The 72089-nt window shown below is 36.6% G+C and overlaps 2 pseudogenes; both read left to right on the top strand.

Annotated features, from left to right (window-relative positions):
• Positions 1-8038: 8038 nt before the first annotated feature.
• On the top strand, positions 8039-15674 carry LOC116144150 (annotated as a pseudogene).
• A 14330-nt stretch (positions 15675-30004) lies between these two features.
• Positions 30005-33420, top strand: LOC116144143 (annotated as a pseudogene).
• Positions 33421-72089: the final 38669 nt, after the last annotated feature.

Here is a 72089-nt window from a genome sequence, read left to right on the forward strand (position 1 = left end):
GTGAGTTTGGCCACCATCCTCCGAAGCTCGTTCATCTCCTCCCCTTGCCCCTCTAGCTTGGCCTTCTGAAAGTCCACCGTGCGAGGAGCAGCATTTCTCTTGTTCAGGTACTGGTTCGCCGAGGTGATGGACAAATCTCTCTCTGCATCAGCGACCGCTAAGTCTCGCTTAAGCTGTGAATTCTCTTCCCTCATCTCCACCAATCCCTCAACAGTCCCGAGCTGGACCTTCTGTAGGGACAGGTGCATGGAGAACAGGGTCTGCATAGCAAAGAGAATAAAGTTAATTATTTTGCATAAGCAAATGTCCTTGCCAAGGGCAGTTCGTTTACCTGGCTCAGGTGGTGGAAGGACGTGGTCATCAAGTCCATGGTACCAGAAGCCATGAACTGCTCAAAGACCTCCGTGAGCCTGCATTCGAGCAATGCGAAGACTACCGGCTACAGATGATCCGACAGATGTCCCATCGACTCCAGGACAGGGGTATCAGTGCCCGCCGCGGGTAGAGTCCCCCCTGTCGGCTCTTTCCCAGACCTCGTCCCGAGGACAAAGGTCGTCTGCTGCCTTACCTGCTGCCCTCCGGGAGCGATGGAGATGCCGATTGTGCCGCCAGCTAGCCCTCCCGAGCAGAAGGTTTGGTAAGGCTATGACCTCTCAGGCTGGACGCCCAAACCCTCCAATTTAGACTCAGACTCTTCGGTCCAAATCAGCCTCCTCTTTTTAGGCTTCTAGGCCATAGTTTTCTACTTAAGGCGAGCAGAGCCCTCAGGTCGTGCCGGATCGGCCGTCGATGTGCCCCTATCGGAGGGACCGCTGGGAGCCGCTCCAGCTTGTCCGATGGTACCCCTTCGGGGGAAGGAAAATTACCTTGGTCGTGGTGACTTGGGCACTCTGGGAGGCATGGTCGCTGCATGTGAACATCGTTAGTAAAACAGTTCGCTACGCAAAGAGTCAAAATGGAAGTCAAGAAACTTACTCGGCGAGGTCTCTAAGGCCGCGTCTCGGTTGAAGAAACCGTACTTTCGCAAATTCGCGATTGTCAAGAGCAGCCTTGTGTCGCGACTTGCTTTAGACAGGAAACCGAAGGTTGTGATCCTGTCCGGGTCTGCGAGCAGCTCTAAACTGGTCGTTTTGTTAACTGCCAGAAAAATAAGCAACTCGTTAGCAAAAGGCTAATAAATTCAATAAATTCGAAAGGAAAAGCACCTACTCGGCTCTCGGAAGTGGCAAAGGTCGTCATGACGAAAGAAAAAGAACTTCGTCTCATACGATCTTACATTGCTCGGGTAGTTGTGTATCCCCGCTTCTATAGTAGGTCGCTTGGACAAGTAATAGGAATCCTTGTCCTTGCTCTTTTTTAGAATATATGAGCAACTGAGCTCTACCTCAGTTAGCTCGCCCAACCCGTTCTCACGACACACAGTGTACATGGCCACGACAATCATGTACGCGTTCGGCATGAGTTGCATTGGAGCGATCCCGAAATGATCCAAGACCGACCTGACAAAAGGGTGGAAAAGGATCAACCCCCTACCCTTGAAAATGTCCTCGGAGATCGCGGCCAACCCTAGTGGCAGATACCGAGCTGTGTGTGTCCTATTGCGGAAGACCTCCACGCTGATAGCGTATTAGTCTATCACCCTTTCAAGCTCTTCCTCGGTAAGTACTAAGAAGATCTCTCGAAGGGAACCCGCAGGAGCATCCTGCACAGGCAAACTGGTCCCTTCCTTGGCTCTGGTCATTGGGGTGTCCATTCTACTATGGTCTACAAAAGCGACAAACAGGGAACCATTTAGTCCTCGTACACTATCTCGTACGATGACGTGGAGGAGAAAATAAATATGTCCTCCCTTAAACCCTAGAAAAACCCTAATAGAATACTTAAAAGGGCCACCATCAATAGACCTGACTCAACAGAGGATATCTCATCTCCGATGAGATAGCATCGGACAGTCGTCGCATGGTGACTGTCGAAAGCAAAATTAAACCAAAAATATAAGGGAATCATTTTTACCTCTTGAAATGAGAAAGACTGGCTCTTCTGCTCCGAATATCAAACGAACACCTATCTATAAGGAAAAGAATCAAGGCTCACGAAAGTTTCTTGCTCTCTCTGAGAATGAAAGTATTTTGACTTTGCCTGAAAAGAGTTTAGGGTTTTATAGTGAAGGAAGTGGCACTTTGGTTTCCCGAGATCAAACGATGTTTAGGCGAAAAATGCATCTAACTGTTGATCATGACCACGTGTCACGAATCAACGAAGAAAAGTGACTGTCACGTCTCAAAAAATCAAATCGTCATCCCCTTCCATTGAAACACTCAGGCGACGACACGTTTTCCCTCCTCCACATTTAATGAGCCTACGTCCGCATTTAATGCGCTGATAGGGAATGTCGTTTCAGCATGGCTCGCATTTAATGCTCATGGCTGACACTTAAGACACGTCTATCAAAGTAAAAGGTGCTTCATTTAATGTATCTGCTGCAAAAGTACAACGGATAACATCTGAAGAGGTTGCTATGAAAAGCACTCTTCATTTTGTAAGTTGCGAGGCGACGTAACTCTTCAACTTCACCTCACGTCGGTTGCGAAGCGATGTGATTCTTCGACCTCGACGGAAATCAGTTGCGAAGCAACGACCATTTATCCTCTTGAAGGTTGCTAAGTGTAAACAGGTCAAGGATTCCACCCAGGTAGGAATCATCATTATAGCACTGGATGCCCAAATCCAGGTTGCTGACCATAAGGGCAAAAATCACCCCAGGTCGCATGCGAGGAGATGTCTTCTTGACCTCCTTCACAATCAAGTTGCTTCGGACAACAACTCTTCAAGCACATCAAATCAAGGCATTTGTAATTTCCAAGGTTCGATTCTCAAACCTTAAAAATTAGGGGATTCTGTTATGCTTGGAAAAGTAGGGCTGACGTAGAGCCCAGTCAGCACAAGTGGTCAAGGTCCAGGCAGACCTTGCAGCCATTCAGGCGCGGTCACGTCGCGTGCTAGCGTGAGTAGCATGCTCCTACTAGTGTAGTGGGTGTGCGCTAGACTGAAGAAAGGCTGGAGGTCGTCCACGTGTTCAATCCCTGCATAAAGCGAGGAAATCATGCGAGCAGGTGAATAACGAGACGCAAATGAGGATTTGCATGGTACTTGACCCCTTTTTACAGATTCAGTAATGATTACCTCAATGTATCCCACTATAAATAGAGAGCTTCTCTCCCGTTTGTGGGATTCGCTCATTTTTTACTCTTGATTAGCTAATTTCGCTCTGTAATAGCTCTCTCCCTCTCTCATTTGTATTCTCAATATTTCATAGTCAACTCGCTAAGCCGCGACCTGGCCCTTCAAACATAAATATAATATCAGTGGACGCAGGATTCGCTTTTTTAAGCATCCGAACCACTTTAAACATTGTCTTGCCATCATTTACATTCTCAATCCCCTATTAACGTGTATCTTCTAGGCTAGCTCAGCATTTCACACATGCGTTTAGTTGGTGGCAAAATCACGCATCAACCAGAGTTGAATAAGAATCCAATTCCACGAAATAAAGACCAGAGAGAACTGCCAAACACAAACATAATCTCATCAAAATAAACATCATCAAAATAATAAATAAAAAAACTTCAAAAATAAAGTGGTGCCGTCGACAACCTAACGTCCATAGTCCACCAAAGCTGCCAAAATGAAATGGCTTGCAGATTGGAGCAAAAGCCGCTGAAATGAAATGCTTGTAAAGAAGAAGAGAAAAAAAAAAAAAAAAAAAATGAAACAAAAGTGATGTAGCTGTCCTGAAAATGGAATGAAATCTGAACAAACAAAGCTGAAAATTTCTTGGCTTTGGCTTATTTTCTTGGTATTCGAAGAAGCAAAAAACTATCGCTCAATCCTCAGCTGAAGCAGGTATATTGACATATAATCATTGGCTACATCTCATTGCATTTGGCTTAAAAAGATATTAGAAAATGTGGGAGAGAAACAAGAGCAAGGGATTGAAGTATTTTGTGACTATAAATTAGCCATAGCAGTAGAAAAGAATCCAGTTCATCATAGCCGAAGCAAACACATTGCACTCAAGCATCACTTTATAAGAGAAGCAATTGAAGAATGTGAAATTCAACTTGAGTTATGCAGGTCCAAACAACAACTTGCTTACTTGTTTACAAAAGGTCTTTCAAAAAAAGATTTTTGTAGCCTAGAGAAGCATTGGAACTTGGAAGTGCAAAATCAACACATTAATGGGGATATTTTTGAAGTTAGTGTGTTATAAGTTTACTGCAATGATTACTTAGAAGTTAAATGTAGTTAATTTATGAGTAAACGACATTTTCCCACGCAAGGTTTGGCGAATCTACGTTCTCAATTAACAAATAACTATTTAATCTAACAGTTAAAATGGTAAAATGGTTATTTCAAAGATAAAAATTTCAAATTAACCCTTCACTTCTCAAATTCACTCCACTGGCGATTTTAGGCCATTCTGGCCTGTTTCTAGCACAATCGACCCCTCTTGACACTACTATTATAATCCCCTCAACCCCCACATCAAAACCCCTAACCTCCCCGCCTGATTGAACCCCCCAATTGCCAGTCGTCGCTTTTAGTGTTAATCAACGTTTCATCCAAATTCCGACAAGTCTCGGCATCGAAAACCACCCCCAAGACCACCAATAGCATCACCGGATTCTACCCACCAAAACCCCTAACATCGCCGACTTAATTGCTCGCCGATCGTCGTCGCCTCTCTCTTAGGTTTTCATGTTTTTTTGCCCCTTTCAAGCCAAATTCCGGGACCTTGCCGAGGTGCAATCGGCTGGAAAAGTTAGGGGTGTTGGTGAGCAAGATAAGGGGATGCTGATGGTAGTGTTGGGGAGGTCCAATGGTGTCAGAATCAGGCCAGATTCTTGGCTTGGCCGGGATCCTTTGGGGGTTATTTGAGAGAAATTTTAGATGTAGGGGTTTTTTGAAGAGAAAAGTAATGGTGTTAATTTAAGGGTGGGAATCTGCAATTTATGAAACCAGGGGTGGGAACTTGTATATTTGCCAAACCTTGGGTGGGAAAATGTCATTTACTCTTAATTTATAAACCTTAGTTAGTGGGTTTTAAGTCCAGCCACTTGTTGGCAACCTATTGGCAAACTCAAGAAAATATAAAAGTGGTTATATTTTGGTGGTAAAGAGGAAGAGAAAAAGATGAAAGAAAAGTAATGTAGCTCTCTTGAAAATGGAATGAAATCTCAACAAACAAAGCTGAACATTTCTGCACTTTTGTGTGTGATCAGAGTGTTCTATTTTTCCCCTGTTTTAGCTAAAACTAAACCTGAATTTTTCCAAGTCTGATTGCCCCTTACTTCTCCTTCTTATTGATCAATTTTGTGTGTGTTGAAGTGTGGCAAAGGTCAATTGAAAGCCATGCAGAAATCAGTCCAGAATTTGCAGTTTTCAACTAATAATAGGGTATACTTGATTTAGGGTATACAATTGATGTAGTGGTTTTGTGTGGTGGCTATGTGGCGGTGGTGTTGTTTTTAGACCAAAATGTTACTTTTTTTTTTTTCTCTATTTTTGGTGATTTGATTTAATTTCTATTTGAATCTTGAGTTGAGAAGATTGGATTCTTGTTTGTTATGGTTAGTGATGAATTTGGAGATATAAGATAAGGTGAAGTTGTGATGCTTATGTGTTTAGAGATGATTGATGGTGTAAAGTTTAGATTTTGTGAACGGTGGTACGAAAATATAAATGGTGAAGAAGAGGGTGTTACTATGAAATGTAAAACATTTATGGCTATATATCACTGTTATATACTTGGGGGTTAAAAAGTAATTTTGTAACTTATTTAATAAAGATTTATTAGGTAAAAAGGGTATTTCACTAGTCAAATCTGGTCAAAACGAATTTTTCATGAGCAAAGACCAACGATGGGTGGGATTTTGTAGTTTAGGCATTCTAGGGGTGGCAACGTATTTTCGGCAAGCTAGGGTGGGAATATGTATTTCAATTATTTTTGTTTTGATATTTTTCATTAGGGAAAATAAAGTTAGTTCACATGATTTTATGATTATTTTTTGAAAAATTCTCCAATATAGTTTTATTTATTAATTTTAATTAATGTTTTGTTTAAAAGATAAAATTTTAGCTGTAAAATCATGTGACTTAACTTAATTGCTCTTAATGAAAAATAATAAGGACAAAAGTAATTAAAATGCGCTAGGCTACAATCTAGCATGATCTAACATACATTAATTAGACCGTTAAATGCTAGACTATCGAATCTAAGGTGACATTTGTTAATTGCGCTAGACCACTATGCTTGCTACAATAATAGTATAATAAGAATTTGAATAAAATAGGTTAATAGAGATTAAGGTTTTATGGGATATGATTGTAATTTAAAAATTAGAATAGAGATATTTTCGGAGAAGTAATGAAAGATAAATAAAAGAGTCTTTAGTCTTAAGTTAAAATCCAAAAAATTTAACCTTTTTTCCATTACGAGGCATATGACTAATTCCCAATATTAAATAGTAAAACCAAAGATGTGAAAACAAACACACCTTATACATAGTCTAGCTGAGGCGAAGCTATTATAGACTGAGGGTGGCTCTGCCTGGGATTTTTTTTATTAAAATCTACAGGTAATTACAAAAATACCTTGAATACTATATGTAATTCCTAAATTATGAAATTAGTTAATTAAACCTAAAAATTATATCATAAATAAAAAAAGACTCATTTAGTTACACAATCCAATAATTAATCCTAAAATCAACTAAGCGAATTTTTATTATTATTAATAAATAAGGTCAATCTTATACAAATTTAATTATCAAATCCTATAGTTAAGCCCAAAAACGAATTAAAATAAATTGTAGATTATATTAAAAAAAAATAAAGAAGGGCTATCTTATACAAACTTAATAAAATAGGGTTTTGATGAAGTTTCTCTTATTAGTTTCACATTTCTGCGGCCATATTTATTGTTATGTTAAAATTTTTAAATTACATTGTTTTTTGCGCCCCTCCTCGGTTGAATTTTTGACTATGTCATTGTAGACTAACATTATATGTTAGAAAACATACCTTTTGTTGTTTCATTAATGATAGATGTTACGATTATATTTGTCTTTTCAATAAAACCTTCATAATTTAGAAGGTGAAGATTATTGAGGTAGTTATATATATTTCCAAACCCCCTAAATTTTATTATAAAATAATCAATTATTATATTAGTAACCGTAAATGATAAATATATTGAATATAAAAACAATAGAATTAAATGTTAATAAAATAAAATAACAGTAGAATAAAATTAACAATATTAACAACGTGATCACGTATAGGAGATTCTTCAGAATGACAAGAAGAAATCTTGAGAATATAACTTTAGGATAAATGCTGAGGCCCGTGTAATACACAGTTTCCTTAAAACAGATTAGCTTCCTTCACTCGAGTGTACAAAGATTTGAGCAATGTCTGTTTTCTAAGATACAACAACAAATGAATAGCAAGAGAAGTACTACTAATCTATTCTAACAAACTGAATTAAGTCTTTAACTCCAATAAAAAAAACCTTAAAAACTAGAGAGAAAATGAGAGATTGAAATTTTTGGTGTGTTTGAAATGAGAGGAATAACATCTTTTTATACTACTCAAGGTGGGACAAAACATTGAATTCCACTATTATTTTCCACCTTTTCACTTTCCAATTATTAAAATCTCTCCCATTAATCTATTAACCTTTCATCTTTCAAATTCTCAACTTACACTACCACTTTCATTCCATTTATTTCATTCAATATATTAAAATATTCCAACAAATTTTCCCTTTAAACAAAACTTTTATATTTTAATATTTTGAAGTATTAAAAAGGTTAAATGGAGAAATTTCCCTTCTTTGGTGTATCCAAAAAAATTGCACACAAAATACCGGGTCGATTAAGATAATTCATTACCACGAGATCTTAATTAATTAGGCGAAACATCAGGGGCCGAAAGGCAAAAGCAACCGCACTAGAAATAAAAGAAAACTAACCAGTTAAGTTTATGTGTCAGTTCCTCGATCCGCCTCGAAAAGTAACTTTTGTCTCTCTTGTTACAGACACTGTTTCTAACAGATATATCAAGATCCATTCCCTTTAATCCATTTCAGTATATCTTTCATCAGACATTGCACGTGCATGAAGAAACCGAATTTAACATGAGAACACAAACTCGATGAGCCTTCTGGTTATTATTAATAAATGACATTGATATCGAATATTGGTAAAGAAGAAAAACAGTTTTTGTTACTAGGGATTTTGAAACAATGGGGGATTCTTCTGTGGGTAGTTGGTCCGTCGCTTACAGAGGAATGTCAGAAGATAACATAAAGGGTTTGGTGTTGGCTTTGTCTTCCAGCTTTTTTATTGGTGCGAGCTTCATTGTTAAGAAGAAAGGCTTGAAGAAAGCTGCGGCTGCTGGTGTCAGGGCAGGTATTTTTTCCCCAATTTTAAGGCTTTTCTATTAAGAAATTGTGTGTGGTTTAATGGGTTTCTGTTTTCATCCAAATTCGCTGATCTAACTGCAGTTTGTGGCAGTTTTGTTCTTTGGGTTGCATGATTGGATTCATTTTATTGATGATTGACGACTCCATTTGAGCGTTTATTTGTTCTTTGATGCTGGTTTTGTTGGAGTTTGGTTTGTTAATGTATGATATTATCTCTAATTGTTTGCTGAAGCATTGAATATGGGGCATTTTATTCGTGGTTTATGGAAAATTATCAGGTTTTAGTTGTTTTAACCTAGCATTTTATTTTAACTCTTTCATGTTAAATTAGTGGATGACAGTTTAATGGACACAAGAGGGAGGTTTGGTAAGAGCAATGCTAATAATTTGGTTAGGAATCAGTATGTGAGGGTAATTGAGTTGTCTTGTACGAAGATCCATGGCTAAAGTTGTTCACACTAAAGGTGAAAATTTAGCTTCTGTGAGCACCTCTCCTGAATCATCAAATTCTTTTAGTCTATGCAATACGAGATTGATTGCATGAAGCTCCATAAGTAGGCCTTCAGTCCAAGAGACTGGAGTGTGGAATTAAGGGGATAGAACTCTTCGCAATTGGAAGGCTTCAGATGAGTCCACCTATTTTACTTACACGCTTCAGACAAAATATGTACAGAACTCAGTTTTCATCATGCTTCAACAAAGAAAGGACTCCATGCTTGTTCATGTAATAATTTTGTATCCTGTGAACTCTGAGGGAATAGCAACCACCATACTTGCCTTTATGGTATAGACCTCCAGGCAAAGTTATCAGACCATATGATGATTTTTCTCATAAATAAAGAAATTTTATGAGCATAGAGTCTACCTCTTGTTGATAATATGTTTCTACCACAGATTTTCTTGGAATCGTGTTTATAACATCATATAGAATGATCACAGTTGTTTGCTTTTCATTCATGTAATGGATAGAACTGTGGGTTTTTGGAGAATAAAGAACTGATAATGAGGAAATTTTGTTCACCTTTTTTTAATTGGCATTTATGATTCAGCCACTGTCTGTTTAAACTAATAACTAATGAGCTTTTGGTTTATGTTTCATAAAATTTAATATATATTTGCTTACTTTTCAATTTAGTGGTTGGATGTTTGGTGATGCAGTCAGAATATTGAGCTGGTGATTCAGTATTCTTGTTTAATCTTTCGTGTTTCCATTTTGTATTTTAATATGCTTATTGCCCTGCAGGTGTTGGAGGTTATTCTTACCTATATGAGCCACTATGGTGGGTTGGCATGATAACTAGTGAGTTTCTTTAGTTCTTAATGAATTATATTGCTCCTGCTGTCTTCAGGAAAGGAGTTTGGTTGCTAGGTCTATTTGATTTTTTTTTTTTTGTGAAAATCTTAAAGCATGATTTAAGTTGTTTTCAATTTTTTTCCTTAAAGAAAGTTGACCTTAGAATCTTACCACCTTATCTTCCGTACCTAAATGGGAGGCAGGAATGGAACACAACTGATAATTTGGAAATATGTGCCATTTCTATAGTTTATCTGGCTGATTTGTTTAGAAATGTATTATATGTGCATATATAAACATCATACTCCTATTATGTAGCCTGAGCCTTTGGACAGTTATTTGAGTATAATCACTTGTTCCCTATTATCTTTGAGGTTGTTCTATATGTCAGTGAAATGTTGTAATGTATTCTAAAATAATTGGTTAGTGATGTATGATCATGCAGATGAGGTGTGGATGGTGCTGCATGCATACATTGATATCTATGGTAGATAGATTGCGACCTCAAATGCTATACTGATTAAATCGGTAGTTTGCTTTCAAATTCTTTGAAAATTCTGGGAAAATCTGAAATTTGAATTGCAATTTGTAGGAGTCCATGTTGTTCCTCCTTTTGCTTTAGATTTTCTTTCGGTGTGTGCTATGGTATTCAAAAAGACTTGATAGATCAACACCCCCTCAAACAAAAAAGAAAAAATGAAAAACCTCTCCATTATTTTGAGTGCACACCACTGTGTTTTAAGTTGTTGGTTGTGTGAAGGAGGTTAGTAGTTTCTGCTTGGAAACTTGATTATATATATGACATTTATCTGTGGCAAAATCTAGTATGATAAGTTTGTAATGTCTCATAGTCTCGTGCTGTGATGTATGTAAAACATAGATGGTAGTTATGCGACAATCTCTGTGTGGACTGCTCCCTTTTAGTCTTAATAATATTTACAGAGAACTTCTATATTAAAAATTTTATTGAAATGTTTTTTTGTGAAAAATTGTTTTCTTTTTGGTTATTTTATTTATCTGAAATGTAAGGTTTCTAACATGAAAATTGTTATGTGCAAGTGATTGTTGGGGAAATTGCTAATTTTGCTGCTTATGCATTTGCGCCAGCTATTCTGGTCACTCCACTTGGTGCACTCAGTATCATTATCAGGCAAGAGAAAGGCTGTAGACGTCCTTATATTTCATTCTACATGTTGAATGCTAACTTCCATAATTTCTTGCAGTGCTGCCCTAGCACATATTATTTTAGGGGAGATGTTACACATTTTTGGGATTCTTGGTTGCATTCTATGTGTTGTCGGTTCAACAATAATTGTTCTACATGCTCCTCAAGAGCGAGAGATAGAGTCTGTCAAGGAAGTTTGGGATCTTGCAACAGAGCCTGGTGATCTTTCTATGAATACTGAGAATATTAAAATCTCTTTCCTTATTACTTGACAAATTATAGGTTTTCTTAATTTACCTTATCTACATCGTAAATAAATAACCTTGCTTTTTGTATGTTTCCTGCCAGCTTTTCTTTGGTATGCAGCTCTAGTCATGGCTGCAGTTTTCATACTAATTGTCCATTTCGTACCAGAGTATGGGCAAACACATGTCATGGTCTATATTGGGATTTGTTCTCTTGTGGGCTCACTATCGGTGTGTTTTAAGTTGTTACCCTCATTGTGATATGATTTTCCATTTTAATATTTTTCTGTATGAAAATCACTATTCTATTTTTAATGTGACTTTTTTTTTGGATTCCTCTGATAGGTCATGAGTGTCAAAGCCCTTGGAATTGCTTTAAAGCTAACATTTTCAGGAATGAATCAATTACTGTATCCCCAAACATGGGCATTTGTGTTGGTTGTGCTTGTGTGTGTAATCACTCAAATGAACTACCTAAACAAGGTAATCATTTCTTGAAGCATTTCTTAGTCATTTGAAATTTAAACTGATATCATTAAATCTTTTATCATTGTTCTCTTGAAACTAGTAATTTCTTAATTCTGTGGTGATCTTAGTAGTGGAGCTAAAGGATAATATGATTGATCGTCATTAAGAATGGATGTGGATGTGGATGTTTCATGCTACATGAACTCTTTTTATCCCCAATACAGTTCTTATGTATGAATCAGTGATGTGGCCTTCCCAGGAGTGCCGTGATAGCATGGCTGAAACACCATCATTTCATGAAAACTTTAGAAGTTATGCTATTTCACTTGTGATATGACTACTGTTTAGTAAGCTTATTTAGTAAGCTGGATTTTACATCAAAATGCCATGTACTAGAGAATACATTTTCTCACTGCATTGGGATGTCTGACTACATCCTAACTTTTGTGATATATGTGATTCTATAGATGCTTGGCATGCATACAAATAATAAACTCAAGTTACCCACTAACATTTGGTGGTGATGGTCTCTATTGACTTCCAAGGGCTTTAGTTTATTTAGACTGCATGGATTATCTTGTATTGCGTCTTTGTGTTTGTGTACTAGCCTCAAATTTCTACCTGGATTTGATAAATTGTTTCACAATTTTTACCAAGCTGCTCATTTTTTTGATTAGATACAGTATGACTTTGTCTAGTACTTTTGATTTTAGATAACCTCTTGACTTGTCATCTGGTTTATGATCATGCTAATTATCTTATGAGTACATTTATTCTTCTTATCCACCAATGGCTTTTATCTTTTTTTTTCGGCTTTTATTTACTTGTACCATTGCAACAGATTGAACTTTGGTGCTCAGCTGTGAGAAGGCAAAAGAACTTAGAAGTTCAACGGCTTTCATTGATTTTTGTGCTGTATTTATTGAGTGGTTTTCTGCTGGATTAATCTGAAATTGTCTTTTAATTTTCAGGCTCTTGATACATTCAACACAGTGTGTTGTATCACCTATATACTATGTGATGTTTACATACAACCATTTTGGCAGTGTAATCATGTTTAAGGTAAATTATTTGTCAGAATTATTTATTTATTTTATATTTAGCTAGATAAGTTTTAATCAGATATTATGTCAAAATAGAGTTTGGTGAATCTTAAAGCAAGACAGTTGTGCATATATTCTTTGAATTTTTTGTACTTTACTGCAATGGGATGACAATTTGGATAGAGGGGAAACAGTAGATTCATATTTTACTTGCAAAGTAACCAGACAAATTGGGTGGAGCTCGGCCTAGTTTTACTAGTTAAAAAAAAAGAAAAAAAAAAGGAAAACCAACCTTATTTTAGAACTAATAATGGTACAAATTATTTAACGACCTAGCCTCTTTTCAATATTTCTCATAACTCTAACTCTCTTCAGAAATTCAAAATTACAAATGATTTATTATCAGTATTCTTCAATTATATTTTTGGGTCTTAATGATTTTTCTTCTCAAAAACACTGTAAACATTTTCGACTTGCCATATAGCACCCCTTTCAACTCTAAAATCTCTCAATCTCAAGTAGCACTAGTTAGACTCTTTCAATTTTCATATTCTTCTTCTCTTTTTTTTTTTTTTTTTTTAAATTAGATTTATCTTGGTGGTTACTAAAAAATTTTTATAAATGATTTAGTTTTATGATATTTTTACAGCATGCTTGGAAGTAAATTTATGAATTGTCAATTTTAAAATGCTAATTATCATGTTGATCTTTTGAATGACGTTCTTCTATAATATATTACAGAATTTAAGGTGTTCTTCTCATGCTACTTAGTAGTTCAAAAGAATGACATTGGGTTTAAAGGCTTGAATTTTTTGAGATTCTTGACCTGAGTGTACAATTATATGTTAATTCAAATGACTTGATTTAAATATGAAAATTTTGAATGGAGGCATTGATTTTGATGCCAGTACAAGGAGCTTTTACTTTAAATTTTGGAAAAGAACTCCTCAGAAAGTTGACGTAGCTTCACAGTTTGATTGTGAATAATGAATTTATATATTTAATTATAGCAAAAGGTGCGACTGTGGTTAGTAAGATCTGAGATGTAGTACGGCATAGCGACTCAGCAAATTGTGAAGTTGGAGGATTAGTGAATAATTAACCTACATGAGTGGTGAAAAATGTATATTTAGGACTGTTTGATTGATTGATGTGCAATATGATTTTTTCTTATCACAAAAAGAAGAGATGTAAAAAGTGTTAAAAAAAATCTACGTTGGTTGGCAGTTTTTAGATACAGATCTTGAATGTGTTCTCAAAAACTAGTTCCAATTTTACAAAAATGAGAAGTTCTTTTTCTGTTTTCTATGAGGTTATATCCAATTATATTCCTATAATGTTTTTAGCTTTTGAAGATGATTTCAGATTTTAAACCCATTGACTTCTTTGATTTTGGTTCAAATATGGTTGTAAATTTGTTTGAAATATTATTAATAACTCATATGCCGATGATTTTCTGTTTTATTTTGTGAAGTACTTAATAATAATTTTTAACATGCTGAAGAAAACTGTAGTGAAAATCTAAGTATGCTTTACTATTGATGAAGTAAAACATCCAAGTGGGGTGTTTAGTGCAATTTGATTGATTTCAAAATATACGTGAAACTTCCCATGTGTATTGGTTAGATTAGTTTTAAACTCTATGAGCAATCTGCTAATGGTTGGTTTGTTTGAAGAGAGCTAGGGAGAAGCTTTCAACAGGGCTATTTGTAGGTTTTTTTTTTTTTTTTTTTTTTTTTTTGATGATGCTCAGAGACAATCAGATTCAGAAAGAATTGCTTTCTTCCATAGTGTCTATTTGATTGTCATTCTATTTTCCTCTTCCTTTTCCTGAATATATTCTGCTGCTTCCAATGTACTCATCATGAAGGTTTGTTGCTGTCCCAAAATAGTTGATTGTTTAAGTCTTCCAGGCGGTGTGGTATCATTTTGAAAAATTAAGAATCTTGTTTCTTGGAAGAAATTCCTGATTTTCGTTAGTTTTATTTTGTAACTGAGTTTTTATTCATTTAGCACTGCATTGTCAGTAACAACTAAAGAGTACTTTCTCAGTTGTATGTCCTGTTAAATTCAGGATTGGGATCGACAAAACCCCACTCAAATTGTCACTGAAATGTGCGGGTTTGTGACAATTCTTTCCGGGACTTTTCTTCTCCACAAAACAAAGGACATGGTTGATGGTGGGTTTCTGTCTTTTTCCTGGAGATATTATAAAAAATTTCTTTTGCTTCCTAGTCTATGAATTGATGTTGCTTAAAAAACTGTGCTCCATTTACATGTTCATCAGCAACTCTACCAATTCACCTTCCTAAGTACTCTGGAGAGGATAATTTTGAGTCTGAAGGTATTCCTCTTAGGCGTGTAGACAACTTCCGACCATCGTAATTGTACTTCTTGGTTATCCTCAATGTTGGGCACACGCTGGGGGAGGATTTGCTGCCATCGACCTGTACATTCTCAGCATACAGTGCTGTCCCTGTGTATTCCTTTAGATAGAAAGATGATGAGCTGAGATGACAGGACTTCTCGCCTTTGAATCAAATGATAATGATGCTTCCAGCAACTGATGTGCACGCAATTTAAGTTCCTCCTTTTTCTCCGCATGAGAGGTTTCTGCGGTATTGTAATTGTGAGCAGTGTTTTATATAGTGTAGTTTAGGTTAAAAAATTTGAAAGAAATGAAGATATCCTTGAGTGGTGTGGCTATGAAATTTAGATTGAATGTTTTGGTGGCTCTGGAGAATTGTAGCTTTGAGGTTCTTATAGAATTCCTCAGTTTTATCAACAGTTGCAAATTATGTTATATTTTTAGTGATGATGATTGAAAGTTTTTTGTTGGCTTTTAGGCATGTTGAGTAACTATTGAAGGAGGGATTGGTGCTTGGTATTCTTTTGATTGTTTGTTCAATTGTTGAGTGATAGAATTGGTGTGTGAGGGATGAGCTACTCAATAGGAGAATGAGTTATATAAAGAAGACTGTGTTGTCTTGGAATGTGCTTAATAACTTAGTAAAACTACATCAACAACCTTCTTTCACAAATTTTTTCTCACAACTCTAACATGACAGCTTACAATTGGTTAGTTTGTAATTAATTAGTAAGACTCATGCGAGATTAGGGCTGTTAGATGAGCCGAGCGGCTTGCGAGTCGGCTCGGCTCAATTCGTCTGAAGCTCGTTTATGCCTCGGCTTGTGATTAGTCGAGTCAACTCGACTCGAGCTGGCTATATAAAACGAGCCGAGTTCGAACATGGGGAGGCTCGGCTCGTAGGCTCGCGAGCCTGATGTGGCTTGGCTAAGTGGGGTTCTATTTGTTATATTTTATAAATTGTGGGGATTGAAGTGTTATGTTTATTCTTTAGTTTTAAAAATTTGTAAAAATGACATTTAACCCCCTGATTTAATTAGTTCTAAAACACAAAATTAAACCCCCAAATTAGATTTCCCAAATCGACAAACCCTAACACCTAAATGTGTTTTTGCAAATTTTCATAATAAAAAATCAAAATCAAAATAAGGTTGTGTTGAGGAAGAAGACGAAGACGAAGACGAAGATGAAGATGAAGATGAAGAAGATGGAGATGGAAGCAGCGTAAATCGTGATGTTCTGCAAGATGAAGATGAGATGGAGACGAAAATGAAGATGAAGATGATGGAGATAAAGATGCAGATGATGAAGACTTGAGTGGTAGTGTGTGTATTGAGAGCGATGGATCTTGCATGTCTAAAAAAAGCTGCAAAGGAAAAAAAAAAAATTCTCCTTTCCTTGTATGTGTAAAACGGCAAACGTTCGAAGAGAAAAAAAAAAAAAAAAAAAAGGTATTAAAAATGGAAAAAGTTTCAATGATATTCATCGTGTAGAGTGCTGGAAGGAAAAAGTGTGGGAATCCTAGTTGAGTCGGCTCGAACTCGATCGAGCTCGAGTTTGAGTCCCTTTTCTCTAACTCGACAGGCTCGAGCTCGATCTTGTAGCAAACGAGCCGAGCTCAATAAGTCGAAAACTCAACTCGGCTCGGCTCGTTTATAGCATTATGCGAGACCCATGTGAGATTCGTTGTGAACTGATTAATTATGAGTTGCCACTAGAGCTGGTCAAGGACCAATCCCAAGCAGGCTCGGGCTTGGGCCCGTTTGGGACTGGTCCTTTTGGGACTAGTCCCAATGGGACCAGTCGCTCATGGGCCTGGGATCGGTCCCAAGCCTATGAGCAATATTAGGACCCGGACCGGTCCCTAGGACTGGTCCTATGGGCCTGAAAAATTTATTTCCCCCTCTGATCTTTTTTTATATTTTAGTGGCGAAATGAAATTTTATAGGGGGTTTTTAGTATTTTTCATGGGTAGATTAGTAAGTTTCTAAAAATTTAATTAATTTTAAAAAATAATAAATTAATTAATAGTTAATTTTAATTTTTAACATAAATGTAATATTCACATTTCACACATTCATGCTTCACAAATAAACAATTAAATAATTTTTTAAATTAAATTATTCATCTTCATCGTCAACAATATTTACATCATTCAAATCTGTATTCCTAAAGAGTTCGGGTAGTTCAAGATCTTCAGGGTTCTGTTGTAGTCTTCTTTTTGCATGAGTCAAATCCTATAAAAACGTTATCACTTCAATCATCTTATCGGTTAAAAAACATCTTTTGTCTTCAACAATCTGACCACTCGTTGAAAATGTTGACTCAGATGCAATTGTAGAAACTGGCACAGATAAAATGTCACGTGCCATTTGGGCTACAATGGAGAATCAACTTTCATGTTGGTTCCACCATTTGAAGAATATCCACCATTGAAGAATATTGGGTATTCAAGTACAAGCCTTCTGATGTCACTAAGATGACGATATGATTACTTGTGACTTAATATGCATGATATAATACATAAAATTTGCAAGTAACGTTTGGAAAACCAAACCGATTAGTTTAATGAGGAAACTGGAACAGAACCTGTGATTTATAGAGCAAAATTCGGGGCATGAGTTCATTATAAAAGCACACCGAAAACACAGTTATACATTTGTTGAATTGAATTTGCCCAACTAAACCACCTCTTAATCACTTATTGAATAATGAATACCCATGAAATCTATAAGATTTCATAAATGGGTATAAATGTACAAGTGTAGTGTTGTCACCATGATGACATTTTCATTCTCAGAGCCCTACCGTGTATAAGAAAGTTTGATATAAATACCTATAAGTAATTAACTCTAGAAAACCAAAAACGACAAAGATAATCATTACATGATAAAATATCTCTTATATAGTTAATGTCAAACACTAATTATATTATTATACAAGAAATCCTGAGACGATAATTCCCTATTAGTAAAAAAAAAAGGGTGCTTAGATTGGCTCATTTTGGAAGGAAGATATTCAGATTGACTTGAATCTCATCTAAGGTAACCGAAGATCATGTAACTTTCTAATTCTATTAATTTGAATTTTATCTCAACTCTATCATGTAGATGGGTGTTATATAAACCTTATCATAACATGTCTTTGTGGGAGAAGATACAGAAAAATTAGTTCAATGTAATCATAAATACATTAATAAAATTCTTCTTTCATTATTCTTCTTAATTATTTCTTGTTGATTATTTATAATCACACATCCATCAATTTTGATTTTATCGAAGTCAATCGGATTACATTAATTGTTTGAGATTTAGTAACAATAGTAATCTTCACCAACAATTAATTTTAAAAAATCAAACCCATTAAATAAATTGAATTGAATTTTAATAACATCGAAAGAAAAAAAAGAACAAAGAGATAAATGCTTTGTTGATCACTTGATCATGCGTGAAGGTGTGCGTGTGCATACAAGCTGTTCGATAGTTAATTTTGTTTTTTTTTTTTTTTGGTAAAATTTTTTTAAACCCTATAATTTATATTTATTTCAAAATTAATAGGGGGTTTTACGTAATTGTACAAAAGACTAAAAGGAAAAAGTGCAAAAAAAATTGGGCCTAGCCTGGGATCGGTCCCAGGCTCGGGCCTTGGAGAAGGGCCCAGTGGAAGGACCGGGCCCTCCTCCTTAGGCCTGGTCCCAAAAGGACCGGGTTTTGGGGTTGGTTTTTTGGACCCAGTCCCAAATGCCCGTCTCTAGCTGTCACGTCAGAATTGTGAGAGTTGTGAGTGAGAGTTGTTGGTGTAGTATTATTCTTAATACTTTCATGCATCACGATTAGGGGTGCAGTCGAACCGAGTAGCTCACGAGCTACTCAGATTCGACTCGGGATGAGCTCGGACTTGACTCATCGGAGAACGAGTAGTTCACGAGTTCGAGCTCAACTTCAAGCTCATGAAAAATGTCGAGCTTTTCGGGCTCGATTCGTATTGTTTGCGAGGTGTTCGAAGAACTCAAGACGTCATTCGAGCAGGCGAGCTCGATCAATAAGGAAAAGCTCGTGAGTTAATATTTGCCCTAAAATATGATATCAAGCCATTGATTCAGCCGAAAACAGACATTCAACTATTCTCCTCTGCCAAAACAGACCGTAAGATTTGAGACACCACCATTGTCCAAGCCTTCATTCAGCTACTACCGACCAACGACTAGCTTCAGCTACTACCGTCCACCATTGTCTTCTCTTCTTCACTTTCCTGCCGCAAGGCACATTTTCCTGCTTCTTGACACCCAAATTTATTTTTTTTCGTCCCTCTTTAGTTGTTTCTTAGTTACGAATTCTTTGTGGTTTTTGTTGACTTTGCTTGATATTTGGAAATTGGAAGCTGGGTGATGAGTTGCGTTAATTTTTGGAAGTTTGCAGAGAACTTGTTATGTGTTTGACGAAATGCCTCTTAGAGAAGAGTTTTGATGGGATTTTAGATTGCAGTAGTCGATTGTAGTAGTTTATGTGCTTTTTTTACCCAGCCATATGCAGTGACACTGGTGATGTAATCAGTATATTGTGTACTGTTTTTAAGGTAACATCAAAATTTTTATTCCGTAATGGGTCTTCTACTCACAGCTTCATTATTACAATCAGTTTATTCATGCATGGGTTGGCATCACCTCATGGATTGTTATTTTGAATGGCACTGTTTCATTTGAGGCTCTTAAGAAATGAGTGATAAAAATGAAAATAGAAACACAATGGTAATGTTGCTCTCGGTTGATAAGTAATCTTTTTTTGATATTTCCTTGCATTATCTCACATGTTCCATCTTTGGTTCCGTGCTTGGTGGGTCAATAGTTTGTATTTGACATATATAACTTTTTGTTTTGTTTTGTTTTGTTAATTTAATAGTTTATTGCTCTATGAATGAGAAGGTTTTGTTTGTAGTTTTATCATTACAAACAATTTGTTAGTGCGCTAGCCATCACCCCATTAAGTGTTATTTAATTTCAGAGATCAAGCTAATATGATAATTTCCTAGATTAGTTTTATAAGCTCTATGTTGGGTACTGTGTGTGCTATTTTTGATGACCATAATATTGTGGATATCATAATTTCCCTTTGCTTCCTCTTAAGTGTAAAGTAGGCAAGCAGCCCTCTTTATTCTATTATGAATTTGTATTGGTTGGACTGTTTCATATGAATAGAGGTGGAACAAATGGGCCGGGTTAGGCAGGTCAATCCTAACCCGACCTGCAATGAAGAGGGTTAAACTCAGACCGCCAATAAGCAGGCCGGGTTGAACCCAACCCGGCAGCAACCCCCAGGCGGGCCGGTTGCAAAATGGCAACCTACCGACCTGCAGGTTGCTGTTTTGTCTTTCTAAAGAAAGGACCCGCCAACCCGCGGGTTGGCTGTTGTCAACCTGGCGGGTTGGCTGTTACCACCACGGCCAACCCGCCGGGTTGGCCGAAAAAAAATAAAATAAAATTGAATTTTTGTTTTTTGTTTTTCAAATTACCCATTTTCTTTCCCATTTTTTTTTCTATAAATTGGCCCTAAACTCTCCATTTTTTTCACAACTCAAATTCTCTCATTCTCTCATATTCTCTAGTCTCTAACTCTCAATTATTCATTTATCTCTTAATCTCTTTGTTATCAATTTGCTCATATTTTAATTTTTTTATTTTTTGCAATTTTTAATTCATATTCCAATTTCCAAATTCCAATTTCCATATTCCAATTCTCTTCTTAATTTTTATTTCTTCTACATCTTTTTTTTTTTTCAACTACAATGAATAGATTTCTCTCTCATCAATTACAATGATGAGAAACTACTATCCTAGTCCTAGTCCTAGTCCCTGATTACTAACATATGCAGGAGGAGATTCAAATATCCCGCTTTCCCTTCTCAGAATCCATATACACCTCAAATATGCCCCTGATTCCAACGCTCCCGTGGTTCTAGAAGTCGTCCTCGTCCAACTTCATCCAAGCTAAGGCGGGTTCATCAACTGCCGTCGAAACCGAGACAGACACACATCAGACGTTTGGGCGCATTTCGACAAGTTTAACGAGACAGAAATAACGTTCAAGTCAAGAAAGCGAGATGCAATACTGTGGAAATATTTTAAAGCTGATTCAGTCATGGTACTAGTACTTTAAAAAGGCATGTCTAATAAACATATTAATCAATATGGAAATAGAGAAAGCAATCAAACTCAAATAACTAATATGGGTTACTTGGCGTTATAATTCTGATGTATATAGGGAACAATTCTTTTATATCTGCAACTGATCAACCTATTAATATGGCTGAAGATAAATATTTTGAAAGATTGTTCAAATTCATTTTTTCCAGGATTTAAAAGTTATCTAAAACTGCAACTAAATGATTTAATAAAATTGTTTAGAAAATGAATTAGAATTAAAAATAAAATACATAGTTGTCTGTTAGTGGGCTCTAACTGAGGATATTTGAGTGGTAGAATTAAAAAATTATATTTATGTGACTAGTCTTATTTTGATAATGAATTTATAATATAAATCTTTATTAGGATTTAGATTAATATGTGATCATAGTGGTCAACAATTTATAAAATTGTTGAAGTTTTAAAGATTATGATGTTCTTGATAAAGTGTAATTAAACTTTAGATAATGCAAGTGCTAATCGCAGCTATGTTTTTTTTTTAAAAGTAATTATCGTTTGTATAACAGTTTGAAGTTTTTTCACCCACTTATGCATGTCCCATTATTAATTTAATTGTGAAAAGTGGTATGAAAAACAATTAAAGAAATATTGATAGAATTAGGCTTCTTTAACTTGGATTACTAGTAGTTATAAAAGAAATGTTGAATTTCAAGACGTTTGTATAATCAAATATGTCTCCTAACTTTTGCATTAGACATGCCTGTTAGATAATATACTATTTAATGTTTGATTCATGTTTACCTTATGCTAATATAATTAGTTATTTTGTAGCAAATAATAGAAGTCTTCATTATTGGTAGAAAATGATTGGCAAATAGCTAAAGTATTTCATTTATTTTCTTAAAATTTTTTATCAATCCACTTTACAACTTTTTTGTGTGTATTATCCTTCTAGTCCATTGGTAATACATATATTATAAAAAATTCAAGTTATTTATAAAAACAAAACATGAATTTTAAAGGCACCAATAAAGGTGATGGAATTTTTTTTTTAAAAATAGGGGAACCCATTCATTTTCTTTATTGTTTAGGTGCTATATTTAATCCTAGAATTAAATTATAGGTTTAGAAAATAGTTTTGATAATTTATGTGAAATTTACAAACCGAAGTATATCCCATCAAATAGGAGAGGTAAAAAATAGACTTTTCGAAGTATATTCCATAAAAAACAGGTATGGGAACCCGCAAAGGGCGAACATCCAGGGAAGCTACACCCAAAGAAACAAATGAAGACTTCTACTCTTGAGGTCACTGAATAGGCCGAAGAGGACCGAATCCAAGCACAACCTACTCTTTAGAATTCAACCAACAATAACACAACTAATGTCCTATCCTCCATGAAGTCGTAGAGTAATGAGCTTCAACAATATTTGGCAACCCCTAAAATGTTACCAATAGATCCATAACAGAGAGCTAACATTGATCTCTTAGACTTTTGGAGAGCCAACAAATGTATTTTTCCGTATTATCAAGACTTGCCTTGGATGTTTTCACTGTTCCTGTCCTAACCGTCTATCCGAACAACATTTTGTGCAAGTGGAAGATTTTAAATGAAAGGAGGACTAAACTTTCTCCAAAAAGATTGAATGCTCACATGTCTTCGAGACTGGGAATGGTCGCGCCATCAGATCATACGAGGTTGTCGACGATACTTTAATAGAATCATTTCAATTTTGGGTTGGTTTTCAACAATATGATGATACCGGATGAGGAGGTTCTTAGTGGAACCACCCCCAAATTAGTTGTTTTATAAAATGTAATTTGTAAATTAATTGTCAATTATTGCACTCTTTTTTCTTTACCAAGTTTTTCTCCCATTGGGTTTTTCTTGGTGAGGTTTTTAACGAAGCAATAATTGTTGTAATTTCTTATTTTATTTTTTGATAAATGAAAAAGTCTAATTTTTCTCATATTACAATTTTATTGTATTAAAATTGAATTAATATTTGAAATGTTAACAAAAAAAATTAATTTAATTGAATTATTGATATTTGAAAAGTTAACTAAAAACAATTACATTTATAATTGTTAATTATTAATTTGAAAAGTTAAATAAATAAAACAAAATAAAATAAAAAATAAAAAAATAGGGCTAACCCGACCTTGCCCGCCGCCTAACCCGACGGGTTAGGGTTGGCGGGCCGGGCTGGGCCAACCATTTTCTCCAAAATGGCGGGCCTAACCTGGCCTGCCTTTGTTGGCGGGCGGGTTAGGACCAACTCGCCAAATTGTGTAACCTGCCGCGGGCCGGGCGGGTTACTTTTCCACCTCTACATATGAATGTGAAGGGAAAGGGTTTCATTGAATTTTGAGAAAATGGTGGGATAAACTTATTTAATGACCTTGTTATTCTGGGCGCAGTTAGCCACATCTGCTGGGTAGTCTATCCATTTTTAGACATAGGCTTAATTTCAATAGTAATGTCCATTATAATTAAAGGATGATTCTTATCTATTTAGTATGATTTTTTTCTGACTCTTGTATCATATATGTCTTACATTGTTATAGGTTTTGATCTTTGATCTCAATAATAATATGAGAGGGTAGAAGAAGTAATGGGACAACTTGTAGCTGTAAACTTTTATTTGCTATCCTGTTAGTCAACATGATATCCATCAGCAATGCATATGGTAATGTGGATTCAGATATTGAGTTATCCTATGGATTTTGAATTGTGTTATGATAACATAATGAGCAGGTTCATAAAATAGCCATCGCAAATGTCTGATTATAATAGAACTTGATAGACAAAATGGGGAGAGTCGAACATCTTTCTTTTGGTTCACTTTTGCTCTTTATGCTAAAATCTTTCTTTATTTATTGTTAAAGCTTTATGCTTAATCAAGGAAAAGCATGTGAGAATATATGTGATTATGGAAATTTCTGGGAGTGGAAAGATGCTGAAGCAAGAGCTCCTCCACAAATAAGGAATCATGACTGAGACATTTAGTGTAGGAATATTTATTGAGATTTAAATTGATTGCTTCCTCTACTTTTCCAAGCTTTTGATCCAGTCAGTATGCTCTGTAACCCATGAATACTATTGATGCATTTTTTGAGCATTCTTGTTTATTGCCCAGTTCGTAACTAGCAAATCATAAAATGATAGCAAATCAAGTGAGGAAGCTTGAAACTAGTTAGCATTGATTTAAAAGTTTTTTTTCCTCAAATAGCCATTAGATATAAATATTGATCCTTCATCATTTTTGTTGGATTATCTTGCATTTTATATGGATTGCATCAGCTAAATTAGTCCTTTCAGATGGAAGCTCATTATCATTATTTGCTCCTTTGGTTTTGTAGATGGGCCTGCTGAAGATCTTTATGGCATCTTGATCAATCGAATTCGTCTTGAGGGTCCACCAGGGTTACTGGATATCCTTCCCATTCTTTGGCTACTGGTTTTGTTGTTGATGCAAGAGAAGAGAAGCTTCATGGGTCAGGTGGATGCAAGAGAAGAGAAGCTGCTGGTCTTCTTGTTGATATGATTCGGCATAAGAAAATAGGATGCTTTTTGTTTCCCATGGACTGAATTCCATATGCTTAATGTTAACTTTTATTTTGTGCTTTGCTTTAATGTTGTTTTTGGATTAAGGATTGTTAAATTTATTTGCTTTGCATGTTATTTGGATGAATGTTTGTTGAATTTAGAGCTTAATTTTTACTTTTAATGTTGATTTTGTGATGAAGGTTTCATTTTCCCATGTTTGAATTCTGAGATTTAGGTGAAGTTGATTCCATTGAAGTTGAATTTTGTTTTCTTTTTAGCTTTGAATCATGTGATTTTGGTGAATTCAATTTAAAAGGGCAAAAGGGATACACGACATTCCAAAGCCATTTCATTCCTAGTTCAGATTTTTTTTCTTGGTTTTTCATTAAATTAAACAGCTTCCAAATCATTTATAATTTTTTTTTTTTTAAATTTATGAAAGTGATTTAACAATAAGTAACATATATGAAATGAGTTATAAAGTGGATAAGCATATTGTCATAAAAAGCTACAAACGAGCTTGGCTCGGGCTCGAGCTCGGCTTGGCTCGAAACTTGACGTGTCGAGCCAAGTCAAGCTTGAGCCATGCAATTAAATTGGCGAGCCGAGCTCGAGCTCCCACCTATTCTTATCGAGCCGAGCTCGAGCCAGCCACTACTCAGCTCGGCTTAGCTCGGCTCGTATGCACACTTAATCATGATTGTAAGAAAAACAATTTATTCACTGTTTTATGAAAAGACATAAATACCCTTAATTAATTTAAATCAATTTATTTTTAATTTTATGTGAGAAAGGTTGTGAAAAAGGTTTATGAACTACCAATTGATTTATATATAGTTTATCAATCAATTTAATATTTAATTAATTAAAAAAATAATGCAAACATGAAACAACATCAAAATATCAATCACATAAAAACTATAAAATTCATAGTGAACATGAAGTTCACTACTATAAACCCAAGCTCAGGTTTCAATTTATTCGAGCATTTATGTAGTGTTCTCTCAAGTTATTTTTATTTGTAGGATATTTGTTTTTCTGGGTTTATGTTGTGATGAGAATGGAATTTATGTTTCGATGATGCTGGATAGATTAGTTTTAGCTACTCATTGTGTTGATGGTTTAACTCGTAGTTATTCTAAAATGCTCAGTTTTTAAACTCAATATCATATTCTGGGTTCATACTGCTTTACTGAGATTAGATTTTCTCATTTCTGGGTTCATAGTGTTTAAATTTATATCTCTCAAAGGTCTCACTATCTCGGTTTCTAAGTCTTTTTATTTACTGTTTTGCTCCTTATCTTCCCTTCACTTTATATATATATAAAGTTGGTTACAAGCTTCTGTTTAGAATTGGGTAGATATTCTGAATTTGTTGTCTATATTTGTTTTTTGTATGTCAAATGCTGCTGCTCACTAAGTGTTTGATAAAAGTTCTCAATGAAATTAACAAAATAAAGAAAGAAAATTTTGTTAGCCACTTGAGGAGTTTGTCACTCATGGGGATTTCCCTTATAGATGAATTCTGTGTTTTACTTGAACCTTATGGGAAAATTTGGCCCCTCAATTGTACTTGTTGTCTAAATTCCTTTTAGCAATGTGTGTTCATGGGGCTTTCTGAGATTTTTGTTTATTGTTTGTTAATCTTGTAGGAGGTGTAAATGGCTGTTTTCATTGTGCTTGGCCCTGTGAAATTTATCCTATTAACGTTATTTTTGTGATTACACTGCTAGTTATCTAATCACCCGCCTTCAATTTTGTTTTAGCTTCAAATGCATGACAAGGTTATCAACAGCATTGAAATGTGGCTTTGTTTCTCCTTTTCTTTTAACCCTATTTCCTAAAGGAAAGTTGTATCTGAACTTCTCAGTTGCAGGCTTTTGTTTAGTCACTAAGAAACTGTGATGCTGCTTTTCTCAAGTATTTATTTATTTTCAGATGAAAAGGCTGAATAGTGAGAGACTACAGATGAATGAGAGNTTAATCATATGGTTTTGTATGAAAAGACCATTATACCCTTGGTTACCGTTTATGCCATTTAACCTTATCAATCAACTTTATAACCATTCTACCCTCATTTCTCTTCAATGACATCATCCTTTACACTTTATAACGGCCACATCTCGAAATACATGTAAATTGACCATTTTACCCTTCCATTCAAAAAAAAGAAAATTACTTGAAAAGGTAAATTTCATACCTTAGGGCATCGGAATAATAACGTGGGGTTTAAATTTTTGAAATGTAATAATTCGATTGTTTGAATGGTTTCAAAAATTGATGATGCAAGATGACATGAATGTCTTTGAGAAGATAAATGTGTCATAAAAAGTATTACTTTAGTTAAAATAATTTGTATCATAAAATGATTACTCTTGGAGTAATATAACTCATTTATCTATGTCATGGATGACTTTTGTGAAAAGTATTGAAATGATCATAATAGTTAAATAATATACTTTGGGTGGAATATGACAAAAGTGTTTTATGTAATGATTCCTATGAAATGTGTAATTGTTGCATGGCCCAAAGTTATAATTAAATTACCACATATATATATATTAAATAATTGTTTATTATATTTGGTATGAATATTTAATATTTATTTATGTGATGAATGAATATTAGATTAGAGGGTTGATCATATATCATAAATAATAGAAAAAAGAGTTCTTCAATTCATATATATAAATTGCTTCCTTTATTCAGTCATGCATTTAAAATAAAGTATGTATATGAATTGTCCAGATGATTCATTTAATCGGTAAATGAATTATTGAAAAGGGTTCCCTGCAGAAGCAATATAATTTGGGCAACTATTTTGCACAGTAGGCATATCAGATGCTTCCGAAAGATATTATGAGTTGATATAAGTACAGATGATGATAATAGTCAAGTCATTGGGGCATTGGTATGGATTAGCGGTTGGTGAAGTGTTTTTTGAACGTGACCGAATAACGACAAATCACTTGGAAAAGCATGTAGTCAATGATTTATCGTTTGGTTATATCAGTGCACGATGTAGTCCTTTGACCTGAGACATTGTAGTCGGATTTGATACGGATGCGTATAGTTCATACAGTGTATAAGTACGAGACTAATCATGTTTCGTTTAATAAAGCCTATTTGGTCATGCGTTGTTTATATACGGAAACAAACGATGGTCAAGAGGGGATCCATTGACTCGAAAATATCGGATCGAGAGTACCGTTGACTCCATCCGGATTTGAGTTCCTAGACGATCGTCGATAAATGTCAGAAAAACAGAATCTCTAGCCAAAGTCTATTATTAGTCATACAAAAGCAAGTTTGTGATGACGGGTTCTAGACATATTGATCGACGATTCGGTAGAAGATCGAGTTTAGGATTTTGACGTTCCATGAATCCGTGCTTGATCAGGATATTTCAATGGAGGGACTTTACCTGCATGGTACGTATGATTTGAAATGGATTCGATGAAGTATTTCTTCATCGTGGTTTAAGGACTATAGCACATTGCTAAATGTTTACCATAGTCGTTGGGCCTCCAGACAGGTTTCTGGATTCATCCAGAACCGGCTCACGGCTAATCCACGGTGGACCTACATGGTCACATCAATAGCCTTGAGAAGTTAGAGAATGATGAGAGAGATAAATGATTATCCGAAGAGGGCTAACACCTTTCGAGGGTAATGACGGGATTTCTATGGTAATAGTTACATAGAAAGTTGTTCATGATATTTTAAGGGTTAAAATGGTCAAGCAAAAATTAATTATATTTAATTATTATATCTTAAAGCATTAAGACTAATGAGATGAACAAAAATAACCTTTTAATAGTTAAAGGGTAAAAGGGTAAATTTATGGGTTGATAATGTAAATTAGTTTAGTTTACATGGGCCCTTGAATAATATTGATTATTCAAAGGATAGCATAATAAATTTATGGGGTCCCTTTTTAAAACAAGATTTTATTGGGCTTGGAAGTGAAAAATAAATAATTACAAAATTGCCCAAGTATATATAAATGCAAAAGGTTGCATTTTAGTTCAATATTCACTTGTTCACTCAAACACAAACTAAAAGCTCTCTCTCAAACCCATGTATGTCTTGTGTGGAGATGTGGAGCTGATTGTAGGGAAAAGAGCTGCCTGTGGAAATTGGCAGATGAGAAGGAAAACAGGGATCTAACAAGGGCATACAAACAAGTGATTATTGGAAGGATTGAAGATGCATGAGGCGACTCTGTGCCTTAATGATCAGAAATGACTAATGAATATAGTATTTGAACCAAGATTGCCTGGGGCAAAATTTAAGTTGCTTTCGTATTTCAAAGTATGGATAGTTGGGAGAAGAGTGTCCAGTTCTCCCCTTCCAACGTTCATCACACTTGCTTTTTTTTGTGTTAAAGAATTTTGTAATGTCAACATATGAAAATAAATCAACAGTTGATGTGTGCTTTTGGAATGATAACAATTTGATCTTCTCACTCGTGAAATTGTTTTATTTGTAAACATGTGAGATTAGCCAAGTATTCAAGATACTACAAATAAAGATGTTCATTATATTAATACTATATTTTCTCTTCGTGTCATCAAAATTTTTAAATTAAATCTCTCTGTGTCCAACTCCAAGGTTATAAGTTAAAGAGCAATTTTTTTTTAATTCTTTTTTTTTTTTTTCCAGAGATTTAGTAAATGTTTAACCTTAAAATTGTGAATATATGTATATACTTTTTTTTTTTTTTTAAATTATTACATTTATGAAATTGAAGTGGTAATTATTGATAGAAAAAATAACATTAATCCAATTCATCAATCTAATGGATATAACAAAACTTAATATGATCATTATTACGTTATGTCACATCAATTTATACTAATTTAGTTAATGATCAACTATATATAATTTTTATTTCTTTAAATAAATTGTATTGATATAATAATTAGTTTTATTTATACCTCCTGTTAAAAAAAAAATAAAACAACTGGGAATCCCTTGGTCCAGGGGAACGAAAACCTTGTACTGTAGGTGTAGTATGCTTCCCGCATCAAACAAATAATAATAATAATAATAAAATAAGCCGTTATAACAGGAATTGCAACGGTCACCTTTTCAAAAATTCAAAATGAAAACGAAAATCCCCTTAATTTAACACTCACACTCCAAACCAAATTCTCTTGCACACAATTACAAAGCCCTAACCATTTTCCACATTTTTTTTCCTTTTAACAGTTGAAGAAAGATCTAAATCTCAGTCCTAAATGGCTGAAAACAAACCAGAAGCGAGGAAAATCTTCTTTACAGTAATAAAGAACGGTGCCATTCTCAAGAACATCTTCGTCATCAACAAACCACCACCACCACCATCACCCTCCATCACGACCGTCGAAAATGAAGAAAACTCAGTTCAAGATGATGAAGAGGAGGAGGAGGAAATCTTGATGGTTGGTCGACATCCAGATTGCCACATCATGTTGACTCACCCTAGTATCAGTAGATTTCACCCCCAGAATCACTCTAAACCCTCTTCACAGAACCTCTCTGTCATCGATTTATCGTCTGGTAATATAAAATCTTGATTATTAGTTGGTGATATCTTCATTTAATTTTCATGGGTTTGTGTTTATTTGGAGGCTTTTTGGTACTTGATGGATTGCAGTACACGGGACGTGGGTATCAGAAAGAAAGATTGAATCTTGTGTTCCTGTGGAGCTGAATGAGGGAGATACTATAAAGATTTGTGGGTCAACTAGGATTTATTGGTTGCATTGGATACCTTTGAGCCACGCATACGATATGGATAAACCGTTTGTATCACCCTTGGATGTGCCCGTCGCAGAAGAGAAAGAAGAGCAAAATCAAGTGGAAACGCATCAGGTGAGAGTTTACGGCTTACTAGTGAAAATGATGAATGCGCATTTGTTTTTAAATTAAATTGTTCTTGATGTCTTTTTCTGCTTAGATTATGAATTCAAAGTAAAATTTTTCTTTTGTAACAAATATAGAATGGTACNCTACAATGTCACAGGTCAAAGGACTACGTCGTGCACTGATATAACCAAATGATAAATCATTGACTACATGCTTTTCCAAGTGATTTGTCGTTATTTGGTCACATTCGAAAAATAGTTCACCAACCGTTAATCCATACCAATGCCCTAGTGACATGACGATCATCATCATCTGTACTTATATCAACTCATGATATCTTTCGGAAGCATCCGATATGCCTACTGTGCAATATAGTTTCCCAAATTATATTGCTTCCGTAGGGAACCCTTTTTGATAATTCATTTACCGATTAAATGAATCATCTGGACAATTCAGATACATACTCTATTTTAAATGCATGACTGAATAAAGGAAGCAATTTATATATATGAATTGAAGAACTCTTTCTTCCATTTTTTATGATATATATATAGATACAAGACAAAATGCTTTGAAACTGACAACACGAATGGTTTCTAGGGCATACACTAATATACACTAGCAATAATGAGCATGCATTTGTAATGAATGAGTTATTTGATGTAACAAGCATGTTTGATGCATGTGTGTGTCTCGGCCATGTCTTTATTTTAGGAAAACATGTTTTTCTTCTCGCTCTAATATGTTTGAATATGTTACAATGTGATTTAAAGTATGTTTGGATGATGGTTATAGCATGTTTGGATGATTGTTATTGCATGAGATGTGTTGAGAACTACATGCATGCATATATGTCATTTTCGGCCATGACTAGTTTTGCCATNGCTGGGTCTCTTATGAAAGAGTCTACGAATTCATCTTCGGTTTTAGGGGGAGTTTGATCAGAGATCAATACTGAACAGGTCCATAGAGAAAATGAACCCCTGTTGTCCGTCATTATGCAACCATGCAAGAGAAGCCTTCGATGGACAAAAACTTGAATTTGCTATCAGCTTTAAACTCCGGTTGCTCTAATGAAGAAGGCTTTCCAGAAGCTGAATTGTCTGAAGTTGGAAACCACAGCCCAAGGGTAGGCATTGAACAGAAGGAAATACCACAGAAGGCATTGAACAGAAGCTTTTGCTCTTCTATTCTTGAAGAGTCTGTGAACTCTCGTCTTTGCCTGTTGGGGAAGTACTCACGGAGATTACGGATAACAAAAATAGCCAGACTCCACAATCTCTGTTTTATACAAAAGGAGTTGAAGACCAAGAAAACTCTTGAAGTTTCTCCACTGAGATCAGATAGAAAGCTTAGCTCACGTAGCATTTGGTCAAGAAGAGGTAAACCAGCGAGTGTTCTACAGATTCAAACTAGTAGAAGCGGAGGAAAGACAACAAGAAGTCACAGTAAGGCTGATGTAGAACTGCAGATACAGGAGGATATTGAAAACAAATCAATTTCAAAGATACTTTTCACTGGTTTTGAAGAGGAGGAAGAAGAAATCTTTACTCCAAACAAGGAGAATTTCTCCCCAGATACTCTTCCACTAAAGTCCTTGAAAAGGAAGGGTAAGCTGGAAAAAATTAAGCCTTCCAGGTCATACAAAAAATCCTCCTCAAAGATTACTATTAGCCCCAATATCCAGCCAGAAGAAGACTTGAATTTTTCTTCAGACAAAGAGAACTAGACACCAAAAGTTCTCCAAGAGCAGAAATTAGCAGAACATGCCTCTAGAAATCAAGTGAACTTGGAAGAGGAGAGGACGATAATGAAGAAAAGAGCAGAAAGTGTGCCATTTCAATCCCTTGTGGCAAACTCTTCAAGTCAGAGGGGATCAGAAGCCTCACTTTCTAATGCCACAACAAGAAGTAGTCATTCTGTCAATTTGTCTCAAACCATAAAGGTCACTAATTCCTCGTCCATTGGAGAGAGAATGAGAAGCTAGGCTATGGTAGTGGATGCCATTACTCTTCTAGACAAGGAGTCAAGAAGATCATTAAAACTATTACAAGGTCACTTGCTAGTGCCGCTAATCCAACAGAGTATCATGGTGGATATTTCTTCAACCTCACAGCTCGACCCAGCTGTGATGAGTTACCTAGAGAGGTTTAATAATACTCTCTAAATGGTTAACCAAATGGTGGACCGTTTTGATCGGGTCGTACTACCAGAGTCCAATAAAGCGGTGCCACCACCAAAGACTCGTGCAGGTCACACGAAAGCACGCAAAAGGGCAAAAGCCCATATCACGTGCATTGAAGTGTGCAAAGCAAGGGAAAGCAAGTGGCAAGCAGTGGACCGAAGGGCTTCGAGGTACCAGAGAACATCGGTCGTGCAACGGGTAGAATACCAGTGTCATTGCGACTCGGCGACATGTCACAGCATGAGCCGTCCCATGCCACGTCGCATGGGCAGACACTCCCACAAAATTGCAAGGCAAGGAGATTCCCAATAGCGTTGAAATGATGACCTCGACCGTCGTCATGCGGGAAACCCCATCGTCTGCGGGTCAATTTGGACCACCGCGGAGATCGGGAAAACTCCCCGAGCCTTTCAATGCCTTCACACAGCCCCAACCAACGTGTGTCAAGGTTCGTTGGAGCTTCCGGCCAAGTTGAGGAAGAGCCTGATTTGAGTTATTTCCTTAACTGCAAATGTGAGGGTCGAACCCACGTTGTAGAAAGTGATCCCTAGGCAGCTTGTAGAAAGTGATCCCTAGGCAGCTCCATTACTTCATATTGAGGAACTACAGCGAGCTTTTGTTAGTGTATATTAGTGTATGCCCTAGAAACCATTCGTGTTGTCGGTTTCAAAGCATTTTGTCTTGTATCTATATATCATAAATAATAGAAGAAATAGTTCTTCAATTTATATATATAAATTGCTTCATTTATTCAGTCATGCATTTAAAATAAAGTATACATATGAATTGTTCAGATAATTTATTTAATAGGTAAATGAATTATCGAAAAGGGTTCCTTGTGGAAGCAATATAATTTGGCCAAAACTAATGCCCACAGTAGGCATATCGGATCTTTCTAAAAGATATCATGGGTGATATAAGTACGGATGACGATGATAGGTCATCTCATGGGGCATTGTATGGATTAGAGGTGGGTGAACTGTTTGTTCGAACGTGACCCCTCGAATACCGAAAAATCACTGGAAAAGCATGTAGTCAATGTGATTTATAGTCTTTGTATTCAGTGCACGATTGAAGTACTTTTGACCTGAGCATTGGAGTCGGAATCCGGATACGGATGCGTATGGTTCATACGATGTATAAGTAGGGGAGACTAATATGTTTGCATATAATAAAGCCTATTGGTCATGCAGTGTTCATAGGCGGAAATGACAACGATGGTCAAAAGGGGAATCCATTGATCAAAAAATATAGGATTGGGAGTGTACGATGACTCCATCCGGATTGCGTTATCTAGACGAACGTCGATAAATGTCAAAAAACGGAATCTCTGCCAAATCTATGAGTAGTCTACAAAAGCAAGTTTGTGTGATGAGTTTCAGACATATAATCAACGATTCGGTAGAAGATCGAGTTTAGGATTTGGAAGTTCCATAAATCTGTGCTGATCAGAGATTTCAATGGAGCGACTTTACATGCATGGTACGTATGATCTGAAATGGTGGTTTGCGATGAAGTATTTCTTCATCGTGGTTTAGGGGACTATGGCACATTGCTAGATGTTACCATTAGTCGTTGCTGCCTCCGGATAGGTTTTCGGATCATCCAGAACGGCTAGGCTAATCACGGGGGACATACCTGGTCACACAATAGGCCTTGAGAAGTTAGAGATCATGAGGAGAGAGAGAAATGATTATCGAAGAGGGCTAGCACCTTTACGGAGGCGTAATACGTTGGATTTCTATGGTAATAGTTAAATAGAACAAATGTTCATGACATTTTAAGGGTTAAAATGGTTCAAACAATGAAGTATGCTATTTAATATTATATCTAACGCATTAAGATTAATGAGATGAACAAAAATTAACCTTTTAATATTAAAGGTATTTTAAAAGGGGTAAATGTATGGGTTGTTAATGTAAACTAGTTTAGTTTACATGGGCCCCTTGAATAATATTTGATGATCAAAGGATAGCATAATAAATTCAGGCCAAGTCCCTTGTTTAAACAAGATTTAGTGGGATGGAAGTGAAAAATAAATTAATTACAAATTGCCCAAGTTATCATAAAAGGCAAAAAGGTTGCATTTAGTCATTATTCAGTGGTTCACTCAAACACAAACTAAAAGCTCTCTCTCCCTAGCACGACCACTCTCTAACTCTCTCAAGGTGTGTTAAGTATGGAGGTCTTATCATGTTGAGGCTAATATTCATCAATCCAAAGCAAAGGAGTAGGTATAATCTCTTTTCAAGCTTTGCTTTAAAAAACGTTTTTGAAATCAAATCTTTTCTCCTTTCACTCGTCATCTCACAATCTTCATGCATGCTGAGCTGTCAAAATGGTATCAGAGATAAAAAAAGCTCCATGCATGTCGTTTTTGAGCAAAAAACAGGTTATAACATGTGTTCATATGTTCATCATAATTGGTGAGTTGCAGTGGTAATGGTTCAAAAAATGATTTTTTTAATCTTAGCTCTACATGCATGTCTTGGTCATCTGGAAAGAAGTAGTGTTCATTTCTTCTCAGTATCATATGTTTTGAATTATGGTGAGGTTATAATGAAAGAACAGCATGAATGCATGAAGGAGTAGGTGAATGGAAATGGAGAAGGAAAGAGATGAAAGATGGATGCAAAAAAACCGGTTGTTTTTTAAACAAAGCATAGAAAAATGAGATTATACCTTCCTTCTTGCTTTGGATGATCAAGATAACCCCAAAAAGATGAGAACTCCATATTTAACACAACCTTGAGGAGATAGGAGAGTGGCTGTGGGTTGAGCGAGTTTTAGTTTTGTTTTTGACGTGAACGATGGTGAAGAATGAACTAAAATGCAAACCTTTTGCATTTATATATATTGGTAATTTTGCAATTATTATTTCATTCCAAGCCCAATAAATCTTATTTTATAAAGGGGACCCCAAGGAATTTATTATGCTAACCCTTTGAATAATCAATATTATTCAAGGGGCATATAAACTAAAATAGTTTACATTAACAACCAATAAAATGTACCTTTTTTACCCTTTAACTATTAAAAATTATTTTTGTTCATATCATTAATCTTAACACTTTAGATCTAATAATCTAAATATAATTAAGTATTCTTGAACATTTTAAGGGTTAAAATGTCACAAAAATTTTCTATGTAACTATTACGATAGAAATCCCCGTCGAGACATACTATCGGAAGGTGCGAGCCCTCTTAGATAAATCAGTTATCTGCTGCATCCTTCTCTAAACTTCTCAGGCTATTGGTATGACCATGTAGGTCTACCGTGGATTAGCGTGAGGGTTGGATGAATCCGGAAACCTTGTCCGGAGGCCCAACGACTATGGTAACATCTAGAAATGTGCCATAGTCCCTAAACCACGATGAAGAAAAAATACTCAATCGAAATCATTCAGACATACGTTACCATGCAGGTAAAGTCCCTCCATTGAGATATCCTTTTTTTCGAGCATGGATTCATGGAACAGCAAAATCCTAAACTCGAGCTTCTACCGAATCGTCGCTCAATAGTCCGGAACGTCATCATAAACTTTCTTTTGTATACTAAGATTAGACTCTGGTCAGGATTCGTTTTCTGACATTATCGATGTCATCTAGGAACTCGAATTGGATGAGTCAGCGGTACTCCTGATCTATATTTTCGAGTCAAAATTGATCCACTCTCGACCGTCGTTCGTTTCCGATATAAACCAACGCATGACAAAATAAGCTGATTAGGACGAAACCTGATTAGTCTCGTACTTATACACGTATGAAACCTACGATCCATATCGGATTCCGACAACAATTCTAGGTCAAAGGACTATATCGTGCACTGATAAACAACTGAATAAATCATTGGACTACATGCTTTCCCAAGTGATTGTCGTTATCGGTCAACGGTCGAAAAACAGTTCACCCAACCATTATCCATACCAATGCCCCAAGTGACAGGAGTATAATCGTCATCTGTACTTATATCAACTCATGAATCTTTTGGAGTATCCGATATGCCTACTGTGCAATATAGTGGCCCAAATTATATTGCTTCCGTAGGGAACCCTTTTGAGTCAATTCATTTACCGATTTAATTAAATGAAGCATTGGGACCATTTATATACATACTTATTTTTAAAACGGCATGACTGAATTAAATAAAGCAATTATATATATGAATTGAAGAACTCTTGCTTCCATTATTTATGATATAATATAGATACAAGACAAAATGCGTTGAAACTGACAGTTACACGAATGGTTGCTAGGGCATACTTAATTACATAACAAACTCCCACTGCACTAAAGCCATCTTCTCCAGATGATGGTCCCATTGCTTCAGGTGTGTATCCCTTAGGCAGGGATCAGCTACATATTCTGCTGAAGGAGTCTTCAGAATTATAATCTCTCTAGCCTACAATGAATCTCTCACAATGTGATACTTACAGTAAAGGTGTTTTTAGATTTTTGGTGTGACCTTGTTCCTTTGCCTGTGCAATAGCTCCAGTATTTTAACCGAACATGCTTATCTGGTAAGCATGTTCGAAACCACACCAAGTTCAATACAAAACTTTCGCATCCAAACAGCCTACTGTGAGGCTTCTGAAGCCCCCCAGCAATGTATGGAAATTTTGTAGTGGAGTCAGCTATGGTTGTTGTTTGGAACTTTTCAAATAACACACATCCCTTACATACAAAATCACCCGCCGTAGACTTGCTTCATCATTATCTGATGAAATTAGAATCTGAGTATCCTGAAGTTTAAACTCGGAACATCCAAAACTCAGAAACGAGATCCTATTCTTCTCACGTACGAAGGTCGATTTTACAACTGACCAATGTTTCTCCCCTGGGTGTGACTGGATATCACTCGAACATTTACAGCATAAGCATATCAGGTCTTGTACATAAAACATTGCGTACTTATGTACCTCGGGCAGAAGCATAGCACATACGCATCCGCTACCGCGCTTCACGGTCTTTGAATCATCTCATGGAAAGATGAAGACCGTGAGTGAAGGCAAGGAGACTCTCTTAGAGTTCTTAATGCTAAATTCTTTTACATTTTCTCTAGGTACAATTTTAGGATACTCCAATTACCTTTTTTGTTCTATCTTATAGACACGAAGTGCCAAGGAACTATTGTCGCTTCTCCTAAGGCTTTCATCGCAGAAGGTTTTGGACAACCCAACTTAACCTTGTCATCATGCCTCTAGCATTTCCCATCAAAAGTATGATCTACAATAATATGAGAAATGTGATGGACCTGATCTTAACCCATGTATACACAGGGCTCATTGGATTTTGACAAACGAACGATTTGATTATGTCGTCAAAATCGAATGTCCAGCTTCTTGAAACTTGCTTCAATCCATAAATGGAGCGATGTAATTTGCAACACCATTATGCCTTTCAGCAGATGATACAAAACCTATCGGTTGTCCATGTAGATGTTTTCCTAATAAACCCATGAGAAAGCTGTTTTGACATCCATCTGCCAATTCTAATCATGGTATGTGCGATGGCTAGATGATACGGATAGATTTCATCATAGCTACGGGAGATGTTTCCTCATAATTCAATTCTGTTTCGGAGCTAACCTTTCGCCAACGGTCGAGCTGGAAGGTCTCTACCTCCCCATCCTTGCCAACTTTTCTCTTGTAGACCCATTTACAACCTATAGGAACTATTCCTTCTGGTGGATCCCTAAAGCGACCATACTTGATTGGCATGCATTGATTTATCGTTAGAATCCATCGCTTCCAGCACTTTCCTGATCTCTATCCAGTATTGATTATTCATAGCTTCTAGGATCATCACCAGGATCATCTACTCCACGAAGTAAGCTTCAAAATCTTCTCATGTTAGGAACCCATATCTCTCGGAGATTGATATTCTAGAAGAACTTTCGTACTGGAAAGATAGTTCTGATACTGCGGTTCGCGAAGTGACGGTTACATCTTCAGCAATCTTGGTCTGGCTCTTCGAACTCTTCCTTGGTTTAATACTTCTTCAACACCGCCTTCCTCTAAGAACGCGTTCTCGGAGGAAGCACGCATTTGCTATGATCAAACCTTTGATCACTGGGAAGTAAAAGTAATATCCTAAATATCTTTAGGTATCATATGAACCGACCTTCTCGAATTAACATCCCAGCTTATCAGATTTAAACCAATTAACATCAGCTGGGCAAACCAAATACTTCATGATAATCAGACTTGAACGGTTTCCATACCATATCTCATACGGTGATTTTCTGGACAGTTTTGAGGACGAGACCATATTAAAGGATGTGCACAGCGGTCTGGAGGAGCGTTACCCCACAGAGACATGGTAAGTCTGTAAAACCACCAGGCGATCGACCATATCCAATAAGGTACGATTTCTCCTTTCAGACATCCTTAAGCTGGGGTGTATAAGGAGGGAGTCAACTGTGAGATTATCCCATTTCTCTTTAGAACTCTTGAAATCTGTAATCAATATTCACCCCCACGGATCTGATCGTAGTATTTTAATACTTTTTCCAATTTGATTTTTATACTTCATCTGATTTCTCTGAATTTTCAAAGGATTCAGATTTGTATTTAATTAAATACAAATACCCATATCGTGGCCTCATTGTAAAAAGTAATGAAGTATTCAAATCCTCCCCTGGCTAAAGATTGAATGGTTTACACATACATCTGTATGTATGAGTTCTAATAGTTCTTTAGCTCGCTCTCCTTTACTCTTAAAGGGAGACTGGGCATCTTCTGGAGACATGATTCATGGGTTGGAGAGGGGGTTCGAAACACAATGAGTTCAAGATCCACTTGCTCAAGCTGTAACTAATCTTCTTATCTCATATTGACCCATATATGATGCCATCGATTGTAGGATTTGGATTCCGAGCGAAGTTCTTTATTAGAAAGGGTATTGATTGAATATGTCATCAATTCTAAGACATACAAACTTGTATTCACAAGGCTTTTACCAACAAAACATTTCCAAAATGTTTGAACATTCATTTCCATTAACAGACATAAATAACTGCTTTACACAAAGTAGAAATAGAAATGATGTTTCTAATGACTTTTTCAAAGTACAATCCTTTAAACAAATTCAAAACATGTCTTGAAGGTAGTCTAGGCGGCAAGCCCAGGGGCATCGGGCAACTCATGCCCCATTTGCCATCCTTCAAAATGATCTCGCCTTGTACACCTCAGAACTATTTGACAAGTACCTGCAAAGACATACAAACATGAGAAGGTTGCTGCTGAATCTAATATACTAAGACGATGACTTCTGAATTAACACTTAATGCATGTTCAATCATAAGCCAATTGGTTTCGTACCTACTTTCCTTTTTGCCATTCTTTAGACTGTGCCGGATGAGGACAGTTCTCTCTTCAGTGTCCATCTTTTCCATAGTGGAAACATTTTCCCTTTGAATTGGCCGTCCCGCCTTCTTCGTTGGCTTCTTGAAGCTCTTATTTTTGGGTCCAACCCAGTCCCCCCTTCAGACAGAGACACCTCTCTTTGGGAGCATTTTGGGGCCTTTTATTGGCCCACACCCACCTGCTAGTGGAGGCGGCAAAGACATCCATGTCATTTCCCTTTCCACATTCTGTCTATAGACACACCCATTCTTAAGCCCTTTAGCAGTTACAGAGCCAACCGGTTTCTCTCAATCCTATTGAGATGTAGTTAGTTATAAAAAGTTGATAAATTGGAGGAAGGGATTGTAGAATCAAATTCACTTTGAGGCGGTCTGCCTGACCACCCCATATCCATCCAAGGTCATCTATCCATTGATCATTTTAAGAGTTCTGAATCATTGGAGGTACCCTTCCCTCAACTTCATGCCTAAAGAGGGATGCACACAATTCTTACCAACCACTGCTTGGATTTTCGCTATACAACTTGGTAGAGTCTGAGGAATCATAAGTATTTGAAACACTCTTCATGCTTAGTTTGAAGTTATCCTTTCAATAGAGGATAGATGTATTTTTTTTACCCTACTGCTATCCCTTCTCCACTTTTCAATGAGCATCAAGATCAGCTTGTGAGCATAGTCCAAATCAAGTGGAAGCGGTGCTTCCAGGACATAGACAATTTTTCAAAACTGAACACTTCTAAGATTTCTTAGCCAACTTTTAGGTTGGGTAGATTAAATGTTATTATCCATTATCCTTAGGAGAACATGTTGGACATTTTTTCGATTATTATACAAGATGAAGCTGCAAAGAAAAGTAATTTTATTAGGGTATTATAATCTTTTAAACCCTTTTAAGGGCATAAGCAAAATTAGCTTCCACATTTTATTCGAGTCTTCACTCCCTTAAAATAGGGTCCGAAAATTTTTGTTGGATTAAATTCTTAGTGGGGACGTTCAATTCTATCAATTCATTAACATCACAGTAATAGAATTCTCAGTTAATCTAGTCTAATAAGGAGAAACTATTTTCCTTTGTATATCACTAATATAAGGTTTGATCATATTCCTTTGTCCTAGCTTCGGTAACTCAAATATAGGAATATTGGTACCCTAGGTAGTTAAATCGAACAGTGTGTTTCTTAGGATGGCAGTTTCATCATGTCTCACATAATAGAATTCTTGGTCAGGTTGAAAATATCCACCACGAAAAGATCAACTTTAAATGGTATGATATAAAGTTATTATCTCTCACATAATAGGAAATCTTGGCTATAAAAATTTATATCAAAGAATTAGTTATCCCAATGGGAGACTTGGATTTAATAATTTAACTTGGGGGAGATTAGGTTTAACCCTTTTAGTTAATTAATTTTAGGCATGTCATGTTTAATTAACATTCCTTACCATATCACTATATGCATAAATTAAAGCATGTGGGTTAACCATGGGTTTTTCGAAAAACATACTAACGGCAAAATTATTTACCCTAATACTAGATCTTCGATTGGATCGTCATCCGGATTTTTGGGGGGCTTTTTCGGTTCCCGTTCTAGCCGAGTAAATTACCACATTGATCTTAGGCCACGCAGGCACGAGTAAAATAATAAATAAAATTTAATATTACAAGCCACTTTAAATAAAAGAATATTACAAACACTTTTGACTATTTTGAAAACCAACTGGGCCCATGATCCCAACCCTCTAATCTAATATTCATTCCATCACAGAAATAAATATTAACCATTCATAACAAACTAATAAAACAAGTATTTAAAGGCTATGAATATAAACAATTATTTAAAAGTATATATAAATATAATCTCATATAGTAATAGGTTTATATATATATGCATGGTTGGTAATTTAATTATAACTTTGGGCCATGCAACAATTATAACAATTTCGTAGGAATCATTACACAATAAAAATTTTCAGATTCCACCCAAAGATAGATATTATTTAAATATTTCATCATTCACTAATTTTCACCAAAAGTATCATGACATAGATAAAATGGGAATCTTCTTCAAGAGAAATCTGTCTATGACATAAGTTACTGTTTAACTAAAGTAATACGTGGTTTGACCACGTTGTAGTATCAAAGAACATATGTCATCTTGGCATCATCAATTTTTGAAAACCATTCAAACAACCAAATTATTCATTTCAAAAATATAATAATTTAGGCTTATTGCAAGATGCATTTAAGATATTTAATCAAAATTAAACATCCTACATTAAAATTACACCTCATACATTACATAATATCACAATTCATCAATGAAGTAATAATCCTAATTATGCGAACCATCAAATTCCACCACTAAACACTTGCAACGTTTGCAGCTTCAGCAAAAAATATACTTTAATCCAATTAAAGAAAACCATTTAGCATGTCAAAAACATAAACCAATTTAATCAAAGTAATGGAAATGAACATGCATGAACATTTTTCGAAATGACATCATCATCAAACAGTTCCTAAAACATCATTCCATCAATACATGAAATGGAAATAACATATCTTACTGGCTGCCTCAAACTAGTCATGGCCGAGAAACCCGAAAATGACACATATGGCATGCATGTATGTTATCAAACACAGTCTCATGCAATAATTCATCCAAATATGGTTAAATCATATTCTAACATACCCAAACATATCCAGAGAAAGAAGAAAACAGTTTTCACAAAACAAAGAGGGGCCGGACCATACACATGCATCAAACATGCTTATTACATAAAAAACTTATTTAATGCAAGGCATGTCCTTATAACCATTATCATTTCATTCAAAAATATAAGAATGAGAAGAAAAATGAACAATTATACCTCTGATCTATGTATGTCCGAGAAATGCATGTAAAGACCACTATGAAAAAAGCATTTTGAACCATATCCCTAAACATGCAAACTCAACCAAGTGTGATGAACAAGGAGCACATGAAAAATGTCTTTTAGCGTATACAATCGAAATGCAAGGAGCTTTAGCTCTGATACCATGGAAAGAACAGCTGCATGCTGAAGTGTGGTGAATGAAATGGAGAAGAAAGCATGAAATGATGGATAAAAAAACATGGTTTTAAAAAAAAAGAATGGCAATGAGATTATACTTCTATTGTGCTTTGGATTGATCAAAAGATTAGCCCAAAAAAAGATCAGGCCTCCAACTTTAAACCACCACCTGAGAGATTAGAGAGTGGCCGTGGGTTTTTTTTGTTAAGAGAGAGTTACTTGTGTTGAGGGAACAAGTGAAGATGAACTAAAAGCAAAACATTTTGCATTTATTATATACTTCGGCAATTTTGACTTATTTATTTTTCACTTCCAAGACCAATAAATCGATTTATAAAGGGACCCCACGAATTTATTATGCTACCTTTGAATAATCAATATTATTCAAGGGCCCATATAAAAACAAACTAGTTTATATTAAACAACATAAAATTTTACCTTTTACCCTTTAACTATAAAAGGGTATTTTTGTTCATTCAATAATTTCGTAACACTTTAAGATATAATAATTAAAATAATTAATATGCTTGAACATTTTAACCTTTAAAATGTCACAAAAAATTTTTATATGTAACTATTACTATAGAAATGCTAGTATTACCCTCGGAAGGTGTGAGCCCTCTCGGATAATCATTTCTCTTTTATCCTTCGCTAACTTCTCAAGGCTATTTTTGGGGGTTGGGTTTTTGTGAACCATGTAGGGCCACGTGGTTAGCCGTAAGCCGGTTCTGGAGGAATCCGGAAGCTTGTCCGAAGGCCAACGACTTATGGTTAAACATTCTAGCAATGTGCCCTAGTTCCTAAACCACGATGAAGAATACCTTCACGAACCCTTTCAGATCATTCGTAAATGCAGGTAAAGTCACTCTATTGAGATACTTCCGATTCGAAGCATGGATTTATGGAACGTCAAAATCTTAAATCGATCTTCTACCGAATCGCGATCAATATGTCTGGAAACTCATCATCACAAACTTGCTTTTTGTATGACTAATAATGATTGGTCAGAATTTGTTTTCCGACATTTAATCGATGTGTCTAGTGAACTCGAATCCGGAGGGGAGGTCAGCGGTACTTCCCGATCCTATATTTTCGAGTCAAGGGGGATCCCTCGCGACCATGTTTTGTTGCTGCCTATGAAAACGTATGGACCAAATAGGCTTATTATTACAGAAAACATGATTAGTCTCGTACTTATACACCGTTATGAAACCATAGGCATCCATATCGGATCTGACTACAATGTCTCAGGGTTCAAAGGGGACTACATCGTGCAAGATATAGCCAAAGATAAACACTGACTGCATGCTTTTCCAAAGGGATTTGTCGTTATTCGGCACTTCGAAAAAACAGTTCACCAACCGTTATCCATTACCAAGCCTAGTGACATGACTATCACGTATCGGTACTATATTACCTCATGATATCTTTCGAAAGCACCAATATGCATAGTGTGCAATATAGTTGCTCAAATTATAGGCTTCCGTAGGGACCCTTTTTTGATAATCATTTACCGATTAAAGGAATCGTCTGGACAAATTCATATACTACTTATTTAAATGCATGACTGACAATAAAGGAAGCAAATGTATATAAGAATGAAGAAATATTTCTTCCATTTATTTGTTATATATATATAGAGACAAGACAAAATGGTTTTGAAACAGACAACACGAATGGTTTCTAGGGCCATACACTAATATACACTCACACAATGAGCAGCCATTTGTAAATGAATGGTTTATTTGGATGTAACAAGCATGTTTGAATGAAGGTGTGTGTCTCGGCCATCTCTTTATGTTAGGAAAACATGTTTTTCTCTCGCTCTAATATGTTGGAATATGTTTGAATGTGATTTAAAGATGTTGGATGAAGTTATAGCATGTTTGGATGGGTTATTGCATGAGATGGGTTGAGACTACATGCATGCATGTATGTCATTCTCAACCATGACTCCGTTTGGCATAAGAGATGTCATTTTCATTATGTATGAGGAATGATGTTTGTGGAAAATGTTGCATATAATTTATTAGAAAAAAAATGTCAGGCAGTTCATTTCCATGACGTGATTAAGATGATTTATGCTTGGACGTGCTAAATGTGTTACTCTTTATTTGATTAAAGTAGATTTTCGCATGAAGTGTATGCAAAGTTACACGTGTTTAGTGGTGGAATTTGATGGTAGCATTTAAAGTGGGATTATTAATTCATATGATGATTAGGATATTATGTATACATGAGGTGGTAATTTTTAATGTAAGTGTTTAATTTGATTAAATTATCTTATAATGGCATCATTGCATGGCATAAATTATTATATTTTTTGGTAAAAACCTCCCTCGCGGGTATTTCCTAAGTATCCCTTGGCCATTGGGAACCTAGAAAATGACATGCCTAGGAAAGAAGGTTATTTAAAATCAGATTTAACGAATAAACTTGTAGTTAAAAACATAGATAATAGATATCATTGTGTTTAATTAATAATTTTTTTTTATTACATTGTTAAATAAGTTCATTGGAAATCAAAAAATATAATTTCCTTTTTGGAGAAATTATGAAATCTAGTAATATTACTAGAACATCACACTTTTATAAAAATTTGACTAGCCAATTTGATTTCCTTAGTAATATAAACATATTTACTCATTTAGAACATGGACATAAATTACACATTATGAGATATGAATCATAATACTACAGTAAATATTAGCAAAACAATGCAATAGTCATCATTTAAAGCATAGTCCCCTCAGGCTCATAGCGTCCCTTGGACTCCTCTCCAGCTTCATGCCTTAATCCGGACTGCAAAACATTTTAAAACATTCGTTAGGGTGAGCGGCTAATCGCTCAGTAAGGAATAGGGCATTTATAAACTATTAAGGTTCAGTATACAAGTAAATTACTTAGGACTTTACTACCTACAAAACAGACCTCATTCTTGACATAACAAGTTCATAAAAATATATACTTTTGGACTTTTCTCATGAACTAAGTCATACACATAATCATACATACTATTAACATAGAAACATATATGACGTATGAAATATTCAGGTACATGGCATGCTATTTCTTTTTTCTTTATACTTGATGGTTTTTCATAGTCTTGGTTTCCGATCGGATTCATTTGAACATTACCTTTGTTCTGGGTTCGGTCACCTCAAAGGACTCATGGTTTCCATAAGAATCCATCCTTGATCTTGGTTTCTACCTCAAGAGACTATGGAATTCATTTTCTTAACATTCATAAATTTTTCAGAAGACAAACTTAAAATAAGCTATAGCATTACCATTATGAATGCAAACATATGGACTAACATCAATGTCACTCATACTATATGTTCTACTAAACTTCTTAACTTAATCAGTCAATTTCTCCTACAATACAAAGGAATTCAGTAGTAGATTCTTCAGGGGTTAGTGAATTGAGAAACAAATGGGATTTCCATTAAGAGGTGGATGCCATACAGTTCGTTTACTTTCAACAATTCCATTATCTTCTATCGAAGTGATTTTGGCCTCTAAAACATAAAAGTTTTAGGTCTGTTTCTCAAATTTTTAACACTTCCAGAAGCACTCAATGGATTTCGATAACTTCCCGTTATGGATGATTCAGTGAAGCATGTACAGTATAAGTCTCAAAAAGACAAATCCGAAAGTCTATAATTTTTAACCAGTCACCTTCCTTTGACATTCATATAATTTGCCATATCATTCTTAGTATAAAAGGCATAAAAACTCCTTTTTACAGAATCAAAAAGTGCCAAAACATCGTCCAACTACAAATCTCTTAATTGCAAATAATCCTACACATGACACTACATAATCAACACACCATTTAAACAAGCATAAACCAAAAATAGCTTCACACTCATATACATAAACAATGTAAGTTTCATAAACCCTAGGTGTTATCAATTATAGTCATAAGGGAGATTTTTCCTTACCTTAGTATCAAAGCACAAAGTTACTCTCCTTGGCTACAAGTTTTCCCCTTTCTCCCTAAACACCAAAAACAACTTATTATTATGAATTCTCTTTTAACCCAAAAAAATTCAGAAAACCTAGGGTTTTGAAAAATCACCTTTAACCTGAAATTGAAGTTCTGTAAGGTGGATGGTGATCTTCTTTGAAAATCAACTTGAAATTCCTAAGAAATTGAGAATAAAAAGCTTGGATTAGTGGCTTGTATGGTTGGATTTGAGAGATGAAGAAGAAGATGATATATTTGGGGTATGCAAGGCCGACTACTCTCTTTTTAAACCTTGTACATATCATTTCATTGATACTATATGTGATTGGTCAACATAAAAGTAGCATAAAGGTCATTGGTCATAAAAATTTTCATATCAAGGGTTTTTGGTCATTTCTACCACAAAAAAAGAAGGCATTTGACTTCTTTGAAACACTTATCCATAAGCAATCCCATTAGGTGAATGACTAATTACCTGGTGCACTTTTATGGAATAACTAATCATATGGGTTTGTATGAAAAGACCATTATACCTTGGTTACCGTTTATGCCATTAACCAGATCAATCAACTTTAGAACCATTCTACCCTCATTCGCGTCAATGACATATCCTTTACAACTTTATACGGCACATCGCAAAATACAGGTAAATGACCATTGACCCTTACATTCAAAAAAAAGAAATACTGAAAAGGTAAAATTTCATACCTGAGGGCGCATCGGAATAATAACGTGGGCGTTACAATCACCCCCCCTTAGAGAATTGCGTCCTCGCAAGCGTTGAAAGGTGTATCTTTCCTTCATATCTTGCTCAACCGTCCCATGTCGCCTTTTATAACTTAGCGATTCTCCACAATTATTTTAACAAGCCGGGTACTTTCTGGATTCGACCGCTCTTTTATTGTCTATCCGAATATGTACTGGACGTTCTTCATAAATTAGTCATCTTTTAAACTACACTTCATGTGCTTGTAATATATGCGAAGGATCACTAACATATTCGGTAGAAAGGAAACATGGAAAACTTAGGATCGATCCATACTAGCTGGGTAAGGCAAGCTGTAGCTACTTTGCCACTTCTTCTAATACCTCAGATGGCCCCGACTATAATCTAGGGGGAGTTCCCTTCTTCACCAAACATCATCACCCTTTATAAGGAGAGATTTTCACAAACACCTTGTCTCCCTATTTGAATTCTATATCCTGTTTTTTGGTCTGCCATAGGTCTTCTGTCTGTCTTGGGCCTGCTTCATGCTCTGTCGAATTAACTTTACATCTTCATCAGTTTTTGTGTGTAATTCTGGACAAGAGCTTGAGGCTAATGCAGTCTGTTCTTTCGATTTCTCCCAATGCCAATGGAGATCTACATTTCCTTCCATACAGGGCGTCATATGGTGCCATTTTAATGGTGCTGATGTAACTATGTTATAAGCGAATTCAACTAGAGGGAGAATGTCACACAATTCAACTTATGGGTCAATAAACATGCGTAACATATCCTACATAGTTGATTCGTTCTTTTCTGTCTGTCCATCGTCTGAGGATGTAGGCTGTGCTGGAAATTAGCTAGTACCAATGCCTTCTGCATGCTACTCCAGAATACTGACATACATTTCACACCGTCGTGAAACAATACTATTAGGGTACTCATCGGGGGGGGGGTTGTAGTGTAAGGGGGGTCGGGCGCGTAAAATCTTACTATCTTAACATTATAATCGGGCCTAGCGATCAGAGTAGATTTTCTTGTCTGTAACTGGAATGAATGAGCAGGATTTCAGTCCAATCTTATACAAATACCCAAATGGATTATAAACTCTTTTGCACTTTAGGAAGAACCTAAAATGAAATCATAGAAATATCTTCCCATTTCCAGAAGGAATACTAAGGGGCTGAAACAATCCAGATGGGCGTTGATGTTCTGCTTTAACCTGTGGCACACCAAGCATCTGGCACACTACTCAGTCACATCTTTCTTAACCTTGGCCACCAAATAGCTCTTACTAAATCCGATCCGACTCTTCAACTCACTGGAGAGCAGCGGTAAGAGACTATGTGCTTCTCTGAAAATCTTGTTCTTAAGTCAAATATCCTGGAAGGAACATACACTATTTCTAAATTTCAAGATACATCACCCATTTGATTCGTGATTCTCTACCATCTTTCAAAACTGCTGGCTAATCCTTTACTAAACCCGTCATTCGCTTGTTTGTCTCTAATATCCTCCAACAACTTAGACCGGAACTTCAATTTTGGATATTCCCAAACTCCAACTTCTATCCCTCTTATTTATCTTTGTTGCACGGTGTTTCTAAAAAGTTAATTGAGCTAAAGAGACTTTCCTGCTGAGGGCATCTGCAACTACATAGCTTTCCGTGGCTGACATAATATACATTCATAGTTCCTTCCACCAGCTCAAGCCATTTCTTGGCCTAATTTCAATTTCTTTTTCTGGGATGAATAAAAAAAAGTATTTTAGACTTTTGTGACTGTGAAATACTTACACTGTCACACCAAAGAGATAATGTCTCCAATCGTTCTAAGAGCAAAAACGACAGGCTAGTCAAGATCAGAGGGGGGATAACTCTTTTACATAGTCTTTCAACTTGGCGAGAGCATAAGCCAATCCTACCTATTTTTGCATCAATCTGCCCCACAACCATTATAAGGAGGAATACAAGTGTAAATACATAAGGCACCATCCTCGGAAGTGTGTAAAATTGGAAGCAGTAGGTTAATCTTCTTTCAATTCTGGAAACTCTTCTCAAGGTTTCAGGTCATAGGAAACGGGGCTTCCTTTTTGGTCAGAGCTGGTGAGTGGAGAAGCTAACTTAGCAAAGCCTTCCACAAATTTCTGTAATATCTGCTAACCAGGAGGAAAATTCTAATTCTTCATTACAGTCTTTGGCTTGGCTTCAAGCATGCACTGCTCAATCTACTAGCGGTCCACTGAAATACCCTTTTGTGAGAAACAACATGTCCCAAGATGTTAACTGATCCAACCAAACTCACATTTGGAGAACTATAGCATATAACTTTTTCTCCCTAGTTTTGTAGCACAAACTCAACTGCTCTCATGACTCTTTTTGTGGAAACCCCATTAGAACCAGGAATCATCTATAAAAATTACTAGATAATTTATCCAAACAAATCATGGAAACTCCTAGGTCATCAAATCATGATACCGTTGTTCTGCGGGCATTAGTCAATTGTGAAATTATGTTGCATATAATAAATTCATATATGCCTATATCTGGTTGAGAATTGCACGTTTTGATGATGGAATCCTTGTCAGCGACCCTCACTGATGGGTAGACTGACCGAGATCAATCTTGGAAAACACCGAAGCTCCTATTAACTGATCAAAAAATCATCAATTCTTGGTACATGGATACTTGTTTTCACGTCCCTATTGAGCTCCCTGTACTCAATACACATTCTCCATCGAACCATCTTTTTTCTTCAACAATAAAAGGAGCTTCCCATGGAGATGAACTAGGCTCGAATGAAACCTTTATATAACAACTCCAGAAAGCGTCTTTAGAATCTTGTAACTCGATGGAGCCAGTCTATATGGGCTTTAGATATTGGGCCGACCAGGAGCTAATTCTATACAAAATTCCACTTCCTTTCGTGAGGAAGTCTGGCAAATCTTCTGGAAAAAATCATCTTATCGTGACTATGGGTACATCCCGAACACTGAAGTCTGAAATTTTCTTATGTCACCACATTAGCTAGTAACCTGCACAACCATCTTATACTTCATTGCCTTCAACTGCACGTTATCATCAGACTGTGTAGATGACCTTCCCCAAAGGGTGCTGAACTGTCTCCAGCATCTCTAAGGTTAAACCAGGCCTTCTTCTTCTGAAATCTATCAAAACTCCATTATTTGCCTCAGGGAAGTCCATTCCAAAATATATCAAAATCAGGCATATCAACAACAATACATCAACATTCAACTCATGCCCATCAATCACGTATAGGTTCCCCCATAACAAACTTATCAGCGAAATAATTCCCATTAGGCATCTCTATTTTAACAGCATGTTACAATTTACAAGGGCTCTAAAACTAGTTTTTTATAATCCATATCGAGATAAAAGACAGGGTAGCCCCGAGAACTCAATCAGTACATATAAAGAGGGTAGAGTCGGAATTGGTAACTGCCAAACTGCAGATGGATTGGCTTCAGCTCTTTCTGAGCCACTGAGTAAACTTGGCAAGTCGACACTCCACAGTTGAAGCGGGAAGTGCTTGAGTACTTTACAGTACCTTTGCCAGTGTCCCGGTTGTTACATTGAAAAAACACAGTTGGTTCCTTAATAGACATCCTTTAAGCCTCCCAACATTTTTGACAATGGGGAAGATTAGTCCTTCTATGTTGTTGTGGGGAGTCCTCTTCTTCTTGCTACCATCTTCTTTGAAATCCTTGCTGAAAAACTTTCCTTTTCTTTGTCCTCTGCAGGGCCATGCAGTGGATTCCCACTTCAAATTGTCTGAACTGCTGTTGCAACCCCGAACTAAGAATACCAAACACCAACTTGGTTTCCATCGCCTCTCCTTATCACATAAACAAATCCGCCCTCAATGCCCGTTCCAAAGCCTCAACAAGTCTGAGGAGGTTGACCACCGCTAAAACAAATCTGGCAATTTTTGGGTGTAGTCCATAAAATCTCTCTAACCGGCACGGTGAGTACTCACCATAGTAGGAGCAAAACGGCATAGGAGTTGAACATTGTAGCATACTTCTAACAGTCATATATACCCTGCTTCAATTCCGTGAACTCTTGAGTCTTCACGGATAACCTGTCTGCGAAGATATTCTGCTTCAAATAGCTTTTAAATTCATTCCAGGAAGTTCTCTGTCACATAGGTATGCTCCATTAGCTTCCACCATACCCGAGCATCTCCTCTCAACAAAAGGAAGCATAGAGGACTTTTTCTGATCACTCATGGGAAACAAGGCCATTGCCCGCTTCAACAGTCTCTAGCCATCTCCTCTGTACCGCCGGATCGTTTGAAACACTGAACTTGGAGGTTGGTGCTTTTGAGAAAGATTATAGATTGGTTCTACTGTCCAGAAGGTGTAGCACCCATCGGCATAACTGTTCAGTTACTGGAGGTTGGAAATGGTATTTGGAGCTGTGGAGAACTACTGGAGCTGAGGGATTTGTGTTCACATGGTTACTTATACCCTCCGGGATCACCCTAAGTAAAGCCTCAGTAATGCGTTCTGAAATCATCATGTTGATGCAGTCTCATCCAAAACAGAAGATTTTGGGCAGACTAGCTGGTCCACTATTAGGGGCACACTGGTAGTCGGTGCTACTGGCTCACTAGTGCCTACATCATTAAATATCTCCTCACCCCTCCTATTAACCTTTCGTGGACGCCTCGTAGCCATACCCTTTACTCACACAAAATTTCAATCAATATAGCTAATTCTACACTAAACAATTAAAGAAAATACTTACAGCAATCGGCTTGGAGAGAGTATTGGGGACACATGAGGAATGGGTACTCCAGTACTTACAAACACCATTTTCATCATCAATTAAATAGAAAATAACTACAACAATTCAATCAAAACATCATTTCGAACACCAAAAATCTTGCTCTGATACCAAATGGTAAAACCCTCCCAGCCGGGTATTTCCTAAGTATCCCTGGCCATTGAGAACCTAGAAAATGCATGTAGAAAGAAGTTTATTTTAAAATCTATTTAAAGAATAAAACTTGTAGTTTAAACATATATATAGATATATGTGTTTAATTAATTAATTTTTTTTTTATTTACATTTAATAAGGCATTGTATAATCAAAAAAATTAATTTCCTTTCTGGAGTAAAGGAGACAATCATAGTAATACTTACTAAACATACCCACTTTTATAAAATTTACTGCCAATTTGATTTCTTTATTAATATAAAAATATTTACTCCATATAGAACATGGACATAATTACTACATTATGAGATATGAAATCATTACTACAGTAAATATTAGCAAAACCATTCAATAGTCATTCATTAAAGCATCCCCTCATGCTCATAGAGTCACTTGGACCTCTCCAGCTTCATGCTAAAAGCGTACTGCAAAACATTTTAAAACATTTAGTAGGGTGAGCGCTATCGCTCAGTAAGGAATATGGCATATAAACATTAAGGTTCATTATACAAGTAAATTACTTAGGACTACCTACCTACAAAACATGACCTTCTTCTGACAAACAAGTTCATAAAAATATATACATTTGACTTTCTCATGAACCTATCCATAACATACATCAGACATAAGTATTAACAAGAACATATATGAACTTATGAAATATTCATGTACATGGCATGCTTATTCTTTTGTCTTTATACTTGATTGGTTTCATTAGTCTTTGTTATCCGATCGGATTCAATTTGACCAACCTTGTTCTTGGTCGTCACCTCAAAGGACTCATGGTTTCCATAAGAATTCCATTCCTCTGATCTTGTTTATACCTCAAGGAGACTCATGGAATTACTTCTACATTTCACAAATTTCATAAGACACAACTAAATAAGCTATAGCATTACCATTATGAATGCAAAACTATGGACTACATATTCATGCTCAACATAATATATTCTCCTACTAAACTTCTTAATTAATTCATTCAATTTCTCTACAATACAAAGAATTCCGTAGTAAGATTATTCAGGGTTTATTAGAATTAGAAACAAATGGAATTTCCATTAAGAAGGTGGATGCCATACAGTTCGTTACTTTCAAGCAATTTCATATCTTCTAATTCGAATTTATTTTTGGCTTAAAACATAAAAGTTTTAGGTCGTGTTCTCAAATTTTTAACACTTCACGAATCAACTCAATTCGGATTTCTATAACTCAGTATGACTGATTCAGTAAGCATGTTTACAGTATAAGTCTCAAAAAGCCAATCCGAATTCTATTCATTTTAACCATGTCACCTTCATTGCACATTCATTATCATTTGCCATATTCTTCTTATATAAAAGGCATAAAAACTCCCTTTTTACAGAATCAAAAAGTGCCAAAACATCGTCCAACTACAAAACTCTAATTGGCATAATCATCTCCAATGCAAACATACACTAATCAACACACCCATTTAAACAATCCATAACCAAAAAAGCATACACTCATATTAAATAAACAAATGTAAGTTTCTAAACCCTAGGTGGTTATCAATTATTTAGTCATAAGGGAGATTTTTTCTTACTTGTATTCAAAGCACAAAAGGTACTCCTCCTTGGCTCCAAAGTTTTTTACCTTTCACTTACACACACAACCACTTATGAATTCTCTTTTAACCAAAAAATTCAGAAAAAACTAGGGTTTGGAAACTCAACTTTAACCCTGAAATTGAAGTTCTTTAAGGGTGGATGGTGATCTTCTTTGAAAATCAACTTGAAATCCTAAGAAAATTTGAGATAAAAGCTTTGGAATTAGTGGCTTTATGGTGGATTTGAGAGATGAAAGAAGAAGTGATATATTTGGGTCTCCAAGGACGAGACTCTCCCTTTTAAACTCTGTCTAAATATTCATTCCATGGACTCTAATGTGATTGGTCAATAAAGTTAGATTATAAAGGTCATTTGGCATAAATTTTTCAGTATAAGGGCGTTTTGGTATTTCTACCACAACATAAAGAATGCCATTGACTCTTTGAAACACTTATCCATTAAGCAATCCCATTAGGTGAATGACTAATTTACCCTGGTGCACTTTATGGACTTAATCATATGGTTTTGTATGAAAAGACATTATACCCTTGGTTACGTTTATGCCATTTAACTTATCAATCAACTTTATAACCATTCTACCCTCATTTTCTTCAATGACATCATCCTACACTTTATAACGGCCAAATCTCGAAAACATGTAAATTGACCATTTACCCTTCCATTACAAAAAAAAGAAAATACTTGAAAGGTAAATTTCATACCTTAGGGCATCGGAATACTAACGTGGGGTTTAAATTTTTGAAATGTAAATAGATTGTTTGATGGTTTCAAAAATTATGATGCAGATGACATGAAGGTCTTTGAGAAGATAAATGTGTAATAAAAAGTATTACTTTAGTTAAAATAATTGTATCATAAATGATTACTCTGGAGTAATATAATCATTTATCAGTAATGCATGGATGAGTATTTGTGAAAAGTATTGAAATGATTATAAGTTAAATAATATATTGGTGGAAGATGACAAAAGTGTTTTATGTAATGATTCCTATGAAATGTGTAATGTGTTGCATGGCCAAAGTTATAATTAAATTACACAATATAATATATATTAAATAATTGTTTCTATATTTGGGTAGATATGTAATATTATTTATGTGATGACATGAAATTAGATTAGAGGGTGATCATTATCATAAATAATAGAAAAAAGAGTTGCTCAATCATATATTAATTGCTTCCTTTATTCAGTCATGCATTAAAATAAAGTATGTATATGAATTGTCAGATGATTCTTTAGATGGTAAATGATTATTGAAAAGGGTTCCTGCAGAAGCAATATAATATTTGGGCAATATTTTGCACAGTAGGCATATCAGATGCTTCCGAAAGATATTATGAGTGATATAAGTACAGAGATGAAATAGTCAAGTCATTGGGGCATTGGTATGGATTAGCGGTTGGTGAAGGTGTTTTGAACGTGACCGAATAACGACAAATTCACTTGGGAAAAGCATGTAGTCAATGATTATCGTTTGTTATATCAGTGCACGATTGTAGTCCTTTGCCTGAGACATTGTAGTCGGATTTGAACGGAGCGTTGTTCATACAGTGTATAAGTACGAGACTAATCATGTTTCGTTAAAAAGCCTATTTGGTCATGAGGTTGTTTATATACGGAAAAAAAACGATGGTAAGAGGGGATCCATTGACTCGAAAATATCGGATCGGAGTACCGTTGACTCCTCCGGATTTGAGTTCCTAGAAGATCGGGATAAATGTCGAGAAAAACAGATCTTAGCCAAAGTCTATTATCAGTATACAAAAAGCAAGTTGTGATGACGGGTTCTAGACATATTGATCGACGATTCGGTAGAAAGACGAGTTTAGGATTTGAGTTCCATGAATCCGTGCTGTAGGATATTCATGGGGGACTTTACCTGCAGGTCAGCGTAATGATTTGAAATGGATCGATGACGTATTTCTCTACGTGGTTTAAGGACTATAGCACTTGCTAAATGTTTACCATAGTCGTTGGCCTCACAGACAGGTTGTTCGGATTCATCCAGAACCGCTCCGGCTAATCCACGGTGGACCTACATGGTCACTCAAGCCTTGAGAAGTTAGAGAATGATGAGAGGATAAATGATATCCGAAGAGGCAACACCTTTCGAGGGTAATAATGACGGGATTTCTATGGTAAAGTTACATAGAAAGTGTTCATGATATTTTAAGGGTTAAAATGGTCAAGCAAAAAATTATATTTAATTATTATATCTTAAAGCATTAAGACTAATGAGTGAACAAAATAACCTTTTAATAGTTTAAAGGGTTAAAAGGGTAATTTAGGGTTGATAATGAAATTAGTTTAGTTTACATGGGCCTTGAATAATATTGATTATTCAAGGATAGCATAATAAATTTATGGGGTCCCTTTTAAAACAAGATTTTATTGGCTGGAAGTGAAAAATAAATAATTACAAAATTGCCCAAGTATATATAAATGCAAAAGGTTGCATTTGTTCAATATTCACTTGTTCACTCAAAAACAAACTAAAAGCTCTCTCTCAAACCCATGTATGTCTGTGTGGAGATGTGGAGCTGATTGTAGGGAAAAGAGCTGCTGTGGAAATTGGAGATGAGAAGGAGAAACAGGGATAAACAAGGCAACAAACAAGGTTTGAAGATGAGGCATAGGCGACTCTGTGCCTTAATGATCGAAAATGACTAATGAATTATAGTATTTGAACCAAGATGGCCTGGGGCAAAATTAAGTTGCTTTCGTATTTCAAAGTATGGATAGTTGGGAGAAGAGTGTCCAGTTCCCCAACGTTCATCAACTTGCCTTAGTTTTTGTGTTAAGAATTTTGTAATGTCAAAATATGAATAAAATCAACCGTTGATGTGTGTCTTTGGAATGATAACAATTTGATCTCTCACTCGTGAATTGTTTTTATTTGTAAAAAATGTGAGATTAGCCGAGCATTCAAGATATTATAATAAAGATGTCATTATATTGAATACTATGTTTTCTCTTCGTATCATCAAAATTTTAAGTTAATCTCTCGTGTCCAACTCAAGTTTATAAGTTAAAGAGCAATTTTCTTTTTTAATTTTTTCTTTTGTTAATTATAATTGATTTGTTTTTTTTTTTTTTTTTTAAGTTATATACATTTATGAAATTGAAATGGTAATTATTGATAGAAAAATAACATTAATCCATTCATCAAACTAATGGATATAACAAAAATTAATATGATCAACTCAATTTATACAATTTAGTTAATGATCAATAATAAATTTATTTCTTTAAAAAAATTGCATTGATATAATAATTAGTTTATTATACGTCCTGTTAAAAAAATAAAACAACTGGGAATCTCTGGTCAGGGGAACGAAAACCTTGTACTGTAGGGTAGTATACATTCCGCATCAAACCAATAATAATAATAATAATAAAAACGCGTTAACAGGAACTGCAACGGTCACCTTTTCAAAAATTCAAAATGAAAACGAAAACCCCTCAATTTAAACACTCACTCTCCAAACCAATTCTTTACACACAATTACAAAAACTAACCAATTTTCACATTTTTTTCCTTCTAACAGTTGAAGAAAGATCTAAATCTCAGTCCTAAAATGCCTGAAAAACAAACCAGAAGCGAGGAAAATCCCAGTCTTAAGTAATAAGAAACGTTGCCATTCTCAAGAACATCTCGTCATCAACAACCACACACCACCACCACCATCACCTCCATCACGGCCGTCGAAAATGAAAGAAAAACTCAGTTCAAGAGATGAAGAGGAGAGGAGGAAATCTTGATGGTTGTGTCGACATCCAGATTGCCACATCATGTGACTCACCTAGTATCAGTAGATTTCACCTCCAGATTCACTTTAAACCCTCTTCACAGAACCTCTCTGTCATCGATTTATTGTCTGGTAATATAAAATCTTGATTATTAGTTGGTGTATCTTCATTTAATTTTCATGCGTTTGTGTTTATTTGGAAGGTTTTTGGTACTTGAGGATGCAGTACACGGGACGTGGGTATCAGAAAGAAAGATTGAATCTTGTGTTCCTGTGGAGCTGAATGAGGGAGATACTATAAAGATGGTGGGTCAACTAGGATCTATGGGCTGCATGGATACCGTTGAGCCAAGCATACGATATGGATAAACCGTTTGTATCACCTGGATGTGCCCGTCGCAGGAGAAAGAAGAGAAAATCAAGTGGAAACGATCAGGTGAGAGTTTACGGCTTACTAGTGAAAAGATGAATGCGCATTTGTTTTTAAATTAAATTGTTCTTGATGTCTTTTTTTGCTTAGATTATGAATCAAAGTAAAATTTTTCTTTGTAACAAAATATGAATGGTACGGGAAGGAAGAAGAAGAAAACATGTTGAGTGGTTAATTTTGGATGAATAAAAGCTAGTTGAAGGTTTTGTTAAGTTTGAGTTTTCATCTGTCTTGGTTGAGAAGTCGAGCCATTTGAGACTGGAAAAAGTGAATTGACAGGTTCATGTGTAGTGGAACCAAAAGAAGAATTGAGAGTTTATGGGTTAACAGTGAAAATGATGAATACCCACTTGTTTTTTCTTTTATAATGCCCTTGACTTTTTCTGTTGGATTATGAATTGACAGTAAACTTTTCTTTTGTAATAAATAACATGTTGGGCGGATAATTTTAAGTGAATAAAAGCTTATTTTGAGGTGGTTTTTAATTGTTCTTCTTGTTTCGGACTGTCACGTTGAGAAATCTGGGCATTTCAGATTGGAAAGAGTGAATTGAGTGGTTCATTGGTAGTGGAACCAAAGAAGAACAAACCTGCCAGGTGCGAAGATATGATTGCATTGTACAATGTTAGATTAAAGCTTTTCGAAATGTTCTGATATCTTCTAGTTTCTGTTTTTACTTGGCATAGGGTTGAATTCTTTTTCAACTGAAATTGTGAACAACTTGAAAAGAAAAGTCATCGGTGGTGGAAAGAAATGAAGAAGGAATTTGTCAGGTGAGAATTTATGGTTGAAGAACTGGAAAGATAAATTTGATTGTTGTCCAAAATTTGTGACTCATATTCTTCTTTCCCTTGTACAGGATGAGATTTCTATTTTAGTTCAGATAACAAGTCATCTCTGGATTGGTTTTTTGGGGGATTGTTTCCTTGTTTTGGATGAGGGATCAGAGTTGCTTCCGGAGACAGAGATTCCATTTTCTGGGATTGTACCATAGACTTGGCTGTCCTGCTGGGGGTAATATGTCAGTGCCTGAAGAGCAGCAAATTGATAAAGATAATAAAATCCCATGTTCATGGTTCTATAACAGAATTATGCCAGAAACTGAAAATTTAGAGAGGTTCCTTAAATTAGAGAAAAATCCAAGGTTTACTCTGGTAAACGGAAAACTAGAGTCCAGCAAGAAGACAATGTGATGAAGAATAATTTAGAGTTTCGGCTGGGTCTCTTATGAAAGAGTCTACGAATTCATCTTCGGTTTTAGGGGGAGTTAGATCAGAGATCAATATGAACAGGTCCACAGAGAAAATGAACCCTGCTGTCCTCGTTATGACAACATGCAAGAGAAGCCTTCGATGGACAAAAACTTGAATTGCTATCGGCTTTAAACTCGGTTGCTCTAATGAAGAAGGCTTTCCAGAAGCTGAATTTTCTGAAGCTGGAAACCACAGCCCAAGGGCAGGCATTGAACAGAAGGAAATACCAAGCTTTTGTTCTTCTGTTTTGAAGAGTTCGTGAACTCGTCTTTGCCTGTGGGAGAAGTACTCACGGAGATTACAGATAACAAAAATAGCCAGACTCCACAATCTCTGTTTTATACAAAAGGAGTTGAAGACCAAGAAAAATCTGAAGTTTCTCCACTAAGATCAGATGAAAGCTTAGCTCACGTAGCATTGGTCAAGAGAGGTAAAGCAGCGAGTGTTCTACAGATTCAAACTGGTAGAGAAGCGGAGGAAAGCCAAAAGAAGTCACAGTAAGGCTGATGTGAACTGCAGATACAGGAGGATATTGAAAACAAACTCATTTCAAAGATACTTTTCGCTGGTTTTGAGAGGGGAGGAAGAAATCTTTACTCCAAACAAGGAGAATTTCTCCCCAGATACTCTTCCACAAAGTCCTTGAAAAGGAAGGGTTAGCTGGAAAAAATTAAGCCTTCCAGGTCATACAGAAAATCCTCCTCAAGGTTACTATTAGCCCCATACCAGCCAGTAGAAGACTTGATTTTTTCTTCAGACAAGAGAACAAACACCAAAAGTTCCCAAGAGCAGAAAAATTAGCAGGACATGCCTCTGGAAATCAAGTGAACTTGGAAGAGGAGAGGACGATAATGAAGAAAAGAGCAGAAAGGGTGCCATTTCAATCCCTTGTGGCAAACTCTTCAGGTCGGAGGGGATCAGAAGCCTCACTTTCTAATGCCACAACAAGAAGCAGTCATTCTGTCAATTTGTCTCAAACCATGAAGGTCACTAATTCCTCGTCCATTGGAGAGAGGAGAAGCTGGGCCATGGTAGTGGATGCCACTACTCTTCTAGACAAGGAGTCGAGGAGATCATTATAGCCATTACAAGGTCTCAAGGGGACTCAGTTCATCATTCCAAGAATGGGTAATATATCAAATTATAAATGGATTCCTCATTTGATATTATATTTTTTGACATTTAATTTTATCAACTTAATTTATTGCCAAGTTATTTACTTTTCTTGAAAAAAAGATTATTGTCTGTTATGCCTAAAAAGTCAGGGCTGACATGAACTCTTGTCAGCAAGAGTCGATCAGAATTCAAGGAGGATTTGTGTCGTCTAGACGTTGCCACGTCGCGCAATGACGGAAGAGGTATGATTCTCGTCAATGCAACAGGTGAATGCTAGGCTTGTGAGTGGCTAGGAATCGTCCACCGGCCCAAGCCCTACGCAATTTAAGGATATCTCTCGCAGACAACCAATGAGAAGCTGGTTAGGAATTGTACCCCACCTACCGGATTGCAGGCACATGATTATTACCTTGAATCCTCCCACTATAAATAGATATAGATGGCTCCTCTCTTATTTACGAGATTGGCTTATCTTAGTCTAAACAGCGCACACACACACACACACACACACACACACACACACACAGAGGTCGCTATCTATTAATACAATTACAGTGGACGTAGGAATCGCTTTTGAGTATCCGCACCACTTTAAAACCGTCTTTTATTTACTCTCTTGCTACATTTCCATATCACGTGTAACTTCTAAGCCCGCTTAGCATTTTGCTAGCATCAACAGTTTGGTGCTACAAGGAGGGCATGATTTAGTATCTGCTCTTCATTAGAAACCTTTGACTAATCGGTCCTACCCATTAGCAAATGGCTCGCGGTTTTGAAACTGAACGAACCGACTTTGACAATGAGGAAATCCCCTAGGTATAGGATGACACTCCTCCCGAAGTGTTGCCAGTCCACCAGAGCATCATGGCGGATATTCCTTTAACCTCACAACTCAACTTAGCCCTGATAAGTTACCTGGAAAGGTTCAAGAATATTCTCCAAACAGTTAGCCAAAGGTTGGACCGTTTGGATCGGGTTGTGCCGCTAGAGTCCAATGAAGCGGTGCCATTGCCAAAGACGCCTACAGGTCACTCAACAATGTGGAAAAGAGCAAAAGCCAGTACCGCGCGCACTGCATTGCATAAAAGTATGGGAAAACAAGTGGCCAGCATCGGACCGAAGGGCTCTAAGGGACCAGCGAACATCAGTTGTGCAACGGGTAGAATACCCGTGGCATTGCGACTCAACGACAACATGAGTTGTCCCACGCCACGTTGCATGGGCACTCCCACAAAAGTGTAAGGCAGAGAGATTCCCAATATTGTCGAAATGATGACCTCGACCGTCATCATGCAGGAAACCCCTGTTGTCCGTGGGTTGGTTCAGACCACCGCAGAGATAAAGAAAACTCCTCGAGCCATGCCTTCACACAGCCCCAGCCAACGTGTGTCAAGGTTCGCTGGAGCTTCTGGCTGAGTTAAAGAAGAGCCCGATTTGCAGTCTTTCCTTAACTGCAACCGTGAGGGTCGAACCCACGTTGCAGAAAGTGATCTACTACCTTAGATTAAGGAACTACAGCGAGCTTTGGATAAGCTCAAGGCTCAGCAGAATGAGCATGGGAAGGTCATGAGGCGTCTCCCTTTTCTCCAACAGTTTTAGTTGCTTCTCTCCCATCGAGGTTCAGAATGCCTAACATGCAGACATTTGATGGGAATTCAGATAGCAGGATCACCTTTACGAGTTCAACGATCTCATGGAATGTTACCAAGTCTCCAACTTGGGGTAAGTCTTCGACTTGGCCAAATGTCATTGCTTAGCAGTAACCCTAACTGCCCATGCCAAGTGCTGGTTTAGGTCACTTCCCGTAGGATCAATTAGCTCATGGCATTAAATGAGCTCATCATTCCTAAGACATTTCCAGGCGAACAAGAAGTTCTCGATGCCGTTGAGCTACTTGAGCAACATACTACAGGAGATGGATGAATCCATCCAGTCTTACATAGACAGATTCCGTAAGGAACTCCACAAAGTGACTCATGCTCCCGAGGAGTCTATTTGGACTCTCATTATCGCGGGGGTTTGCCCATGGACAGATTTGTGGAAGGAACTGCAATTCGAGGATAATGTTTCCCCCACTCACTTCTACAACCTCAGTGAGTAATACCTCCGAATTAAAAATTATGTGGCCTCTTTCAATCACCACGAACCCCCCCCCCCCCCCCCCCCCCCCCAAATCCTGATCCCTTGAGTAGTGCTCCCACCTAAGGGGGAGAATAGTAGAAGGGTTGATCATAGATGGGCTAATGACGATCAACGGAAAGGAAAGAAGCAGTAATTTGAGCCTAAGAAATCTTATGCCCTAATTCCTCGTCACGATCAAGACAAAAATCAACAAACTCCTTGAAATGTCTCAGTGTCGGCCATTCTGGATAAGTCAATGGAGGCTAGCCTCCTAGGAAAGCCAGAGCCCATGAAGAATCCTCCTTAAGCTAGAAATAACAAAAAATATTGCCGCTATCATCAGGATAATGGGCATCATACCGATGAGTGTTGGGCTCTCAAGCAAGCAATCGAAGGCCATATCAAGCAGGGGCATTTCAAAAAGTATGTCGATGGTCTGACTCCCGTTCGGGAACAGGATCAAGAGGAACTAGGGAAGAAGCATCGTGGTCGCAAGGGTCTCTACTGTGTAGGAATCATCTTAGGAGGACCACATCTCTTGGGGAATTCTTGAGGTGCGGAGAGGTATGCTCGGGAAGCCCGTCATGACCTCATGAGTGTAATGAGTACGACGCCTCAACTCGCTAAGGTTCGTAGAGAAGAGGAGATCACCTTCTCTGAGAAAGACGTGGTCCGATTACATCATCCCCATGAGGATGCACTCATCATTGCGCCTGAAATAGGCTGATGCGAAGTCCACAGAATGTTGGTGGACAATGGAAGCGCTGTGAATATCTTGTTTCAGCGAGCTTTTGAGAAAATGCAACTGGACGAGGCAGACCTGAAGCCTGCCTCTATCTCTCTCTATGGTTTTACCGGGGATCATCTGATTCCTAGGGGCACGGTCTCACTCCCAATGAGCAAAGTGACATATTTTTTGGTGGTAGACTGTTCGTCCGCCTTCAGTGGCATCTTGGGACGACCTCAACTAAGAAATTTTGTCACCCCATCTACCATCTAAAAATGAAGCTCCCCACCTCGACGGGGATCGGGGAAGTAAATCAATCTCAACGCAAATCTTGTGACTGCTGCATAAGAGCAGAGATGGCATGCAAGGGAAAAGGAAGGCCAATAGGCATCCCTGAGCAGGCTATGACGATCAGTAGGATCGAGCCACATCTTGACCTAATAGAGGATAACATGAATCCTCTCATCCAAGAGTGCCCCTACAGTGGACCAATTGAGGACTTATCTGAGGTGTCAGTCAATCAAAATGAGTCGGCCCAAGTGTTGAGAATCGAGAGTAATCTCAACCTTTAGCTTGCCAGAAACCTGACAAGCTTCCTCAGAGAGAATGTCGACCATGGACTCATGCTGACATGACCGGGATCGGCCCGAATGTCATATGCTATGCACTAAACATTTATAGTGCGGTCAAGCCGGTTTGTCAGAGAGAAGAACAATGGGCCCTAAACGATATACTGCCTTGAAAACTGAGGTAGATAAGCTCTTTTTAAACAAGTCCATTAGGGAAACGCTTTACCCGAGCTGGGTTACCAATTCGGTCTTGGTAAAGAAACCCAAGGGCAAGTGGCGAACCTGTGTCGACTTCACCAACCTCAACAAAGCATGTCCGAAGGACAACTTTCCCTTGCCAAGGATCAACCAGCTCGTCGACGCCACATCTGGGCACGAGCTATTGAGTTTTATGGACGCCTACTTGGGATATAATCAGACCCCGATATACGCACTGGACGAAGAGCATGCCTCGTTCATTATAGTTCAGGCAATGTATTGTTACAAGGTCATGCCCTTCGGCCTAAAAAATGCTGGGGAAACTTACTAGCAGTTGGTTAACCGTATGTTTACCGAGCAGATCGAAAAGTCGATGGAAGTTGATGTTGATGACATGCTGGTCAAGTCGTATGTTGCTTCAGATCACATAGCGCATCTCGCTGAGATGTTCGATGTACTCTGAAGGTACAGAATGAAGCTCAATCCTCTTAAATGCTCATTCGGAGTATCCTCGGAAAAGTTCCTGGGGTGTATGGTTAACCAGAGAGGGGCATCAAAATCAGCCCTGAGAAGATCCAAGCTCTCCTTGATATGAAAAACCCGACCAACTGAAAACATGTTTAGAGCCTAAATGGGAGAATAGTGACTCTCAATTGCTTTATATCGAGAGCAACAGATCGTTGCTTGCCATTTTTTAATATACTCAAGGCCAAAAAAATGTTTGAGTAGACTCCAAAGTGCGAGCAAACTTTTCAAAGCATAAGAGAACACCTCGAAAAGCCACCTCTCTGTCCAAGCCTTTTCCCAAGGAAATTCTATTCTTATACCTATCCGTCTCTCAGCATGCAGTCAGCGCAACTCTCATTCGAGAAGAGGGCAGAGTTCAATGGCTAGTGTATTACGTGAGCAAACAATTGTTGGACGCAGAGATGCAGTATCCAGAAATGGAGCGATTAGCTTATGCCCTGCTGATCACGTCAAGAAAGTTGCAACCCTATTTCCATGTCCACACAATCCATGTTTTGATCAACTACCAGCTCAGGCAAGTTCTTCAGAAGCCAGAAGCTTCGGGTAAGTTACTCAAATAGGCAATAAAACTGAGTCAGTTCGATCTACATTACAAACCAAAAGTAACCATCAAAGGATAGGTTGTTGCCGATTTCATTTCAGAATTCTCATACCAGTCGAATCAGAAATCTGAGCAGCAAGCCAGCAAAGTCATCCAAGAAATCGTTCAGACCTTATCGACTTAGAGCCTCTATGTCGATGGTTCCTTGAACAGGAAAAGAGTCAGGGCAGGTCTTCTCCTGCTCAACCCCAAGGGGACTCGCATCCATGGAATTCTTTGATTTGGGTTCCAAGCTACAAACAATAGGTTCCAAGCTACAAACAACGAGGCCAAATATGAAACCCTGCTCACTGGTCTGCGACTAGCGAGAGAAATGGGATCAAGCGCGATCAGTATTCATAGCGATTCCCAGTTGGTTGTTAATCAGATCTTGGGAGAATATCAATCCAAGGAAGAGAACATGATCAGCTATCTGAAGAAAGCTAAGGCCACACTCGAGTCTTTCAAGCACTTCACGATCAAGCAAATTCCGAGGGACAATAACTCTGTCGCGGATGCCTTGGCAAGAATAGTCTTATCGCAAGATTCAGATGTATCAGAAAGTATTCCAGTTTGGTACATAGAGATTCCTAGTATCAGCTCACCTGAGCAGACCGTAGATACAACAGAGTCAATTACTTGGGTGACTCCAATAATTCAGAATCTCCAAGATGGGACTCTACCCTGTGGCAAGACTAAGGCAAAAATCTTGTGCACCAGAGCTACTCGTTATACACTCGTCGAAGATCAGCTGTTCAAGCGAGGGTTTAGCACCCCTCTCCTCTGATTTGCAACCAACGAAGAAGCAGAGTATATTCTAAGGGAGATACATGATGGGATCTACAGTAATCACACTGCTGCACGATCCCTCGCCAAAAAAATTGTTTGCCAAGGGTACTATTGTGTAATGACTTCTTTCTAATGGTATATTTTAGAACATATACAATAAAAATATACATAATTAGCATATGAAAATAGTTAGGCCCAATTTTTTTTTTTCTTTACTTACAAAATATAATTCTTTACATATATCAAAATAAGAAGTACAAAAATTTAGCAGCGGTGGAGAGTAATGCCAATCCTCTCTGCTTGTCAACGTCTTTCTGACCGCTGCTCACCTATGTCCTGCAAAAACATGGAAAAACAACGGGGTGAGCATAAAAATGCTCAGTAAGTAAATCCCTTAACTCTTCTCCTTCTTTGGTTCTTTCTTTACTTAATTCTCTTCTTCTTTCTTTCTTGCATTCTTAGCTCTTTCTCTTTTCTTTCTCTGTTTCTAATTCTTACTGTTCTTTCTTTCTTCCTAAGTCTCGCTATTCTTTCCTTCTCTCTGTTCTTTATTTCTTTCTATTCTTTCTATTCTTTCTAACCATGGTGGAATACATGGTAATATGCATGAATGAAATGCATGTGCAATAATGCATTTGCATTTCTTTCTTTTTTCTATTTTCTTTTCTTTTCTTTCTTTCTTGTCTTGCTTGCCCAAGCTTCTCTTTTCTTTCTTGTTTTTCTTTTCTTTTCTTTTCTTTGCTTGTTCAAGCCTCCTCATTCTTTCTTTTTCTTATTCTTTCTAATTCTTTTTTTTTTTTCTTATTCTTATTCTTGCTCATTCTTTCTTTTCTTATTCTTATTCTTTCTTTTCTTATTCTTACTCTTTCTTTTCTTATTTTCTGTCGATCGGACTCGGTTGATGCATAGATTTGGAACCTTGGCTGTGTGAGTGAGTACAATCCTCATCTACATGCACTCTTGCGGACCGTACAAATTCTTCTTTCTTCTTAGGCCACTCAATTAAGGTGGCGTGCATGTAGGAAATTCTTCTTGGTACAACCCTCATCCACATACATTCTTACAGGTAGTACAATCTTCTTCTTCTTATGCCACTCAATTAAGGTGGCGTGTATATGGGAATTTCTTCTTAACGCTCATTGTTCCCCATCACACAAACCTATTCCTTTCTCTTCTTTAACACTTTTTTTTCTTTCTTTAATTCTTTAATGCTTATTCTTTTTTTCTCTTTACTCTTAAAGTGTTTTATTCTAAAAATTCTTCATTCTTTCTTACATTATTACACATATACAAATATAAGCATATGGATGGCTCATGCTTAAAATTCTTACTTAAATGCACTCATGAAATGCAAATATGCAATGTTGCATAAAATTAAGGTTTCTACTCATGCTCATGCTTCTCTTAGGCATTTCATCAAACAATAAATGTGCATATACAAACCCTAATTTAATTATCATTCTATTTGTTTCTTAAACCATCCAAATTGAGAGAAAAACTCTCTTATATCATCACCATACCTACACAGCAAAAACACTCCCAAAAGTTTTCTCCAATTCTTCCAATTTCAACCCATCATCATACCATCACATACACTTCTCATACTCAAATATACCCAACGACAAACATAAATAATCATCAATCTCATCTCAATTTCTCAATAATCATAACATATGCATGCTTAAAAGAAATCTCTACTCACTTGATTTCTTAAACTTTAATTTAAGATGGATTTTGAGTGGAATTTACTTACCTTATACTTGGGTAGTCTCTACTAAGCTCTCTACTCTTGTTGGATTCAAACCTTCTCTTAACCCTAAGCATAAACTTCATAAGAACTTAACTTTTACACAAATAAATCATAGATAAAGAGTAAGAATTCTTACCTCTTGTTGCCTAGGATCAAAACCTTATTAAAATCCACTCAAAAGCCCTCAAAATTCTTGGAGAATTGAGTGAAAAATTGAGAGAAAATGGAGAAGGAGAGTGGCGGTGGAAAGAGAGAAATAAGGGTTTCAAACCCTTAACATTTTATTGTTAGAGCAGATGCCCTAGAGCCAATCAATTATTGTAGAATTGACTCTTTGTAATAATGTTCATTAATCAATAAAAATGCATTTTATTCTATATCGCGTAAATCATTATTATTGCAATATGTATTGATATATGTCCTTAGAATGGTAAAACCGTGACGAAGGTATCAAGTGTTTCAAATCTTGATAGTGAGGACCCTATGAGCACATATTGTGGCCATTCTAGAAACGTCTGTAGCCCTAGTATTATTCTGAAATAAGAGCACAGATAATACGGTAAGGTTATCATAGTGTTGAATGACCCTGTCGAAAGGCAGTGACTGATCTCACTTGTCAAGGTTGTTTGGTGACAACCTGGTGCAACACATGGGTGCTTGCTGTAGGCGGATATACCGCAACAAGTTCACTGGACTGACCCACCAGAGGATTCCATATGGATGGTAACCCCAGTGTCTATGGAACAAATCCTCTAACGAATGGTGGTGCATGTGATCCTTAGACTTGAGATCATCGAAGCGTCTTGTGCACTAATTGGTGTAGTTTGACACTAGCCTAACGCAGTTCTTTTCAGAGCTGTCAATACGGTGGTGATTGGCTGCATCAAGGAGTGTATCAAGACTATGGTGGATTGACAGAGGATTCATCACTCCCGAGTATGGGAGAAAGCTATCTCACGGCGCAATTCAGTAGATGGCAATGACATAAAACTGTGGCCACAGTGGGATTGAGTTGTTGCTCTATCCGGTTTATAATATGGGTCATTGGTCCAGAAACTGAATAAATAATATTGAGAGTAACCGAAGGTTGACACTTTTTCTATGCCTTCGTCTCGTCGAGGATAACGTATGATGAAAGGATCGAATTGCACGGTAACTATATCGTTGACAGGTAGCTACTTTGCTGAATCCGAATCTATGGGTGGCCATGATGCCTTGCTAGGGGTCAATCTTGGTCTGTGTATTAGTAAGATGATAATTGTGTTAATCACGATACATACACTGCCGATATGATGAGGAGCTATGGGTCATACACTAGAAGATAATTTAAGATCTAAGAGAAGAAGGGCGTTTTCGTCTTTTAAGGCGAAAGGTGATTTTGGTATTTCACCGTGCAATTAAATTTGCTGAGGTCGTAGCCTTTATTTAATTTGTTAGAAAAAATTAAATAAGTGAAACTACGTTTAAATGTGTGTTCGCAATATTTAAATATATATCATATTTGTTAATATTAATATATAATTGATTTTAATTGAGATAATGATGGAAAATAAATAAATCAAATTGGAAGTGTTTGGCAACATGGGGCGTTTGGGTTGAGACCAAGCCTATTCCGTATGGGATTAGGGCAAATTGTTTTTACTATAAAAGAAAAGTATGTGATTTTTCATTAAGTTTTTTTCTTAAAAAAACAAAACACGTACCCCTGTTTACACTCCCACGACAGAATCCAATTTTTGCCCAAAATCAATTCATTTGATTTGTCTTCTTGATTCTTAAGGCTAAGGAGGATCTAGCAATACCTCCTTAGTCTTTTGGATTGTCTTCGTGTGGACTACGCAGGTTCGATCCTACACTTAGATCGGTAGCAAAACATTTGTCGACAAATTTGGAGACTCCCCAACGTGCGTTTGTTTCTCTTAACTCATGTTTAATATTTCTGCAGATTCTTATTATGATAAAATTGTAAAATTATACCCTTGATCTTGGCTCATGTAAACGATCCCTGAGTTATATTATTTTTGTTTCCGCTGCGTATATGGGACCGTTTACTAACATTTATTTTATAAACACACTTTCCCATTTTGCCCTTACACTTTCTTGAAAATTCCATCTTTGTCCCTTAGTCAATTACCATAATGCCCTCATTTTTATTGTATTCTCTATGAAATTCTATCTCTTTTCACTCTCCATAATTTCATCTAATTGTGAGTGAAAAGACTATTTCACTCCATGTTGGGCGTTACAATTCTCCCCCCTTAAAAGAATTTTGTCCTCGAAATTCAAACGAACAACTCCGGGTAACGGCTCTGCATGTCTTGCTCTGTCTCCCATGTAGCTTCTTCAATCTTATGATTTCTCCAGAGGACTTTTACTAAAGGGATACTCTTGTTCTGGAGCTTTTTAATTTTTCTATCCAAAATTTGCACTGGATGCTCCTCATACATAAGATTTTCTTCCAAGTCCACGTCCTCCATGCTCAGAATATGGGAGGGATCACTTATGTACTTTCAAAGCATCGAGACATGAAATACCTTGTGAACTTTGTCCATACTAGGTGGTAGTGCTAATCTGTAGGCCACCTTTCCTACTCGCTGTAACACCTCAAATGGACCAATGAATCTCGGTGCTAACTTTCCTTTATTACCGAACCGCATCACCCGTTTGCAGGGGGAAACTTTCAAAAAAACTTTGTCACCCACTTTAAAATCAACTTCTTTTCTTTTCAGATCAGCATAGCGTTTTTACCTATCTTGGGCTTGTTTTATTCTGCTTCTGATCAGCTTTACATCTTCTATCATTTTCTGAGTCATTTTTGGCCTAAGAGCTATATTCAACTCATCTCTCTCGCCCATCTCATCCCAATGCAGTGGACATCTACACCGTTTACAATACAAAGCCTCATAAGGAGCCATCTTAAATGTAGACTGGTAGCTATTATTATAAGCAAACTCCACCAAGGGTAACATCTCATGCCAGGATACTTTATAATCCATACAGCATGCTCTTAACATATACTCCAGCACTTGATTTGTTCTCTCTGTCTAGCCATCTGTTTGAGGATGATAGGCAGTACTAAAAGCTAACCTGGTACTCAAGTTCCTCTGTAAACTCATCCAGAAAGCTGAGATAAATTTGGAATCTCTGTCTGATACTATTGTCTTGGGTACACCATGAAGTCTCACTATCTCTTTAATATACATCTGGGCCAATTGATCCGAAGTGGTATTCTCCTTTACTGGAAGAAAATGGGCTGATTTAGTCAATCTGTCAACAATCACCATATAGCATTGTATCCTTTTTGCACTCTAGGGAGACCTGTAATAAAATCCATCGAGATACTCTCCCATTTCCATTCAGGAATACTAAGTGGCTGAAGCAACCCTGATGGCCTTTGGTGTTCTGCTTTCACTTGCTGACAAACCAGACATTTAGCTACAAACTCTGCAATACCTTTCTTCATACCTGGCCACCAATAGCCTTTCTTGAAATCTTGATACATCTTGGTTGCTCCAGGATGAGCAGTGTACGGTTTGTCATAAGCCTCTATAAGAATCCTCTTTCTCAACTCATCATCTTGAGGAATACATAACCGACTCCTAAAATGGAGGACATTATCCAACAACTAAAACTCTCATGTCTTGCCGTCATGCACCTGTTGAACTATTTTCTGACACCACTCATCGGTTAGTTGCTTTTCTTTAATTTCTTCCAGTGAGGTAAACTGAACTTCTAACCTGGCAATCCTTCCTGGTATGACCTCAATCTGCTCTTTACACAACTCTTTTATTAACTCTCTCTGTCTTATGAGTTGGGACAAATAAGCTTTT

This window comes from Pistacia vera, unplaced genomic scaffold (genome assembly GCF_008641045.1).
Source record: "Pistacia vera cultivar Batoury unplaced genomic scaffold, PisVer_v2 Contig439, whole genome shotgun sequence".
Classification (NCBI taxonomy): domain Eukaryota; kingdom Viridiplantae; phylum Streptophyta; class Magnoliopsida; order Sapindales; family Anacardiaceae; genus Pistacia; species Pistacia vera.